Source organism: Takifugu rubripes, chromosome 18, assembly GCF_901000725.2.
Source record: "Takifugu rubripes chromosome 18, fTakRub1.2, whole genome shotgun sequence".
Taxonomy (NCBI): domain Eukaryota; kingdom Metazoa; phylum Chordata; class Actinopteri; order Tetraodontiformes; family Tetraodontidae; genus Takifugu; species Takifugu rubripes.
Genome location: NC_042302.1, coordinates 361,091 through 429,542, shown reverse-complemented (window position 1 = coordinate 429,542; position 68,452 = coordinate 361,091). Strand labels below are relative to the sequence as shown.

General features: G+C 47.9%; 5 protein-coding genes and 1 long non-coding RNA gene across 10 annotated transcripts; 3 read left to right on the top strand and 3 right to left on the bottom strand.

The window, feature by feature from the left end:
* Positions 1-2,037: 2,037 nt before the first annotated feature.
* LOC115246673 (uncharacterized) lies at positions 2,038-2,615 on the bottom strand. Of its 2 annotated transcripts, none has more exons than XR_003885762.1 (3): positions 2,497-2,615; positions 2,235-2,359; positions 2,038-2,158 (listed from the first exon to the last, which is right to left on the bottom strand). It is a non-coding gene; the product is annotated as an uncharacterized lncRNA (long non-coding RNA). The 2 variants fall into 2 exon arrangements; XR_003885763.1 differs by having other exon boundaries at positions 2,444-2,557.
* Positions 2,616-18,243: 15,628 nt separating this feature from the next.
* On the bottom strand, positions 18,244-27,294 carry sult4a1 (sulfotransferase family 4A, member 1). 2 transcript variants are annotated; one of them, XM_029825418.1, is made up of 8 exons: positions 26,816-27,294; positions 24,891-25,021; positions 24,664-24,744; positions 24,411-24,537; positions 24,238-24,332; positions 19,994-20,132; positions 19,683-19,732; positions 18,244-19,026 (listed from the first exon to the last, which is right to left on the bottom strand). In XM_029825418.1, exons 1-7 carry the CDS (start codon positions 26,982-26,984, stop codon positions 19,704-19,706), a joined length of 771 nt encoding a protein of 256 aa, XP_029681278.1. In that variant the 5' UTR covers positions 26,985-27,294; the 3' UTR covers positions 18,244-19,026; positions 19,683-19,703. The 2 variants fall into 2 exon arrangements, with proteins under 2 accessions (XP_029681278.1, XP_003972665.1); XM_003972616.3 differs by lacking the exon at positions 19,683-19,732 and having other exon boundaries at positions 26,816-27,287.
* Positions 27,295-28,089: 795 nt separating this feature from the next.
* pnpla3 (patatin-like phospholipase domain containing 3) lies at positions 28,090-35,577 on the top strand. Its single transcript, XM_003972633.3, has 9 exons — positions 28,090-28,377; positions 29,241-29,473; positions 29,541-29,606; positions 31,676-31,885; positions 33,024-33,084; positions 33,159-33,335; positions 34,135-34,267; positions 34,376-34,483; positions 34,557-35,577. The coding sequence occupies exons 1-9, from the start codon at positions 28,191-28,193 to the stop codon at positions 34,795-34,797; spliced, it is 1,416 nt and encodes a 471-aa protein (XP_003972682.1). The 5' UTR covers positions 28,090-28,190; the 3' UTR covers positions 34,798-35,577.
* A 2,849-nt stretch (positions 35,578-38,426) lies between these two features.
* On the top strand, positions 38,427-42,325 carry LOC101063817 (sorting nexin-4-like). 3 transcript variants are annotated; one of them, XM_011613125.2, is made up of 14 exons: positions 38,427-38,855; positions 39,271-39,395; positions 39,463-39,601; positions 39,729-39,878; positions 39,967-40,014; positions 40,097-40,152; positions 40,450-40,522; positions 40,616-40,677; positions 40,812-40,877; positions 41,003-41,092; positions 41,194-41,293; positions 41,529-41,674; positions 41,785-41,899; positions 41,970-42,325. In XM_011613125.2, exons 1-14 carry the CDS (start codon positions 38,766-38,768, stop codon positions 42,006-42,008), a joined length of 1,299 nt encoding a protein of 432 aa, XP_011611427.1. In that variant the 5' UTR covers positions 38,427-38,765; the 3' UTR covers positions 42,009-42,325. The 3 variants fall into 3 exon arrangements, with proteins under 3 accessions (XP_011611427.1, XP_029681265.1, XP_003972683.1); XM_029825405.1 differs by having other exon boundaries at positions 38,428-38,852; positions 41,961-42,325; XM_003972634.3 differs by having other exon boundaries at positions 38,430-38,855; positions 41,961-42,325.
* A 664-nt stretch (positions 42,326-42,989) lies between these two features.
* Positions 42,990-61,705, top strand: cog5 (component of oligomeric golgi complex 5). The gene is made up of 22 exons (XM_011613127.2): positions 42,990-43,287; positions 43,595-43,734; positions 43,988-44,045; positions 44,611-44,665; positions 44,937-45,006; positions 45,521-45,641; positions 53,585-53,715; positions 56,673-56,832; positions 56,985-57,097; positions 57,165-57,242; positions 57,828-57,909; positions 58,023-58,224; positions 58,444-58,605; positions 58,835-58,934; positions 59,011-59,121; positions 59,186-59,248; positions 59,372-59,475; positions 59,729-59,966; positions 60,040-60,116; positions 60,202-60,328; positions 60,700-60,779; positions 60,912-61,705. Exons 1-22 carry the CDS (start codon positions 43,242-43,244, stop codon positions 61,036-61,038), a joined length of 2,445 nt encoding a protein of 814 aa, XP_011611429.2. The 5' UTR covers positions 42,990-43,241; the 3' UTR covers positions 61,039-61,705.
* On the bottom strand, positions 46,732-49,007 carry LOC115246559 (G-protein coupled receptor 22-like). The gene is made up of 4 exons (XM_029825406.1): positions 48,901-49,007; positions 48,471-48,597; positions 47,897-48,043; positions 46,732-47,807 (listed from the first exon to the last, which is right to left on the bottom strand). Exons 2-4 carry the CDS (start codon positions 48,555-48,557, stop codon positions 46,761-46,763), a joined length of 1,281 nt encoding a protein of 426 aa, XP_029681266.1. The 5' UTR covers positions 48,558-48,597; positions 48,901-49,007; the 3' UTR covers positions 46,732-46,760.
* Positions 61,706-68,452: the final 6,747 nt, after the last annotated feature.

Below are 68,452 nucleotides of genomic sequence, written 5' to 3'. Positions count from 1 at the left end.
ATTATTTCACTTTGTGTGCTTGGTTCCTGGTGTTTGCCCGTCACCATCTGGCCCTCTCGTTAGCATTAGCCTCTTTGAAGACGGAGGCTAAATTGGCACTAATGGCATGTCAAGATGCAAACAGCAGAGGGAACATTTTTAATTAAAATGTTTGCCCAGAAAAATCAGCTTCTGCGTTAGTGAGTTAATCATGGCTAATTTGAAGCAACGGCAGCAGGTGAAAGCAGACTGGGATGTTCCCATGGCAGTAAGATCTAGAGATGTTTCTCCTGCTCTTCCCTGATGACAGGAAGGCATTAAAATACCTCACGTGTGTTTCTCCTGATTAGGTGTGTGATCTCAGCCTGCGTATAACAACGCTCCGGCTGCAACAGGAAGTTCTCGGGGCTGATTTCAGTTTCTGGGAGCCTTCAAAACCAGACCAGTTGCTAAAACAAACTTCCTGATTCATCAACACCCTACTTTGAAGTTCAAAAGCAACAGTCCTCTATTGTCTTTACTTCGCTGACATGTTGTTCTGCCTTTTGGGCTCCTTATGTCCCATTGCTCCCTGAACTTTAACTTCTGGGGCTCTCCCACGTCTGACAGTCATCTTGATGTATCCTTTACTGGGAGTCCACTGCGGACCGGTCTGACCTGTATGTTTTATGAGAGGAAACCCAGACAGCCTCAGAGAGCAGGCTGACACACCACAGCTACGTGGAACCCAACATCTACAACACCAACCACGATGGCACCATGTCAGCATACTAAAGGCATACTAACGACAACACATGTCCTACAGAAGGTGAGGATGGTCATTCATGCTTCAGCGGACTGTGGTTCTCTATGAGTTCACACCCAAACTAGCAAGAGGGGCGACATTTACAGCTGGTCACATGTCAGAGAACAACACGCCACTGGTACAAAGAGTCAGACAACAAGACAAACACGATATTGTAGTTATGGTGTAGCTCAGATGGTCTAGAGGTGTCTTTGTTTAGGCAGGGAAGATGTGGCTCCCAGACGGTTCTTTCTTTCTACTCGTCTCGTCTCCTTGACCACTTTATTCCTCTTGGGGTCACGGGAAAGGGTCACAACAGGTGACACAACTGGTCCCTCCCGGATGAATCCCCAGTATGAGCATTTGTGGGTTCGGTACTTTACTCAAGGCTACCTCAGCAGTGCTCTGAAGGTGCTATGGCACCTCGCCCTTCTACCAGAACACCTTCCAGAATTTATCTGCTGTGGGGCTGGAACAAAGAACCATCTGCTTCTCAGCCCAGTTTTCCTTCCTTCCTTCCTTCCTTCCTTCCTTCCTTCCTTCCTTCCTTCCTTCCTTCCTTGTGTGTTATGGCCAATAGACAGCCTGGATCCAGCCAGCAGTTACACTCCAGTAGGGTGCTGAGTGGGAGCTAGGAGTTATGAGAGCTACCTAAGGAAGGGGATGATGAAACTTTCCTGTCGCCCACTCAAACACTCAGGTGTGTGATCAGAAGTGCTGCTGAAACCCTCCGTAGGCAGTCTAGTGTAGTAGGAACAAGACAGACGTGATTTGGGTGCTAGACACATGGGACTAATCTTAGCAGGCTGTGGAGAGACAAAGGCACATGCTCAGGTGGGTTTTTAATAGAAATCCAGGCAACATCATAGGGGAGCCAATCATAATTGGGATCTTTTGATGGCCACGAACATGATTAGATGATTGCATATGGCCACTGGATCGCCACTCAGTCAACAGCCATATGTTCAGCTGACAGCCCTTCCCTTGAACACGACTCCACATTCAGTTCTGCCTCTTTAATTTCAAATCAGTGGACTTCAGCTGCAACTTTAAACTTAACAGTTTGACTAAACTTTGAGAGGAGGAGGACGAGGACAAGGAGGGGGGAGGATGAGGAGGATGAGGAGGGCCGAGGTTCCCTTAATTTACTGTTGTTTGATGTTGACGAGGCTGCTCACTAGACAACAATCAACTCCAACTTTGGGAAACTGCGTGCGTGCGTGCGTGCGTGTGTGTGCACTCTCTTTCTGCCAGGATCACATTTTAATGGAATGAAAAGTTAAACTCCAAAGCTTTTAATAATCTATTGAATGGTTGTGATCAGACCAGAGTCTCCTCACACCAGCAGCCAGTAATGAGCTCTTCACTCAGCCAGCGATGGTTTCGACACCTTCCCTGGGGAGCATACTCAGGACTTTCAGTCATTCCCAGTGTGTCTAACTTAAACATCAGTCATTGTGTAATTGTGTACCACCACAGCAGAGCAGACGCTCCCCATACATTCCTGTTCAACTCAGGGCAACAGGAGGGCATCAGGAATCCTGCCGAGGAAGTTGCTTGATCACATTCCTTAATGATTCATTTAGTCTAAGAAACCTGCACATTCGTTAAGAAAGGAAATGACCCAGAATGGGCAAAACACACTGGTGATGCTGGGAAACTACTAGAAACTGGTCATACCTACAACCAGAGCACAGGGAAAGGTCCTCAGTGCTCCTGGAGGGTCCACTTACCATGTCAGCCAAGCCCCGCTGATGGTCACACAGTTTTCCACCTGTGTCGTTTATCCTTACAGGTATTAATTACAGTAAATAGATGAGGAAATTGAGTTAAAGCATTAACATCATATTTACAACATGCTTCTGACTGTAACACCATCATAAGCAAGCATCAAACATTTTGTGAGCTTATTAACAAGGTGCCACAAAAGCTTTGATCCTTTTATCACACCTTTGAATCCATCAGCCAGCGATCGAAGCAGCTGTTGTCAATGTATGTCACCGTTCTCCTACCTTGCCACCTTATTTCTATTTCTTCATGCCTAATCTCTCTTCTACCTTGGAGGGTCCTCCTCTATGAGCCGGGTCCTACTCAGGGTTGCTTCCTGGTAAAGAAGAGTGCTTGTTGAGGGGTCAGGCCTACTAGGGACTACTGTAAAGACTAATAACTTGATATTGATATAAATATCAACATCAGTCCTCAACAGCAACATTGTAGACATTTGCGAGGACATTCCTGATAGTGGAGGACAGCCGGCTCATGTTGAATCATCACGGCTCTGACGGGTCCCCTGACCTACCGGACGGATCAATTGCTCGCTGCTGTCAGGGCTCGGCCGGCAGCCCAAAGCATCAGTTCTGCGTGCAGGATTTCCAATGCTTCAATAGAGGTTTTAGAAATCCCTTCCTTCTCCCTACCAGGCTCCCAACCCCCCTCCAATCCATCATCTTTGCCTCCAAATTCCTACCCCACCCCCTGTGATCAAACATAAGCCCCCTGCTTTCTGTAAAATAATGTCTTTCTTAGCACATGAGCCGTTGCAGAACTCATCTTGGATTATAAATAGAGAAAGAGTGAGCCGCCCCGTCTTTCATGAGGGGCTGAGCAGAGACATACATTTAGAATCACATTCCTCTCTGCCTGTTTGGGCTAATTATGTGCTCTGGAAGCAGAACACAGAGCAGCAGGGTATCAGGCTAATTTGTTTTTATGTGAGAAAAAAACTGATTGGATATTCTCAGTACAAAAAACATTAAATGATGACATAATATCGAATTGAGCATATTTTAATCCAAACCACGTAGTTTGGATTAAATGTTGGTCAGGTTGGGAATTTTGGACTGACATACAGGCGTTGTGGAACAAATGTTACTAAAAAGTCTTGGAGTAAAAAATCCACTGTGCAAACAGTCAGGACGCCTTGATCTGTAGAGGCCAAAGCTGAGAGGTAGAGTCAGAATAGTGGGTCAGAACAGTCAGGACAGGGTCAGAACAGAGAGGACAGGGTCAGATAAGTCAGAACGGGGTCAGAAGGGTCAGAACAATCAGGACAGGGTAAGATGGGTCAGAACAGGGTCAGAAGGGTGTCTCCATCTTTCCCTCACTTGTGATCATGTAATTGTAATTGTTTATTATCAGGGAGTCGAAACACCTCTTTAAGAAGCCTCCAGGTGATCCAGGTGAGCCCAATAGACCACTCCGCTCTCAGAATGCTGGTCTACTTCTGGTCGCCAGAGTTTCTAGGGGTAGGATGGGGGCCAAGCATTTAGCTACCAGGCCCCCCTGCTTTGGAACCAGCTCCCTGTCCAGGTACTTGAGGCTGACTCCATCACTACTTTTAAGATTAGGCTTAAAACCTACCTCTTTGAAAAAGCTTATTGTTACTAATTCTGTAGTACCAGTCATTATCATATACAGACAAATTATCATACTAAGGGGGTAGTCTAATCATTAGGTTAACATCTTAGCTATGCTGTTATAGGCCAAGGCTGCCGGGGTCCAGAAACATGATCACCTAACAGGCCTCTGTCACCCCACTGGGTCATGGTTTCCTCTCCTCTCCTCTCCTCTCCTCTCCTCTCCTCTCCTCTCCTCTCCTACCTATTCTCTCCTCTACCTGTCCTCCCCCTTCTCCTCTCTCTCTACCCAGCCAGCCATCAGCAGGAGGGTCCCCCTACATGAGCCGGGTCCTGCTCAAGGTTTCTTCCTGTTAAAGGGGAGTTTTTCCTTGCCACTGATGCTTGTTCGGGGTCAGGCCCTGGGATTCTGAAAAGCACTTAGAAACAATTTTGATTGTAACAGATGCTATATAAATAAAGATTGATTGATTGATTGATTGATTGATTGATTGATTGATTGATTGATAGTAGTATTAGTAGTAGTATTGTTGTTGTTAGTATTAGCATTATTCATGTTATTATGAGTGTTATTATTGTAATAACTCTCATAATAACAATAGGAATACGTTTGCTGTGTATAGAGAGGGGTTTCGTCTGACTAATGCAACCTTTTTTTAATTACTTGGTTTCAGGACTGTATATTTTCCTGAATCTCTCAGAGGTGTAAATTTTTGCAGTGTTGCTTCTGTGAGACACCTCTGTCTCTGTCGGACTGATAGCCCAGTTTTTTGTCTGTGTCTCTGGGGGACCAGATGAGGGAGGAGCAGGTATCAGTGGCCCCACACGGCAGCACAGCAGCCTGCTGACCAGGCGGAGCTGAGCAGCGGAGCTGAGCAGCAGCAAGCTCCTCCCATCAAGGTGGTTCTCCTCGGAGGAACTGTGACTAAAGCAGCAGGAGCAGCCCAAACCAGTGGCCTGACTGGGATTCAGGTGGACGAATGGAACCTCCACTTCTCTGTCCACTCATGTGCAGGAAGCAGAATGCTTAGACCTACCTGCTGCTTTCTCCTCCGGCCAAAACACATCCCCAAACAGCCACCGCTGCCCTCAGGGAAGGGTCCTATCAAGCTTAGGGGGCAACTGAGAACATTGGGCCCGATTCACCAATATGTTCTTACGAATCTTCTTAGATTCTTTCTTAAGTTGTCCTTAAGAAGTTTTTTAAGAAAACCCTACGTCGGATTCATCAACGCGTTCGTAAGCCCCAGAATTGTTCGCAGCTGTGTTCTTAGATTGATGAATGCCATCTGTTCGTAAGTTGAAAGCACGTGCCAGGTGAGTCTAATTAACATACGATTATCATAAGTCACCGCCCACTAATGCCATAAAAGGAACTGCAGCAGGACCCTGTAGACAGAGCAAAAAGCAGCCAAATGCCCAAAGCGAAATGCCCAAAGCTTGCCTCTCCACGCCTGATTACTGACGCCGTGTTGAACAATCAAGAAAGGATGGCTAACACGCTTGATAAAATTGCCTCAACCCTGATGACTATAGCCAACACGCTTAAAGAAATCAACGAGAATGTAAAAAAAATAAACGTGTAAAAGCTGTGCTCGGATTGTGACAATAATGCATTTTATTCACAAACGGGCAATTAATCGCGCTCGAACGTGAACCGCGTGCCTGCAGTCTGGCCCCATCATTGCGTCAGGACGCACATTCTCACGGGGTCGTGGCTCTGTGTCCAAACACATCCAGCGCCCCTTTAACATGCCGATGGTGCGTTCAATGGTGGAGCGACTGCGCGCATGCATCTGATTGAATAAAACTCCTGTGGAGTCTGAGGGTTGGTCAGTGGTGTCAACAACCAGAGCATATCCTCGATCCCCTAATAAAATAAATCAAGATAAAATCAAATAAAAAGACAGTTTTGGCATGGTTTCCAATTTGGTTGATTAATGTTAAGTCATTGGCACATTTACGTAATTTTAAAATTCTCCGTAAATCACCAAAAATAGGAAATAAACAAATAAATAAATAAATATGACAGAATTATCATTGTAATATTGAATTTTATTGAACTGCACAAGAGAAGAAAACCCAACCATGCCAACATGTCGGCACTGAAATGTGCGCAAGAGTACTCCTGAGTGTTCGTAGGATTTGTTCTCACCTACGCATAAATCCAGGATAAGAAGAAATTGGTGAATGCCACAATCTTCGTCAACTGTTCGTAAGTGGGACTTAAGAACAAATTTGTTCGTAAGAACGCTTCGTGAATCTGGCCCATTGGGCCTCATTCACCAATATGTTCTAAAGAATCTTCTTAAGATTCTTTTTTAAGTTGTTCTTAAGAAGTTCCTGAAGAAAACCCTACGTCAGATTCATCAACGCGTTCTAAGCCTCAGAATTGTTCGCAGCTGTGTTCTTAGATTGATGAATGCCATCTGCTCGTAAGTTGAGAGCGCGTGCCAGGTGAGTCTAATTAACATATGATTAGCATAAGTCACCGCCCACTAATGCCCATAAAAGGAACTGCAGCAGGGCCCTGTAGACAGAGCAGAAAGCAGCAAAATGCCAAAAGCTTTCCTCTCCACGCCTGACGTGTTGAACAATCAAGAAAGGATGGCTAACACGCTTGATAAAATTGCCTCAACCCTGATGACTATAGCCAACACACTTAAAGAAATCAACGAGAATGTAAAAAAAAACAAGAATGTAAAAAAAAAATAAACGTGTAAAAGCTGTGCTCTAAAACCGGTCTCTCTTATTTTTTCTTTTTGAAGTGAATCAAGACTGTTAGACTGAAATTGTGACAATAATGCATTTTATTCACAAACGGGCAATTAATCGCGCTCGAACGTGAACCGCGTGCCTGCAGTCTGGCCCCGTCATTGCGTCAGGACGCACATCCTCACGGGGTTGTGGCTCTGGGTTGGTCAGTGGTGTCAACAACCAGGGAGCCAGGGCATATCCTCGATCCCCTAATAAAATAAAACAAGATAAAATCAAATAAAAAGACAGTTTTGGCATGGTTTCCAATTTGGTTGATTAATGTTAAGTCATTGGCACATTTACGTAATTTTATAATTCTCTGTAAATCACCAAAAATAGGAAATAAATAAATAAATATGACAGAATTATCATTGTAATATTATATTTTATTGAACTGCACAAGAGAAGAAAACACAACCATGCCAACATGTCGGCACTGAAATGTGCGCAAGAGTACTCCTGAGTGTTCGTAGGATTTGTTCTTACCTACGCATAAATCCAGGATAAGAAGAAATTGGTGAATGCCACAATCTTCGTAAAATGTTCGTAAATGGGACTTAAGAACAAATTTGTTCGTAAGAACGGTTCGTGAATGAGGCCCATTGATTCTTTACTAAAATATATGTCCCAAACTAGTTCTTTCAAGTAAAGGATCTATTTTTTGTTATTTATAAGATAAACTATAATTTAATTTGCACTTTTAAGAGGAGGACATGTGTGTTTGTGTTTTGCAGGTAGACCCTGACCTCAGAACCCCCTGAGAAATAATTAAAGGAATTTTTTTCACTCAGAGTTCATCAAAAGCTAAAAAGGGTGAGCACATCTTAGCGTTAACCCAATATCACAACTGGCTTTGAAACCTTTGATTTCCCTGTGTTGCTCTTAAACTGAGCAACTTTTAACAAATGAAAAGTTCAGTTAACCCCAGACAAGCAACAGTGGCAAGGAAAAGCTCCCCTTTAACAGGAAGAAACCTTGATCAGGACCAGGCTCATGTAGGGGGACCCTCCTGCTGATGGCCGGCTGGGTAGAGAGAGAGGAGATGGGGGAGGACAGGTAGAGGATAGAATGGAGAGGAGAGGAGAGGAGAGGAGAGGAGAGGAGAGGAGAGGAGAGGAGAGGAGAGGAGAGGAGAGGAGAGGAAATACACTATTTATGCAAGCCGCCGGCCAAGTGGGTCAGCGGGGCCGGAGGTCATCATGCAGCTCCGAAGGGAGCGATACCTGTAGATCAGGGGTGGGGAACCCCCGGCCTCCGGGCCGTATACGGCCCGCGAGACCATTTCTACCGGCCCTCAACGCAATAAGATTGTTATATTTTATGTGTGCACTTATACAGTGGGACCGTTCGCTAAACTCTGCGAGCTGCGAGTAGCAGCGGTAGCGTATTTTTGCCTTTCATATCCTGAAATTTCTTTCGTAACAAGAGGAAATATTTTCCCGTTTTCTGAGATAAAACAGACGGTTATGCTATGTCCGAGTCAAGGTCAGGGTCAGTGAACACAGCATGTGATGTACGTAGGGGGCTGGACTGATTGACACGGAAGAAAAATTGATGCATCATGGCGACTGTTAAGAAAAGGAAGGTGGATGCAGAATGCCGTGTATTCCAGGAGAAATGGACAAATGATTTTTTTCTTTGTTGAAGTAAAAGACAAGCCAGTGTGCCTAGTTTGTGGCGAGGCGCTGACAGTGATGAAAAAGGCAAATCTCGAGCGCCATTACAGCTCGAAACACGCTAAACTCGACGAGTTGAAAGGACAGATGCGTTTGGATAAAATTAACGCTCTTCGTTGGAGTTTGGAGGCTCAACAAGCAGCTTTCACACGACCATGTACCGACAGAGAGAATATTATGCGTGCAAGTTTTGTGGTGAGTGAATTAATAGCCACGAAACTGAAACCTCACGCCGAAGGAGAGTTCCTGAAGGAGTGCCTCGCGCCGGACAAAGTAAAATTGTTTCAAAGCGTGATTTTTTTTTCGTGAATAACTATTGAACTAAGACATACTGTATATTGTTATGATTCCAGTGGCTAACGGTATGTTTTTATGGTCAAGGAATCTAAATATGTAGTCAAAGTATATGTGGGACTAATATTTATGGTGGAAATCACAAGATGCCAGGAATTGTTGCGCTTGGCGGAGGTCTGCGCTCTCCGAGTGCTTTCTAGTTGTTATTATTATTGTCTTTATCTTTCTTTCTTTTCATTTATTTTCTTATTATTAATATCTTGTTGTATTGTATTGTTGTATTGCAGTTTTTGTATTGCAGAGTAGAGGCCTCGAACAGGCCCTTACGGGTCTCTTGCCTCAACTCTGCACCTTTTTTATTATTGTTTTGTAAGATCATGTAAACATATTTTACTTGTTTGTCATTTTATTCTATTTTTTTGGTGATTTTATATGCATGTGTGCTAAATAAATAATTCAAATTCAAATGCAGCAATCATGAGACTTAGTAACACAGTGGTTCTAGACTTTTTTTTCGTCTTTTTTTTTGCATCCCTAGGTATGTGTTCATAATAGTATGGCCCTCGGAGGACCTCGATATGAAAAAGGTTCCCCCCCCCTTCTGTATTCATCTACAGCAGGGGGGGGGGGCAGAAAAACTACACAAGAATCTATTTACGTTTTACCAAATTTACGTTTGCTTCTCGCCAGCAGCTTTAGATTGGCTTTTATGTCGCCTGCTCTGGCCCCCAGAATGCACTTAACTATGGTCGCTGGAGTCGGCTTCACGTAGCGCAAAACAGAGTCGCCAATTACCAGGGTTGGTTTCTCAGCGGGTGTGTCGCCGAGTGGGGAAAAACGATTAGCCACGGGGAGCGGGTGGTGGTGCACCGTGGGCCTTTGGTTTAGGCTACGCTTCCTGCGAACCCTCATCCAGCCGCCCTGGTTAGCCGGCTGCTCGGCTGCTGCCAGGGGACCGCTAGTTGTTGCTAGTTGCTACGCTAGGCGGCTCCACAGCAGCTAGCTTCTCCTGGTTACCTGACGCAACTCCAGCTAACTCCAAGCTGCGGAACCGCGTCTCAAGCTCACTAAGTCTCGCCTCCATAGCCGTAAATAAACGACACTTTCTGCACCTATTCCCTTCACTAAGGGAGGCAGAGGAGTAACTAAACATTTCACACGCTGAACAGACAAAGACACCGGGTGAAACAGATGGTGAGGCCATGCTAATGCTAATAGTCGGCGGAGCCCTGTATTTGTTTAATATGGGTTATTTCTCACTGTTATGAGGTGACTCGAATGTCCCAAGTGTTCAATTTTAAGTAAAGTGAATACAACACCCCGTGCACAGTGCAACCAACGAACGATTGAGAAGACAGGAAGTGACGCAATACGTTACCGGACCACCAAGAGACCACCAAGAGAAACAGCTGCCATCTGCAGACCATCTGCACAAGCTAACAGGAGCTGGCTTGAAGCTGCCAACCAAAACCGGGACAGACTGGGAGCAAGCAGACTGGACTAGGACCCTGAATGTGTAGATTAGGCTAAAACATACTGGGTTAAAGTTGGAACCAGATCTGAGAATGGGGCCCAGTTTAGATATATCAAAGCGGACAGTGAGACATGGTGGACTTAATGGTGTTACTTTCTACTGAATGCGCGCGTCTCCCAGCAACACAATCTGGCAGCAGTCTGGCGGGAAGGGGGGGGGGGGGGGTATTTATTCAGTCAAAGTGCAGTTTAGGGAGGTGATGCTGTACTGGTTACCAGTTAAATCAGATGCTTGTGTGTTAAAGAGACGCTCCATTGTCTCAAAGCTGAAACTGCCTCTTTCTAACACAGCACTGAAGAAGCAGAGGACACACGCACGCACGCACACACACACACACACACACACACTCACACACACACACACGTCCACTGGCCAGGCTGTGGAAACTGGGAATTTTTCCAGTTTGTATTAGGAGAGAATGACTCTCTGAGCAACCTGCAGAACTCAACAAGTGTATGTAACATCAGACAACAGGAGCTGTGAGTCCATCAGAGCCGTCTGGGCTCCTCCGTGGTTCTGGGGCCTCCTCTGTTGTGGGAGACATCTCACACTGGTCATTTAACATTCTCACATTAAATCATGTGAAAGTAGCACAATAAAGGTCCAGTAGGGGTTCTTCTGCTCCACATGCACCAGTCTGGTGGCTGCTATTCATCTTTACTTCCATTGCAACAATCCCAATTGTCTCTAGGAGCTCCACAGAATCCCAGGGCCTGACCCCCAACCAGCAAGAGTGGCAGGAAAAACTCCCGTTTAACAGGAAGAAACCTGGAGCAGGACCAGGCTCATGTAGGAAGGGGGGCCCTCCTGCTGATAGAGGAGAGGAGAGGAGAGGAGAGGAGAGGAGAGGAGAGGAGAGGAGAGGAGAGGAGAGGAGAGGAGAGGAGAGGAGAGGAGTTGCGGCGCGGCCCTGGTCCAGAACAGAGCAGGGCTGCTGGGTCCACCTACTGTGAGACCAGAGGCTGCCTGGTAATCAAGTAAATAGGGAAATAAAAAGGAGTGGGGAAGGTTTTTGTTCTTATTACAATCATAGACTATAACTACAACGATTATTCAAATAACAGTCAAATAGCTGTAAATCCTGTTAGCAGCATTTCCATCACTGGTCCAATTGATTCAGAAGGCGATTCACGCTGATACAGTCAGAGATGCAGAAATGTCCATCAAGGCCGTCCTTCAACAATTATTGGACCAGGTTTGGAATCGTGTGAAGGTTGAGGTGACATGAAAGCCTGCACAGGGTCCAGATCACTGGGAGCTTCAGGAGCTTCCTATCGCTCCTGCAGAATCCAGCAGCTGATGGAGCTCTACAGAGATCCACCTGTTTGTGGACCAATAGGTAGCTTGGTGCTGCTGACTGTGGTTGATGGTTTGGATCCCTCAGGCTAAACTAGTGCTCAAGAGCCACTCCGTTGGGCTGGATCCAGCTGCCATAATGGCTCCAGGCTACAGATGTAACCACAGGGGAAGGAGAAGATGGTGCTCTATATACTCCAGTGACTCCTGGGTAATCAGAGCCTCCTCTGGACCAGTGAGGTCTCAGGCTAATCAGCTAAAGCTTGATTAGATGAGTTACAACAGAGTAAGCAGGGTGGATGGACAGACGAACGGAGAGGCAGGCAGGCAGGCAGGCAGGCAGGCAGACAGACAGACAGACAGACAGACAGACAGACAGACAGACAGACAGACAGACAGACACAGCGGCAGCGGAGCGGCACAAATCCAGGCGGTGCAGCTCAGCAGTGCACAGATTTTATAAAAAGATTTTTAAAAAATGAATAGATTAAATCCGTAAAAATACCACCCCCACCCCCCCATCCCCCGCAACTTAGAGGATTGTGTGCTAATTAGAAATGAGTAAAATTCAGGGAGGATAGAACAAAGGAGATCATACGGTATTAATGAACAGAGATGGAGGGATATCACCCAATCTCCATCCCACCCCTCCCTCTTCACTCCCCCTCCTTTCATGTGCCTGTTTCTTTTTCTTCTCCACTTCCTTTCAAACTTTGTTTCCTTTTCTTTATTTCCCTTTGGTGCACTCCTTTATTTCCTGTAACAAATTCCTTGATTGTTTGGTTGATGCCCCTCAGCACCGCCAGCACTCCACCAGGCAGCTGTGTTCCAGTTGGCGTGCTTGGCTTTCTGGACCTGCGCCGCCCTGCTCCATGTGGATCCTCTTGCCTGCCTCCCTCCTCAGTCCTTAATTAAGGAAAGCTCTGCTGTTTGGTTTCCGCGGTTGTGCTCTAGTAATGAAGTGGGACCCTGCACCATCTCAGCTGACTAGAACTGTCTCACGTTCTGGTTTGTTGGCTGCTTCATCACCCACCTCCTCTCATGGATCTGATCAACTCCTCCACATAGAAGCTTAACTGTGCCCTCAAATGATATCAAACATCAACAAAGACACAGTCAGGGTGGACAGAGCCTCTAGCAAGACCCAAAGGCAGCAGGTCCATGCAGGATGTTGCTTGCTTCATACGTAGATCACATTTAATGGATTTGTCCCATTTAGCAACATAACCACGTCCTGATGACTGGCAGAAACAGACGCCCCCCTCTGCACAACAAGGTGGAATAATAACAATTACCAGTAGAGCCATTTTAACCCTAAACCACACCGGAGCAGCAGCCAAGGGAGACAGATCAACCAGATCCCTACTGAGCTTTCTTCAACCTTCGCTGTCACTATGAATTATGTGAAGGAGATTAGCAGAGGGACAGAACAGCTCTCCAAAAAGGAGGAGTGGCAACAGGGGAAGGACGAGTGAGCTGAGCAGAGAAAGAAGGATTGATCAGGAGGCGGCACAACATCAACATTCTCTTGTCTGTCACCTACAGGACCCAGTTATAAAGGCACCGCAGACAAGTGGATTTAATGTGGACCTCAGAGACAAAATGAGGCTTTGGGACCATGCTGTCAGTCCAGGTCCAAACACCTTCAGAAGGCTTCCAGCAAACACTGGGCCTGGACTATCCTGCTCCTGGGAAACCCCCTGTTGGATGGGTTCCTGCTCATACAGGAGCTCTCTACCGACTCAATGGGATCATTTAAAATCAGAACTGTTCTGATGAGTTCCAGTGTATCTGTCAATCGTTGTGGGGGTGGAAAGTTAAAAAAAAGCCTCAACTAGCGCATATTCAGGTGCAATCACACATCACATGAGTTTCCCCCATCCTGACCAAGGACGACAGAGGTCCTATCATCTGTCCCATTAGATCGCTCGTCATCCGTGGGGTGTTTGGAGTCATTTTCTCCTGATATTTGGCTCCAAAGGTGGCCGGGGCCAAAAGTCTTTGTGTGTAGGAAACATTGAGGACTCCAGAGTCAGGACTAGGTGGATTGTGAGGCTAAGGAATGTAGCCCATCAGAAGAAAAGACTGGGGATGATATCCTGGAGGCAGTGCCAACACACTGGTTTTTATTTCCTCCAGCTTCCTTGTTACTGTCTTTCTAACAACCGTTCTCAGACCACCCTCTTCTTCTATGTCCTCGTCCATGTTCTCTGGTGTGGTTGCAGGTGGTTGCTGGTGTCTTCTTCATTTGTGTTTGGTGTCTTCTTCATTTGTGTTGGATCAGATATGATCAGATGACCAGATTCTAGATGGGTCGTGGACAAAATCTTCACCTGTGGTGTGTTGAGACTATGGGAGCAGTACACAGAGCATCAGAAGTGTCCAGTGCTTGTCTTCATGTGTCTGGCTCTGAATCTCCAAATAGTTTTATATGTTCAGCTCATTTCTGACGTCATCAACAAAAAGACCTTTGAAAGAAGGTAATCAATGCAGACATGTTTTATACCCTTTCCTTTTATTATGTGGTTGTTCCAGCCTAATGATGTAAAACCTCCAATGTTCTTCATCAGTACTGCAGAATCTTCCAGTGAAGAAGTAAACCCTCGCTTTGACTCCAGGATTCAGACGATTGCTGAGACCATGACTGGGGTCATCACCATCAATGGGACCATCACTGGGACCACCAATGGGGTCATCACTGGGACCATGACTGGGGTCATCAATGGGACCATCACTGGATCCATCACTGGAGTCATCAATGGGCTCCATATGGCCTGAGCCTGGGTTTGGTCCACAGCCAAGAGAAGTCCCCCAGAATCAGCCTGTACTGGTGTGCATGTGTGTACGTGCGCATGTTTGTGTGTAAGTATGAATGTGCATGCGCATGTTTGTGTGTGTGTGTGTGTAAGGGGGGGGGGGGGGACTGCGTGCATGTGCGTGCGTGTGTCAGTTCCTGCGCATTTTTGTGTGTGTGTAAGTGTGAATGTGCATGTGTGTGCTTGCGTGTGTCTGTGCGTGCGCATGTGTTTGTGTGTATAAGTGTGAATGTGTGTGTGTGTGTTCTCTTAATTGAATATTGATAGTGAGGCGAGCACAAAGGGTGAACAGCTGTGTCTGGTACTTCATCATATGCGTGTGTGTATCACTCATTATCAGGCCCAGCTGGTCCTTCAAGACGAGTTATCAGACAGTGACCACACACACACATACACACACACACACACACACACACACACACACACACACTTACATACTGTTTTAAAGTTTTTACACTAATTGACGAACAACTTTGACAGAGATCAAAGTCAACCACACTGAGCAGAAGAGGAATTCCCTGGTGATGCTGATGTTTGTAAAGTTACAAGAAACCAGAATATCAGATTTATTCATGACTGTCTCTGAAACACAACCCATTAGTCCCACAGAGGAGTGTTCTCTGAAGGGTATTGGCCTTAAGAACACGGAAGTTGTTCTACTGACAGGGTCTCCTCAGACCACGTCAGAGGTGGTCCCACAGTTCAGAGCAGGTCTGGATGAAATATCACAGTGATGAATGATCAAGTCTAGAATTACTAGTAAAGGTGGGTGGCTAGGCTGGTACCTGGTAGACACATCCATCCTCTTAGAACTTCTGGCAAATCCAGCAGACAGCATTTCTGGACGGGGACACACCTGGGAGACAATCATGTGTGTTTGCTTTGACCTTGCAGGAAGTTTTGCACACACCTCGGGGAACAAGAACATACACCTATTTGGGTGGCTAATAATTAAAGACCAGTCCCTGGGGAGCTGCCCTACATCGGTGCGGTGGCCCCCTGTGGGGCTCCTCACACTGGGTCTTATTACAGATACCACACATTCCAATTATCACCACCATCAGCCATGACACACAGCCCCCAGCTGTGGGGTTGGGGGAGTTCTAGATGCACTACACACCTGTGACAGCTCACTTACACCTGCACTTCTACCCAGCCGGCCATCTGCAGGAGGGTCCCCCTGTATGAGCCGGGTCCTGCTCAAGGTTTCTTCCTGTTAAAAGGGAGTTTTTCCTTGCCACTGTTGCTTGTTAGGGGTCAGGCCCTGGCATTCTGTAAAGCGCCTAGAGACAATTTTGATTGTAACAGACGCTATATAAATAAAGATTGATTGATTGATTGATTGATTGATTGATTGATTGATTGATTGATTGATTGATTGATTGATTGATTGATTGACTTCACTCTGAGGCTGAAGGTCACATGGAGGTCAGAGACTGAGCACATGACTCAGGAGATAGGAACAGATGGTCCGCAAATACCAAAAATTCTGCTTTTTGAAAATGTTTTAGTTAACAGTTTTTCAACCAACAGTGATCCAGGTGATGCTTATCTGGCTCCTGGGTCCTGCACAAGGTTTCCTCCTGTTCAAAGAATATTTACAGTAATAAGGTTTGTGGGTTGTGGGAGCTCAGTCTATAGGGGAATGGGCTCAGAAGTGGAGGGTTGCTGATTCAAGCTCCGGCCGAAAACGAGAGCAAAACACAGGTCATGAAAATAAATGCTCTCCATGATTGTTGTTATTTTATTTTCTGCTTAACTGAAGAGAAACCTGCAGCGATTGTCATATTTCTGGTGCTGATGCCTGCCTGCCCGCCTGCCCGCCTGCCCGCCTGCCTGCCCGCCTGCCTGCCCGCCTGCCTGCCCGCCTGCCTGCCGGCCTGCCTGCCTGCCTGCAAAAATCAGATCCCCCCTTCAAATGTGGTTGAGTCCTGATCCGGTTCAAATTGGGGGGAAAGAAAAAGGGGTTGATCTACTCAGGCACCAAAGCAGCTTCCATATCAGGATGTCACCAAAACAACAGCTGCTACTGCAGTTCTCTAAAGGAAAACTTCCACAACACCCCTCCCCCCACCCCCCAGCCACACACACACACACACACACAAACACACATACACACTCCGGTTCCCAGCCTTTAATGAATGAGTGAGGGAGTGGGAGAAGGTGGGCAGGTGGGAATACTGGAGGATGGAGGCTGGAAGAAACAAAGTGCTGATATTTATGGGAAATCTGTGGAGCAATGACAGACAGGCATACGGAGACGCAGACAGGCAGGCAGGCAGGCAGGCAGGCAGGCAGGCAGGCAGGCAGTCAGTCAGTCAGTCAGTCAGACAGACAGACAGACAGACAGACAGACAGACGTGAGCACTGAGACGGAACAAACAGGAAGACTGGAAATCATTACACAGAGTAACAGAGGAAGACAGAGATGAAGGTGGAGGGGGAGCTATGCTGCTAAACATCCCCCCCACACACACACGCGCACACAAACACACACGCACACACACACACACACACACAATCCTCCCTTATCCCCATCAGCCAAAATTCTTTTCTTGCTATTTGTTGCGTCGACTGTGTGGATCTTTGTGTGGCCCTGGAGCCGGTGCTGCTGTAGCCGGTGCTGCTGCTGCTGCTGATGCTTATGCTGGTCTGTCTGTGGCTGATGTTCCCTCTCTATCGGCCCTTCTCCCACTTTCAGCTTGTCCTCATCTGCCACTCCGCTGATCTGTTCAGGAGAGAGGGACGGTGGCCCGCAGTAGTGAAGGTGTGAGACTGATTTGTGGACTGGTGGCTGCTGGGACTGCTGGATGGAGGAGAGGACTGGATGTCCTGTTGTTGTACCCCCAGGAGGGTGGTTTCTTGTTTTTTCTCCAGGACATAATTTATTTTGTTTTCCTCCCTTCATCCCCCCAACTGTAACCTGTAGCCACCCTCCCGGTCAACCCTTCCGGTCCACCCTCCCAGTCTCTCCTATCCAGTCTCTCGATCAGCTGCCTGGAAGATGTTGTTGTTCTGAACCCGGTCTCAGCCTGCCCTCTATTGGATGATCTACCCCAGTACAACCATAACGGGAGGTACGGCAGCAGCAGGCTGAATCCTTGGTCCGTTTTCCGTGACTAAAGATTTGCATTTGTTCATTCTTTCATTTGAAGAAAGTGAAGCAAAGATGTTTTAACTTCTGGTGGAAAGTACAGATGTCCAATAACCCATATAGTTGTTCTTGATGGGCTTCCTAATTCTGGATTTTGGTTGTTCCTCGTTCAAACAACCTACCTGAATGAATGAACACAGGTGTATGACTGTGGCAGGCGCAGATGTGGCTGGAGTCAAGCTGTGGCTGCTGGTGCAGGTGACCTGCAAAACGATTGTAACTGTAGAAGGAGAACCCCAGGAGACCTGATCTCTTAGCATTGAAAGAGCTATCACTGCTTCATTAGCCTGTTAGTATCATGGCCCCTTTCAGTCATTGTTAAGGTTAGGATTGCACTAACCCCATGGTCCCTCCCCTGCTCTCCTCTCATCTCCCCTCCCCTCCCAATCTTCTCCTCCCCTCTCCTCTCCTCCTCCCCTGCCCTCATCTCCCCCTCCTCTCCTTTCCCGCTCTCCTCTCCTCCTCTACCCTCCTCTCCTCTCCTCCCCTTCCCTTCCCTCCCCCCACTCCCCTCCCCTCTCCTCTCCTCTCCTCTTCCTTTAAAGCAGAGGTAGTAGAGCTTTGCTCATGGAGGAACCAGAAGAAAGTCCATGTGTGTTTTTCATGACTATTTATTAGAAACACATGGTTTAGTGCAGCTCTGTTCCATCAAGAATAATGTTGTTGATGTTCCTCTGAATTCTGAATCAATTTTCAGCATTTGATGATCAGACATTCGAGGGCCATTTCCCACAGCTTCCAGTTGAAAACCTCTTTAGCACAAACTAGAGTGAGTGTGATTGAACTCTCCCATCATGATACTGGTGTCTCACAGTTCCACAGGTGCTGCGTCCAGCATCCCCTCCACTGGTTTTAGCTGGAATACACAAACCAAAGAGCCACAACAAACAAAGCTGGTTGTCTCTGCTGTGGGACTTTTACATCGATCATTTTTACATCAATTCACACCTAAAGTGGCTTCAAGTACTCATAGTTTTGAAGTACCGGCCCTAAAAGGCTTTATTGATCAAAAACCTGGTGAATATTCGGCGGACACACATTCACGTGGCAGACTTTGAATTGATTGAGACATTTCAGGAAGTGCTAATAAATCTGAGCTCCTGTTGATCAGGCCGGCCTCTGACAGGTGGTTGATCTGTTGTGACCTTTGTCATGTGCAGTAGAGACAAGATCAGCCTGAACCCTCAGAGGCTGGAGAAGAGGAAGAAGAGGAGCGGCGACCCTTCAGGAGTCCGTCAGGTGATAGAGGAGGTGCTAGAGACGCTGCTCACAGGCCAAAGTCAAAGGTCAGGTCAGACTTGCCCATCTTCTGTCTGTAGATGCTGTCAAACTTGTCATTCATAGAGACTGTGAAAATATCCTTCCAGAGTCCGACGCGACCTGCAGGTGAAGAGCTGCAATGAGTTACTCTGTCCTCATCCTGATTACTCAGAGAAGCTCTTAAAGGGCTCAGAGGACCCTGGAACCTTTTTGGCCTTCTAGCTCATCCTAGCAGGGGGCACCCTATGAGAGACGCTTCCAACAAACATCTTTCCTGTTGTGCTTTGACTCTAAAATTAGGTTATTTTACAAAACATGGAAACTTTTAAAACTCCCATTAAATCCACAAAGAAAACACATTTAATGAGAGGACCTGTAAACAGCAGTTCTGCCATTAAAGAGGTGACCTGTGTAGTGCCCCCTGTACTGACCTCTGCTGTGCCCCCTGTAGTGCCCTCTGTAGTTATGTCTGTAGTGCCCTCTGTAGGAACATCTGTAGTGCCCCTGTAGTGACCTCTGTATTGAACTCTGTACTAACATCAGCTGCTCTCCTTTAGAACAGCAACAGGCTTCCCCCAAAAAGGAGGTGATGCATGAAAACCAACCACAATTGAATTTATTGTCAGTGTGCGCTGCTTCTAATAAACAAAACTGACCCAAGTGAGTTTCACGTTTTCGTCTTCTGCGTGTGCTGTCTTCATAGAAATGCTACTGAACAACACTGGAGGTGACACACCTGTGCTGCTGGGACAGCATAGCATGACCTCAAAACTCACCTGAGGTGTGTAAAACATAGCTCAGCTACACTTCAGCAGACTTCCATGCACTAAAACAAAAGAATAATGATTGGGTAACAGAAAAAACTGATGCCACAAACCATAATGGAAAAATGGTCAAATAAAACTGAATCATCAGGTCAAAAATGAAGCAACACTGTAATAAACTGGTAATATGCAGAGTGGCTGTAGTTATCATGCAGCTGTATAGATGTGCTGTGTTTTTGTCTCTGTCCTCTCCTGAGAACTCCAGTCTCTCCAGAGACCAAGCTCTGGTGCTTGTATCTTGCGCCGTGTCCTCTTGTACTCACCCCTACAGACAGACAGAGCCTCTGAGTTGGAGCACTGCTCGATAAGCTGGTTGCAGCTCTCCACCAAAGCCTCCAGCTGAGCCTTGTCACAGGAAGCCTCCAAGAACCGAGCCAAGTGTTCCACAAATGACCCCAGATCCTGGACACCAGAGGGAGCAAATACAAAAGCTCTCCATCACAGTCAGAAGAGATGCAGCAAATGTTCCTGAATAGTTACATAATCCTGAAGTCTCTGCTTCCTAAAACAGAATCCACCTCCACTGGTGTCCCGAGTGCTTACACAACCGCTGCATAAGCATTGAACTAACACTGAATAATATTTGCAACAGGCTGTTACATAAAAGCAGTCAAATATTTATAGGTCTAATAAGCACTGCACTAACCAGTTCAGTGAACAGCTTAAACCTGCAAGAAACCAATCAGAGTCAACAGTAGAGCTAGAACTGTTGATTCGATCATCCCCAAGGTCCTCCAGGCTGTGTTGTTTGGTGTTACTGAGCGGTAACGTATTGTGTCACTTCCTGTTTCCTCTGTAGAGGTCATTGGTGCACGGTGTGTGTTGGGTTTACTTTCAATTTACACGAATACGTGACTCACATTTTTCAGAAGGATATTTTGATCTGCCAATTCTATCGAGCATTAGCATTAGCATGGCCTTACCATCTGTCTCACCCTGTGTCTGTTCAGTGTGTGAAATGTTCTCCTCCTCTGTCTCCTTTAGTGAACGTAACAGATAAACCCCATAAAGCCCCACAGGGGCTATATATTTTCAAGCTCTCTCCCAAGCGATTTCAGAACTGAAGAAGCCTTCTGGATAGAAGGCGAAACGTCTTCAAGAGAAGAAACCCAGTCCAGTTGACAGAGAAAACTACCTTGGGTAACAGATAAAGAAAGTGTAGCTTATTTATGGATCTGGAGGCGAGATTTAGCGAGCTTGAGACACGGTTCCGCAGCTTGGAGTTGTCTGGAATTGTGTCAGGTAGCCAGAAGCAGGTAGCTGCTGTGGAGCTGCCTAGCGTAGCTAAAGCTAGCTGTCCCCCTGCAGCAACCAAGCAGCTGGCTAGCAGGGCAGCTGGGTGAGGGTCCGCAGGAAGCGTAGCCCAAAACAACGCCCCACGGTGCACCACCTACTACTTCCAGTGGCTAACCATTTTACCCCATTGGGCGACACACCCACTGATAATGGTAATTGGTGACTCTGCTTTGTGCTAGAGAGAGGGGGTGGTGCTTCTTGCCAAAATAACCTGACAAACCAGGGTCCAGACCAGGATGCAGAGTTGTAGTCTTACACACCTTTCTGCTGTTTCCGTAGAACCCTCATCCACCAACAATAACACATTTAACACTATAGAGGTAGTCTATGTTCCACAATTAAATCCCTGTTAGTGCACAACCTGATAGATGATCATCACATTGATTTATGTGACAGCAATCTATCACTTCAAATTATTATAAATATGGCTCCTTCCGATTTACCCATGAGCAGGTACTAAACCCACAAATGCTCATATAGGACTGCCATGAACTGGGGACTCATCCAGGGGTGGACCCATTGTGTCCCCTCCCCATGACCTTAGAAGGGACGAAGCGGTTAAGAAGAGGAGACGAGCCTAGAGACAATTTTGTTTGTAACAGACGCTGATAAATAAAGGTGATTTGAACAAATCAGAACACATTATTGAACTCTATAACCTCTTAACTGGTTTATCAGACCATAATGCGATTCCCTTTTCCAGGAAACACACCAAATCAAACCTGTCATAGGACAGGAACTTAAATAACCTAAATTAGAGAAACATGATGTAATCTGTCTCCTAGATGGTGAGCAGGAAGAACAGAAAGGTATCTCTACCTTGATTAACCTTTGACCTGATAAAGGTGCTCATCTCCATCTTACCAACTATTTAAAGTCCATTTTTTCTACAGAGCAGTTAGAATTTGCTTGAAGCTGTTCCAAATGGCGAGCTGCCGGTATTCAATATCAAGCAGATGACAGAGGCTGAGGTTGCTAATGTTATTGGCTTGTTGAATAACTCCAAGTCCAAGGATATCATGGTCTTTGCACCATGATTGTAAATTAATCTCCTGCTGGTCTGATTGTACATTTCATGAATGTTTCTATACAACACTCAATCGTTCCTTCTAGTCTTGGAAGGTGGCCAAAGTTAATCCCACCTCCGTGTCTGGAAGCAGGACATACAGGAACAGCTGTAGACCAATTATCATCCTCCCAGTCACTTCCAAAATAAATGACAAATGGGAACTGATGCCACCTATGGAGTAGTTGAACCTTGACCTTACTTCATCACACCCTGAAAATTTTGGCTTCCAAGGTTAGGCTTAGGGGTTAGGGTTACGGTTAGGATTAGGGTTTAGGGTTTAGGGTTTGGGTAAGGGTAAGGGTTAGGGTTAGGGTTAGGGTTAGGGTTAGGGTTAGGGTTAGGGTTAAGGTTAAGGTTAAGGTTAAGGTTACGGTTACGGTTTGGGTTAGGCTTAGGTTGAGGCTTAGGTTTAGGTTTAGGGGTTAGGGGTTAGGGTTAGAGTTTAGGGTTAGGGTTAGTTCAGCTTGTTTGGATTATGTTTGTTGTATTTCTGGAGCTGAAAAGCCAATTTGTTACGATTAAATCATATCTCATTGAGAGGAAACGGTGAGTTTTGGTCTAGAGGGTTAAATCCTCTTATTCCACGTGTTTAGTGGGGGTTCGGCAAGGTTCCATTTTTGTGCCATTTCACTATTCACTCCACATGAATGATATGCCACCTGCATGCAAATATACCCATATATAAATGTATGCAGACGACACACTTAAAGTAGCATCAGCATTAGACAAGTCTGTTAGTGAAGTCTGTTACAACAGACTTCACTCACATTCACAACTGGCTCAAAATTCCATGTTAGTAATACAAAATAGTGTCTTCCTGGGAGGAGAAGAGCTGGTGAATGAGGGCAATATCTGGTGGTCATCCTAGATTCAACCCTCACCTTCAAGAGCCATAAAAGAAGAACAAAACACTTGAATTCTCTGGTTTCAGGTTCTGTCCACCTGTAACAACAGCAGAAACCTTTATATTTCTGAATATAAAGGTTTTAATCAATGGTTGTTCTCTACTATACATTGCATATGCATTGCTACATCCTCAAGAAACATACCGTAAAACCCGCACTAAAGAGCACACCTGGCTGTGAGCCACAGGTGGCCACTTTGAACCATGAGCTCTTGATGGTCCACAGAAAGCTGAATTGAAATGTTTAATTCATAAACAAGGCAGTAACACAGCTGGAATACAGCATTAAAATCAGATAACCAGAGCGGCTTTTTCCCTAACAGGCGTAACACAGTAGTAAAATGGCATTACAGTAACATGCCGGTTAAAAAAGTGAGGAGGCAACCAGCTGTTGATAGTTAGCCTTTAGCCAAAAAGCTGCTTCGTCAGCATCTCTTCCTGTGTTATTCATAACGAGGGTGTGGACATAAAGCCCAAAAAGACTTCAACACAAACTAGCATCTCCTCAGCACCTCACCAGAGCTCTTCAACCTGTCTGTCTTGCGCTTGTGTTGCTAGAGCGCCATCTGGTGGCCGTGAATATCCATTCAGATTCAGAAAACTATTCATCCCGATAGGGCGATTCAGGAAGTCATACAATTCCATAGATTAGCCTCATCGCTCTATAAGCTGCAGGGGTCAAAGGACGGGAAAAATGTAGTGGGTTATACTGTGGAATTTCTGGTAGTTTTGACAACTTTTCAAAGAAGAACTCACATGGGATTAGCATCACACCCAAGGTCTGCTGATGTTACTCACAAATCAAGCATCAGCCCCAGGAGCACAACTGGCTAATCCAGTAGTTCCAGGTGCAGGTAGTCACCTGTGGAACAGCAGCACCGTGCATAATATAAAACTACAAGTCTGACGAGGTGGCTAAAAATCAGCCATTTTGTAACTATATAATTATGATATCACACACGTCACAATATAAGTGGCTCCTATCGTCCATTTATCCATTAATCACAACTATAAACACCCCCCAGCCACTTATTACTATTGGTCTATTATTCTATATATTTCATGCTGTAATTGCAGATATTATTGCTACTATTGATTTGTATTATTTTTTAGGATCTGTGTTCACAGGACATCTCCCTAAATCTAAGCTATGGCCTGAAATAATGGAGCTCTATCTGAGAGGACTGGCTCATTATCTCTGGCCAGTCTCAGAGGTCAGAGCAGTGATGGCTTCTTACCTTGTACATGTCTTCGTATTTCAAGAAGAGGACATTGGAGTCTATACGGTGCTCCCAAAATTCCTGAACATGTTCGAACCAGGAACCATAACCCACTATGAAAGAGGGGGGAAAGAGAGCGGATCGGTAATCAGTATTGTTTCTGAGGTAGGGCCACACGAAAGAAGACTCACGCTTGTCGTTCATGAAGCGTCTGCAGAACTCCTGGAATGTTCCTCGGTAGCTCATGGTCCTGAGAGAACGGTGGAACTGATAATAGGATACTACCAGGTCCTTGGGGTTACGTGCCATGTAGATGACCTAGAATGTTAAGGCGAAACCTGCGTTCAGTAGTTCTCAAGATGTTTATGTTGAAACTCTGGGATTGTAGGGGTGTGTTTTGCTGCATGACCCACTTTCTGCTGACCTCTGTCCAACAACACTGACCTTAGCCTCTCCGTTGTGCAAGGCTGAGGGGAGGAATCGATGAGGAAGATGGCTTTTGATTAGACGAGGTGATGTCAGCTCCTGTGGGCACACCAAGATAAGTCTGGTAACTGATTGGTGGTGGCTGTTCGCTCTACAGCAGCAACATGCCCCATAGCTTTTTGTGTCCTCCATCAGAAGCTGAAGGTAACAGAGGAATTGGAGGACCTTGAAGCCAGCTGCCTTACCTGTATAATTTCCAGGCCTGGTTGGGGGTACTCCAACACAGGCAGCTGCTCATCGATGTTCATGAGGCCGATCTCATCTGGGTCGGCGCCCTGACTCACCAGATAGACAATCTCCTGAAGTAAACTGGTGCCTATAAGGGGACAGAGGCATTCATGGGGGATTACATAGCAAACCTGCTATATGACAGTCAAAGGAAGGAAACAAGAAGAACTGACCCCATAAGGAAGTAAAAATACAGTCAGTCCTTTCATCAGGGCTGTTCAGACTGCTGGCCTCAGGCCGGCCACATGCTAGTTATGAAATCCATTATGTAACTGCATTTGGTCTTTCTGACTTTACCAAATCTTGTAATAAATGTGACACTCTAAAAGAAGTCATTGTTCCACTCGGATTATAAATGCTAATAAAATGAGAAAATATAGGCACCGCTGATTGGACGCCATTTCTAAAGAACATTTGGACAGTTATTCTTGGTTTTCCACTCACACGCTGCCTTGCTGAGGACACGGGTGGATTTGAGGACATCAGTCTGAGCTCAGCGACAATCTTCAGCTGTCAGAGGAAACAGGCTGTAAATGATGTTGACCACCAGGACCACCAGTCTAGAGGATGCTGCTGTGTCAGAAGGTGTGTGACTCTCATCTCTCCCTCAGCCTGGCACTGGTGAGCTGATGACATCACTTCATGTGCTGGCTTTGGGTTCTGAATGAATTGATTTCACGTGTTGTCTGCTGGTTTTTGGATTTGGTCTTTAGCACTTGACCCTGAAAAATGCTCATGTCACGAATCTAAACAAACAAGGAGAGCATTCAGCGTCCAGCTGAGACACATTGGGAAGGAATATTGAAGAAATTCCAGGACAACACTGCTGCTCTCGGGGTTGTTCAAATTATGCAGACAACAGCAGGGGACAACTTTTGGAGTTCCACCAACAGCAGAACTGTCCCTTCACGTGGAACAGTGAAGACAATGTCCAAATAAAAGAGAGATGATGTAAAGAAAAAGTGAACTTCTTGTTCTCCACCCCCTTCCACTCTGTCATTTCTTATTACTTTGAGGCCTGAGGCTCCATTCAAGGAGACTGGGACTGGGACTGGGAATGACAAAGAGATTAAATGAAATCCTGATCCAGAGGGCTTAAGACCTCAGACTGGGCAGAAGGTTCTCCCTCCAACAAGACCAGCACCATGAGCACACAGCTCAGTCAACACAGGACTGACAACTGTGTCAATGTCCTGGAGTGAACCAGAGTCCCGAACAGCTGAGGAGGCACGTGGTGGTCTAATTGTCCACAGCCATGCCTCATCCAGCCCAATGGAACTGGGGAGGATATGCTGAGAGGAACCACAGAACCTGCCCAGCTCCAGCTATGACGAGTTGCTGGGCTCAAAGCCATGAAGACAGAAGACAAAAGACAGGAGGCTGGGACAGATGTCCCTGCTCACGCACCACACCAAAGCCAAAGACGGGATCACAGAACCGTCCTACTGGTCCGGATGGTGCTCGGGTGATGACGTGCGCGGACCCACCCTGCGCACCACGTCGCTGCGCAGCCAGCCCGTGTGCATGTAAACACCAACTCGAGCGTGAATCTCTATGTTTAGTTGGGACGCGGAGTAGAAGCCAATCACATGTTTTCACTGACGTCCGTCACGGAGGCTTTATTGGTCTTTTTGAAGTTCTTATTTCTGCTGATGCAGAGCGACGACGCGCCTCTGGTGCGCACACGCATATGTCGTGTAAAGCACCCGAGAGGCCTTGCAGAAATCCATCTGATGGCCTTTATGACACAACGCTTCTAATTGTGTAGCTTCTGCTGTGCAACAGTTAAGGTTATTTACGTGTCTTAGTCTGGAGGAGAGCTTTCATCTGCACCCGCCCAGCGCGCTGCCCCCACATGCACGGTGACGCGCAGGCTGTTTACCTGACTTGGGGTAGGTGACAATCCAAATGTCGCTGCTTCTCAAGGAGAAATTGGCGATTTCCTCCATCTTCCCTCTGCAGAAGGGCGGCAGGCGCACTCCGTCAAACTCGAAGTATTTGCTCTCAAACTCAATCGGTGTGCTCGGCGTGTCTGCCTCGCTTTCCGCCATCGTCCAGCTGAGCCGCCAATGCCGGAAGAGCAGATGTGCACGCCGACGAGGACGCCTGTTATCTAGTTCGAAATTAAAGCTGCTGTTAATGAGTGCTGAAAGGGTCTTTTTGAGCCGCGTTGCTCCGAGATGCTGAAGCTCGCAGAGACGGGCCGCAGCCAATAAGCGTGGATACAAGTGACGTAATGCCCCCGCATCAGGACCAGGCTATGCGCGTTCCCGCTAGGAAGGACGTTATCAACACAGCCAATGTGCAGAGAGACCAAGACAGGGACGGAGAGAGAGGGACAGAGAGAAAAACAGAGAGACGGTCAGGGACAGAGAGAGACAGGGAGAGGGAGAAACACGTACACACACACACACACACACACACACACACACACACACACACACACACACACACACACACACACTACTGGGCTACTGGGCTCATGTAAAACCTTCTGGGTTTGTTCTGATACTAAATGAGCTCAGAAGTGGAGACCTAAACTGATCCTTAGTCACGTCAAAGTTTCGATGTCGTCTCCAAATTCTTTCATCTTGTCTCTCAAATTCATAGATCGAGATTTTAACCTTTTACCGTGAACGTTGAGTTTTAGTGCAACAAATAAAGACAACTTATAGATTGCAAAATAAGCAAAAAATTTGTCAGAATTGATTGTTGTCAGATTTTCAAATTATTCCAGCAGAAATCTTGTGCGGATACACGAAAGAGGTCAAATTCAAGTTTTAGTAAAGCAAAAACCTCGGGCGGCCGTGATGTCAACGGGATATCCCGCCCACTATGCGGGGTAGTGGGAAAGCAGCGCTGACAGACAGGCTCTCCTCCAATCACTGTTGTCAGTTAGACGTTGCCTATAAATCCGTCGTACACTATCAGCCATTAAATTGTTGTCAATAACAGCGCCACGAAAGAGCAGAAAACCAGATATTTGTCAGAAATATTCAGAAAAAAACAACAGTTGCCTTAGCTTATGAGTTACAAGCGGTGTGTATAAAAAAAATTGAACGGACCGCCTCCGTCTCTTTTCTTCCTAACAGTCTCTGAACTCGTCAACACTATTGGCTCCTCCCACCAGTTCCTCCTTAAATACAGTTGTTGACTTCCTAGTCTGGTCTGGTTCTGCTTACCCAGCAGCAGGAGCTCATCAGCGGCGCATCGGAGACGTGTCGGCGGCCAGGGCTGCAGCCGGGGCATGCCCTGCAATGTTCGACCTAAAAGGAGGCTGGAACCTGTCATTCGCTGGATGTGGTTTTCTGGGGATTTATCACATCGGAGTCGCCAGTTGCCTGCTGGAGAAAGCGCCATACTTAGTGAAAGGGGCCACCCGGCTGTACGGGGCCTCGGCCGGCGCTCTGACCGCCTCGGTGCTCGCCAGCCAGGCGGCCTTAAGTAAGACTCGCCGCTTGTTGTGAGTGCGACGCTTCTCTGAAGGTTCTGTCGTTTGCTGTCGGATATGACAGGACAATAACACAGGAGTTCTGTTATTACAATATACTTACAAATAGAGCTTTCTCGACATGTTTGAGCCAATGTGCAACAGGACATTGTGTCCTCTTCAACAAAATGGACCCAAAAGAGTCAAACTGCCAGATAGAGGTTATTTTAGTAAACGCGGTAAGATGTTTGAAACACACTTTTATTTCAGTGTAATTAATTAGTAATTACTGCCGGTGTAAGTGTAACAGGCCCAGATGATTCCTGGTGACACTGTGAATTTTAAGAAAGTAGAAGACCGTAAGAGCAGTAAAGGTCTTCCCAGAGTCACTTTGACCAGGGCGAACCTGAGCGAACATTCTTCAGAACTTCTAAACCCTCAGCGAAATCAAAAATGCTGCTTGAAGTGTATTTCCACATGTTGGTGTCAGTCTATCAGTAAACAAGCTGTGAGTCAGGTTAGCTGGTGGAGCTCTGAGGTTAGATCTACTGTCACGGCAGCTGCTCCCTATCAGGCTGAAGGTATGGATCTGCCAGAGACATCCGGCTGATAGAAGCTCTGCACTCATTCATGTCCAGCACGTGATTAGATGTATGTGGAACTGATATGGGCCAACGTGTGGGACTGACTCATATCAGACGGTGACTTCGGCATAAATGCACAGGTAACTACTGGCCGTTGGCTCCTGATGCCTGGGGTCAGTGTAGCTCCAGTTAGCTTAGGTGGTTTATCCTTCACCCAACCAGTGCTGCTGTAGATCACAATATTAAAAAGGCACAGTCCTTCACCAAAGCTGCTCCCTCTTCTCTGTCTACAGCCAAATGCTGTGAAGATGTGATTGAAGTGGCCAAGGAGGCCAGAAAGAGGAACCTGGGCCCTCTCCATCCGTCCTTCAACCTGGTCAAAGTGTTAAAAACGGGCCTGAATCGTGATCTGCCCAGTGATGCACACATCCTGGCCTCAGGGAGGCTTTGTGTGTCCCTTACCAGAGTCTCTGATGGCGAGAATGTGCTGGTGTCGGACTTCAGCTCCAAGGAGGAACTCATCCAGGTGTGAGGAGCCATTTTTGACATTTCAGTGGTCACTGTGAAGTTATAGCTCAGCCCTGTTTCCACAGGCTTTGGTGTGCAGCTGTTTCATTCCCATCTACTGTGGCCTGATCCCTCCAGCCTTCAGAGGAGTGGTAGGTACTTCAGTCATACTCTCACATTCTTACCAAAGCCCCCAAAAGAACCCTGGCCAGGATGTGTGGCCCCCACCCTAGTTAACATCTGCTGAGAGGAACCGTGCTGAGCTTCTCCGCTGCCAGTCCTCCTATCTGAAGGGAATCTGCTTTCACTTTGTGCTGCTGACACTTTATCAGTCCCAGCTGGACTTTGTCAGCCATGGAACGGCAGAATCAGACGACACCATTCTGTTTGTCCTCACCACAGCAAAAACCATTGAGACATGTCGAATTTTCCGTGTTGTGGTTGTGAGGTGTCCGAGACACCGGATCTTTGGTTACGTCATGCTACAAAGGTCCGGACACTTGTTCTGCTATCCAGCTTCTCAGGATGGCGTCCACAACGTGTCTGTCGGGTGCAAATCGGGTTGAAATTGAGATAAACAAGTGGAGTCTGATGCAGGCATACCTCAGACTGAAGCTGATGGGGTTCCTGTGTGCCGCCTAGCTGAGGAACCTCAGCAGGCACCCAGAGATCAAGTTGATTCATGAGTGACTGGCTGGCTGTAATTAATAATTAACGTGCCACGTATACACCTTTTTTATATGTGCTTGGTTGTCGTGAGGAACTGAAAGCAGCGATAGATGCCACCAGTGGAGATAATGGCGGACGCAAAGGTCTGCGGTGTCCCTAGCAGAGATAAAGCTAATCTACAAACACACCAGGATCATACGTCCCCGCTGCATCAGCAGTTTCACAACATGTGTGAGTGTGCGTGCTTGTTCCTGCCAAACGCCGGATTCAGGCTTGGGAATCACTTAATAACAGTGTAATAACAGTCATTTGCCACATTTTCATCATCAAGCAGTTGGCCTAGTCTTGTCCTAGGAATTCTTAACGTCGTTGTTATTGTGAAGAACCTGTAATACAGGGAGGGCTGAGTCCAGTTTTACTGGTGGGCACCAGTGAGGCTGCTGGGCACGCCTGGGCCGCGGCCCCCATCTGGCCTAGATTCAGACCAGCGCTGAAACACGGAAGCCGTGACATGTCTGCCAAGCTGTTGGCTTTTGCAGCTGCTAGAATGAGGTCAATTCCCTCCGAATGACAGTTTAATCTCTTTAAACCAGAAAGTCATCCCTTCGTTTCAGACTAAGCTTAATCCTTCCATCAGATCTCACATCTACGGAGATGACCTTTGACCTTTGCACTAATAGACAGCACATCTGTGAAGCGCGCATTATCTTTAGTGACCGTTAGCGGTGCAGTTATGTGATAAGGCCAGGGGCCACCTACAGAAAGGAGGTAACTGGTGTGGTCACTGGATCCACGCCCCCTTCTCCCAGCACCTCATCTCAACCACAATGGCCTGTCAGTCATTCCCCGTTGTCATGCTAGGCTTCTAATACGTGTGATCTCATGAGTGAATGTCGGTCAGATCCTCCCCTCAGTTCCAGTCAGAGCCTGTCTCTCATCTGTGGCCCTCCTTATCTCAGCAATTATCTGCTCCTCTCTCATAACTGCAACTGTCCTTCCTTCAATACCTATTGTACATATTCCTGATGAGGATCAGATTTGAACTACCCATAAACTCCTCTACAGCACACAAACTGCACTGATGAAGACCTCCCAGTGAAGGGACACCAGCAGAAGGTCTGTGCTGAGCCACAACCCACCATCCACTCATCTATTTATCTACTGGCATTCTTAAAGAGAGTTCATTGGATTCTGGTTGGACGTGGTTGAATCGTATCAGACCTGGTATGTTTGCAGGTCTGCTGAGGGCTGAGGGTGGTGTGAAGATAGTTTAGTGTCCAGAGGTTAAAGATCAGAAGTCAAAGATCACCTGAGGGGTGAGCAGGTTCAGCCCAGAGATACAGTAAGGGCAGTGATCAGACCTGCTTGGTGGTGCTGAGCCAGGGTATCTTCAGGCATCTCATGAGACTAGCCTTCGAGACCTTTTTTCTGGATTTAGAGTCTTCATTCATTGGGTTTAGATCCTCAGCAGGGATGCTAGTTGTCAAGACTGGCTGTGTAGGGTTAATTTCAGTGTTTAAAAAGCTGCTGTCTGCCTGGTTTCTGTGCTCAGCGCTACGTTGATGGTGGGATCAGCGACAACCTGCCCCAGTCGGAGCTGAAGAACACCATCACCATCTCTCCCTTCTCTGGTGAGAGTGACATCTGTCCCCGTGACAGCTCCACCAGCTTCCACGAGCTCCGATTCACCAACACCAGCATCCAGATCAACCTGGGCAACATGTACCGTCTCAGCCAAGCCCTCTTCCCCCCAGAACCCAAGGTAGGTGGTCTGGTGTCCGTCTGACACCACACTTGGACCTGATGTGGGCGGAGGCAGCCGGGAGGTAGAGATGTCTGAATATTCCGGGAGGTGTACAGTACCTGTGGGTAGGATCATCCAGCTACCCTGTGAACCCCCCCTCCCGGTCTCAGCTGCATCCACCCACTCTGCTGCTGTAGTTATTAGAAGTGTGATCTGGATGTTTTCCTCGTCTTGCTTTTCTCTCTGTGAGGTGCTGGTTAGGTAACCTCTCAGATAGCTGCCCTTTGAACTGAATAGTGAGCGGCTCTGTTCCGTGTTGTTGTTCCTCATCGCTTCCTTCACGGGCTCTTGATCTCATCATTATGCAACCGGGGGCACAAGTGTATATGGTGAGATCACGTGTGTGGCCACAGTACCGCCTTCTGTAGACCACCTGACCCGACAGGCCTGGATCAGCTACTCCTGTGAACTGAGCACTGCTCACAAACACGAGCATAACAACATTCTGTTTGAAGTCAAACAAGCAGAACTATGTGTCCTCTGGTCCGCTGCACCATCTCATCAATAGGTTCATGTGCAGTGTTCCAGAATGATCACGTGGATCTCAGTGATCCAGTGGGAAAGAGTGTTGCTGACACAGTAGCAGGGGGAGAACCAGGCCCACATGATCAAGAGCCATAAATCACAGCTAGATCACATGACCATGGTCCCGTTTTCAACTATTTTACACATTATTCACAGTAATCACAGTAGTTACATCAACGACAGTAGTTACATTAATCACAGTAGTTACATTAATTACAGTAGTTACATTAATCAGAGTATTTACATCAATCAACAGTGGTTACATCAGCTACAGCACTGTGAGAGGACTCTTTTCCCAGGCGTCCGTCTCATAACCACCTTGGTGTTTCTAGTTCTATTACACTTCTATTACTTATCTATACACATGTGCATAAGAATACACATCTTTAAAGCTTATTCTCTAGTTTTTTGGTTGTTAGTTTAGCATTTCTGAAGGTTAAAAGTTGAGATGTAAAGCAAACGTGAGGACAAGGGTCTCTTTAGACAGGATGGTCTTTAATAATGGTGTAACAAGAGCAGTAGTCATCAACAGTGAAAGACATCGTGTGTTTGGCTGTGGTCATCTCCACAGGTGCTGGCTGAGATGTGTCAGAGTGGCTATAAGGACGCTCTTCGCTTCCTCCAGGAGAATAGTGAGTAAGCGCCAGCACAGCTTTGTGCTTTTAGCTCTGGACAACCTCACCCATGACACATATGCTGTGGGCAGACCTGCTGATGCTGGAACGTCCCACCTCGGGCCCCCCTCCCCTGCAGGAGAACCTGCACACCTGCTGCAAATACACCGAAACCACCAGGGAGTGGCTGTTGCGGAGGCTCCGCCTCCTGGGCAAGCAGCACTGGTGGATGGATGAGCAGATCATTCTGCCGACACCTATCAAGAAAGGTGAGAATTCATAACACCCAGTAACCCAGTAACACAGCCAGTCACACGACCAGTCACATAGCCAGTAATATAACCAGTAACACAGCCAGTAACCTACCCAGTAATATAACCAATAACATACCCAGTGACACAACCAGTAATATAACCAGTAACCTACCCAGTAGCCCAACCAGTAACCTACTCAGTAACCCAATCAGTAATATAACCAGTAACCCAACCAGTAATATAATCAGTAACCTCCCCGCTAATATAGCCAGTAACGTACCCAGTAACTCACCCAACCAGTAATATAACCAATAATCTACCCAGTAATATAACTGGTAACCTACCCAGTAACTCACCCAGTTACCCAACCAGTAATATAACCAGTAACCTACCCAGTAACCCAACCAGTAATATAACCAGTAACCTACCCAGTAGCCCAACCAGTAATATAACCAGTAAGCTACAGAGTAACCTGCCCAGCAATATAAACATTAACCTACCCACCAACCCAACCAGTAACTGACCCAGTACCCTACCCAGTAACTGACCCAGTAACATACCCATTAACCCAAACAGTAATATAGCCAGTAACCCACCCAGTAACTCACCCAATAACCCAACCAGTAATATAACCAATAAGCTACACAATAACCTACCCAGTAATATAACCGGTAACCTACCCAGTAACCCAGCTACTAATATAACCATTAAACTACCCAGTAACGAGTAACCCAACCTGTAATATAAGCAGTAACCTACACAGTAACCTACCCAGTAATATAACCAGTAAGAGCTGTTCTCTGCCCTGCATCAGTCTTCTGTGAGGCCTGCCAGGACAACTCCGGCCTTTATGACAAGGTGTCCCAGATGCTGCCGGTGAGGGTGGCCTCCTACATGCTCCTGCCCTACACGCTCCCAGTGCAGTCAGCCTACTCTGTGGCCCAGAGGTGAGTGCACGTGACCCTTGAGTGAGCGCTCCAAGACTGGGACGGATCAGCTGGAGCGCTTCAATTCCACTGACAGAAGCAGGTGAGTGATAAGGTGTTTTGCACCAGGTTTTTGGAGTGGATCCCCGAAGTGCCCGATGACGTGAGCTGGCTGTTCGGGGTGGCGGGTGATGTGTACCGACAAGCGTGGAGAGGATCCGCCGCCGGGTCTCTCAGGTGACTCTTGGTGTTCGTGTGCAGTCATGAAGCGCTGAGGCAGATGAACTGAGCGCAGCTGTTGACTCCACAGTGAGCCGTGTCTGAGGAAGTGTCTGAGTGCACCGCCGCTGCCCCTGGAAGGTGACGGCCCCCTGCAGAGTGACCACCTACCTGCCCTGTCCAGCCTGGATCTCCACAGCAGCTACTGGCAGATCCCCAAGTCGACCTCCCCTGCCTCCCAGCACCATCCTCTGCGTGTCTCCTCTCCTCCACAGCAGGTCTGCTTCTTTGTTGGCCTGCAGGATGAAACTGACAGACCAGAAGGGCAGTGACCGGGACCCTGACCTCAGCTCTGTTTCCACGGAGACGGAACAGGGCCTCTCTAATGTATATTTGTTAAAGAACATTCTGGACAACCCACAGCTGTTTGGCTTCTAACACGTCAAACACGGATGTTTTAAGTTCCCAGTTCATCTTGATTTGGCTTTGATTTAATCTCTTTCATGTTTTGTTTGATTTTCTTCTCTAGAAGGTTGTTCAGCATTTTCCTGTCACTCACGACACCTAACAGAAGCAGAAGTGCAGTTGGAGCTGGAACATGTCTCCCTGGACGATGATGTCCTCTGCGTGTACATATTAATTTATTCAGTCATGTTTCTTCCGTGACTTCGGTCCTATTGATCAGTTCTTACCCGTGATTGTTGGATTCTGGAGCGGTGTCGTTCTTCTTGAGCTCAGTTTGATCATGTGATCTCATGTGGAGCCGCTCCATGATCTTCTCGTCGGCCCGCCACAACCAAGGGTGTTCACCGTGGTGTCCTCCCTCACTGACGTCCCAGCAGCATGGCACCCTTGATTCCCTTATAGTCTATACATGTGGAACTATTAACTGCCTAAAGTGACCTTGGGTGACCTTTGTTGACCTGCAGAGGTTATGACGTAGGACCCAGACCCAGGAGATGATCTGCTGTCTTCACCACAGCCATGAAGATGTCCTTCATGGTGGAACCTGCTGGGTCAACTGTGTCCAGTCTGATTTCTGGACCAGACGTGTCTGAGTGTCCACTTAATGTCCAGCTGTGATGTGATCAATTAAACAGTTGAAGAGATGATCAGCGTGTTGCTCTGTGTCAGCTGGAGCGTTGAGTTCTCTGATTTCCTATCTGACTTGGTCCTTAGAACAGACAAAGTGATTATCATTGGAGACATTAATATCCATGTAGACGTTGTAAATGACAGCTTTAGAAATGGCTTCATTTTATTGCTTGAGTCAGTTGGTTTCCTCCAGCAGATAAATCAACCAACTCATAACTTCATCCACACCCTAGATCTAGTTCTGACTTATGGTGTTGAGGTAGAACATGTGTCAGTGTTCCCTCAGAACCCACTCCTGTCAGATCATTCTTTGATCACTTTTACATTTATGATTAAGGATTCTTCTATGCTCAGAACAAAGTCTTACTATAGCAGATGTCTTTCAGATAATGCTGTAGCGAAGTTTAAGGAAGCAATCCCTGTGCTGATCCCAGGACCACCGTGTGTTTCCCCAGGGATCAGTCATTATAATCTTAGCCCTGCTGAGGCTGACTCTGTTGCTGAAGGTGCAGCAGCCTCACTGAGAATCACGCTTGATTCTGTTGCCCTCCTGAAAAAGAAAATAGTAAATCCCCCTGGTATAGTTCACACATTAGGACCCTCAAGCAGAAAGTGCGAAGACTAGAAAGGAAGTGGTATTCTTGTAAAATAGATAGCTGTCATGTAGCCTGGAAAGACTGTCTATTAGTTTACAAAAAGGCCCTCCGCAAGGCTAGAACACCTTATTTTTCATCTTTAATTGAAGAAAACAAGAACAACCCCAGATTTCTTTTCAGCACTGTGGCCAAATTAACCAAGAATCACAGTGTTTTAGATCCACGTATCCCTTCTTCCCTTAGAGGTGAACACTTCATGAGCTTCTTCACTGATAAAGTTCTAGCCATCAGAGAGAAAGCTAACCAGGCCATCCCTACAACTGGACCATCACCGGATGTGCTGACCGTGGGAACATACAGGTTCTCCAACGAGCCCTTAAACTCCTTCAGCCCTATATATTTTTCTGAGACATCTTCGCTAATTCAGAATTTCAAGTGCACCATGTGTCTTTTCGATCTCATCCCAACACACCTGTTGAAGGATATTTTACCAATGTTGGATCGCAATACCTCACGTGTGTCACTGCCGATCCGCGTGTTCTCTGAATGAAGACTTCAAGAAGAAAAATGCCAATTTCAAAATGTATGTCACCAGTGATAGGCAGTTCTATCCTGGACCAGATCAATGGTTCTTTAGTGACAGGTTATGTACCCCGGTCCTATAAAGTGGCAGTGATTAAGCCGTTGCTTAAAAAACCATCACTGGATCCTGATGTGTTAGCAAATTATAGGCCGATATGCAATCTTATTTTTATCTCTAAAATTCTTGAGAAGGTGGTGGTGACAGTTACTGCAGTTACTGGAGCACCTGCAGAGGAACAGCCTTTTTGAGATGTTTCAGTTAAGCTTTAGAGCTCATCACAGCACAGAAAAAGCACTTATTAAAGTTACTAATGATCTTATAGCGTCAGATCATGGAATGGTCTCTATGCTGGTTCTGCTGGACCTCAGTGCTGCTTTTGATACAGTTGATCACAGCATCCTGTTACAGAGACTGGAACATGTGATTGGGATTAAAGGGACAGCACTGGACTGGTTTAGATCATATTTATCAGATAGATACCAGTTTGCTCATGTCCATGGCGTTCCCTCTTCATACCGTAGGGTTAGCCATGGAGTTACACAAGGTTCTGTACTTGGACCAATCCTTTTACCCTGTACATGCTTCCCTTAGGAAACATTACTTGGCAGCATGGAATAAATTTTCATTGTTATGCTGATGACACTCAGCTTTATTTATCCATGAAACCAGAAGAGACAGAGAAGATAGTGAAGCTTCAGACCTGTCTTAAAGACATAAAGTCTTGGATGTCTTCAAATTTCCTCCTCCTTAACTCAGGAAAAACTGAGGTCATGGTGTTTGGTCCTGAATCTCTCAGGGATAGATTAGATCACATGATCACTCCAGATGGTATCTCATTAACATCTAGTCTCTCTGTGAGGAATCTTGGAGTAACTTTTGACCAAAATCTGTCCTTCAACTTACACATTAAAACAGTCTCTAGAAGTGCCTTTTTTCACCTGAGGTACATCACAAAGATCAGAAAGCTACTGGCGCGGCATGATGCTGAAAAGTTAGTCCATGCATTTGTTACTTCCAGGCTGGACTATTGTAATTCTTTATTATCAGGGTGTCGAAACACCTCTTTAAAAGCCTCCAGGTGATCCAGGTGAGCCCAATAGACCACTCCGCTCTCAGAATGCTGGTCTACTTGTGGTCCCCAGAGTCTCTAGGGGTAGAATGGGGGGCCGAGCATTTAGCTACCATGCCCCCCTTCTGTGGAACCAGCTCCCTGTCCAGGTACGGGAGGCTGACTCCATCTCTACTTTTAAGATTAGGCTTAAAACCTACCTCTTTGAAAAAGCTTATTGTCACTAATTCTGTAGTCCCAGTTATTATCATAGACAGACAAGTTATCATCCTTAGGGGATCGTCTAATCATTAGGTTACCATCTTAGTTATGCTGCTATAGGCCAAGGCTGCCGGCGTCCAGAAACATGATCACCTAACAGGCCTCTGTCACCCCACTGGGTCATGGTTTCCTCTCCTCTCCTCTCCTCTCCTCTCCTCTCCTCTCCTCTCCTCTCCTCTCCTCTCCTCTCCTCTCCTCTCCTCTCCTCTCCTCTCCTCTCCTCTCCTCGCCTCTCCTTTCTCTCTACCCAGCCGGCCATCAGCAGGTGGGTCCCCCTACATGAGCCTGGTCCTGTTCAAGGTTTCTTCCTGTTAAAGGGGAGTTTTTCTTTGCCACTGGTGCTTGTTGGGTTCAGGCCCTGGGATTCTGTAAAGCGCCTAGAAACAATTTTGATTGTAACAGACGCTATATAAATAAAGATTGATTGATTCTCATTCTTCTATTTTTATAATAAACATTCAGTTTAGTTGGTTTAGTCCGAGGATGTTAATCATCATTGCGGTCATAAAACCCAAGTTTTATCGACGTATAAAGAGCAAATAAACATCCTTTAGTTCTTAAATTGATGCTTAATTTTCGGTGAGCACATGACGTTCACGTAAGTGTCCAGTAGGGGGCAGACAGGAACAGGGCCCCACGTGATCCGGCGGCTGCACTGCGCATGCGCGCTGGTTCATCACACTCATCAGCTGGAGGATGGCGGAGGATGCGCGCGAGGAGCGTGTGGCCGCTGATGGCCATCCAGGCTGCGAGGCACAAGATGGCTCCCAGCTGTCAAACAAGGCGGTAAAACTCATTGAGACCATCTGCTGAGGAAGCTTTTAAAGGTCGTCTTTACGCCGCTCCGCCAGAGAATGGTGGAGAGGCTGGAGACAACTAGCTTACACGACTTTTTCACACAAGCTAGCTGGGGAGAATTTGCTCATGAAAACGCTTTAAAATTAGTTTAATGTTTATGCAGTTCTAGTAAAGGTTGCTTCAATTACTGTTTGGGTAGAAAGTTGCACCTTTGATGCTCAGCAAGAAGAAGGTTAAAACCAGGCAGAATGATGTGATTTAATGTGGAAAATGATAATAAATGAATTTCCATGACGTTGTCCATGAAAAGATGAGGTTTGACCTGTCTGTAGTAACCACACGGTAATAAAGGTGGGGACGCATGAAGGGCAGTGTGTTCTGATTGTGTCATTGGATGGTGCAGATGTTGGACGAGGGCTCCGGGCTCCTTGGCAGGATGGAGATCTGCATTGCTGAGGCAGAGAAAAGGAGTGGTAAAAATGCCATGAGCATGCAGGAGACGTTCACCGTCTACCTCATCGAAACGCGGTAGGTCTGTACCTACAGCCTGGGCTGAGAGCTTTGGCCCAGCTCTAATTTACTGTCCTGTTTCCAGGCTGACAGATGCGGCTGCCGATGGCCGTAGTCCGGCCCCCAACTTCCTGTGGAGGAGATACAGTGAGTTTGAACTTCTGCGGAGCTACCTGACGGTGACCTACCCCTACATTGTTGTTCCTCCGCTGCCTGAGAAGCGGGTGAGTTCAGAGCGGAACCCGGTTCAGCCTTCTGCTCTGCGGGGCAGATACAGGCTGTGGAGGCGCTGCGCTTTAGCAGAGATCCCTGGAGTGAGTATAACAGGACGTCTGATGTGTTTGAGTGCAGGCTGAGTTTGTGTGGCACAAGCTCTCTGCTGACAACATGGACCCAGACTTTGTGGAGCGCCGCAGGGTTGGCCTGGAGAACTTCCTGCTCCGTGTGGCGTTGCACCCGGTCCTCTCCGACGACAGGATCCTCCACCGCTTCCTAACTGAGGTACACTGGTGCTAGGAAGCTTCCCAGTAGGTCACATCATCTTCACAGGTCAGTTTCTGATGGATTCCTTTGCTCCTGTCTGTCCCAGGAACATGGCTGGAAGGAAGTAGTGTGCGATACCGGGTTTCAGGCCAAGGTAATGTCAGGTGGAGCCTGTGAGTCCTGGTAATTTAAAGCATGGTACTGTTGAAAAACGGCCTATTTTTACCGCTGTTCAGGCTGACTCCAGGCTGAGAGCTCTCAACGCCAGCTTCAGGGTGAGAAACCCAGAGAAGTAAGTGGGTATTTCTGTCACAGCATCTCTCTTCTGTATTGACTACCTGCTGCCATCTAGTGGTCATTCTTACCACTCAGGTTGCCATGTTGTCAGCCTGAATTGGACAATGTCCACAGTGAGCTTCTGTGTTGACTCAGTGTTAAACAAAAGAATCAAACACCTGCATTTTCCCCTATAAGTGCTAAAATGGAAATGAAACCCAACCTTGTCAGCCCAGTAAGGTGTTTTGCTTCATCTACACTGAAGGTGTTAAGGTCACCGCAACCTGACAGATGTGAACTTTGTCTCGCTCAGATGTTTCCTGGAAATGAAACACTACAGCGATCAGCTACAGTCCAACACGGCGCAGCTGCTCCGCGCACGAGCGGTAATGTTTAGGGGCTGAGATCGCCTATCAGGAGATACCTACCACCCTTCTGAGGGAACAAGCGGACATTTGTTGTCTCTCTTTCTTTTCTAGAGGGTTGCAGATCGACTCTACGGCGTTTACAAGGTCCACGGGAACTACGGACGAGTCTTTAGGTTTGAGTCCAAGAGCACTGTACCAGTAAAACCAGTAAAGTAAACCCTTGTCCCACTTCGTGGGGATTTGAGAGGTTTACAGACAACTTGAGTGTGAAGGTCACGAGTCCACCGTTGATTATTGTCACCTGCAGCGAGTGGAGTGCCATCGAGAAAGAGATGGGGGACGGCCTACAGAGCGCAGGTCACCATATGGATGCGTGAGTAGATGACTGAGCCTTTGTGAATGATTGAGATGTTTAGGTGACACCAAGCAGCTGCCTGAGGTTCACAGCCTGGACACTGCTGAGCTCCGTCCCTCATAATTGTGGAGGCTCTCTTGCAGGTACGCTGCCTCCATAGACGACATCTTGGAAGAAGAGGAGCATTATGCAGACCAGATCAAGGAGTACCTTTTCTACTCTGAGGCTCTGAGGTAGCTGCAGCTTCTTACGCCGCAGGCCTTCACCCTGTACCACGATAACGCAGGACTCCTCTGGTGTCTGAAGCTGACCACTGTTGTTGACGTGTCCTTAGAGCAGTGTGCAGGAAGCATGAGCTGACTCAGTTTGAGCTGGAGATGTCCTCCCAGGACCTCGTCTGCAAGAAGCAGCAGCGTGAGGAGCTGGCTACAGGGGTAAAGCTCCCACGCTTCTCTCTGTCCATGTAGGCTCTCCGTCATCTTTAAAGCTCTAGCCAAGAGTCCTCTCTGGACATCCGCTCAGCTGCTTCCAAAAGTCCAGTTGACTCTTCGCTGCAGTTTTGTGGACTTATTTTAGTTCCTGGCTGAGCTGTTTACAGAACCCTGTAGAAACTCTGTAGAAACCCTGTAGGAACTCGAAAGGATCACTGTGCTCTCCTGTGCTGTGCAGATTGTGCGGACGTTCTCCTTGAAAGGAATGACACACAAGCTTTTTGGCCACGAGGCTCCTGAGCAGAAGGAGGCTCGACTCAGGCTGTTGGAGGAGATGATAGAAGAAGGAGAAGAGACGGTCAGGGTGAAAACCGCTGAGTGGAGGTGAGACGCACCAAGATGGGTGATGATGGAGGGATGGGTGATGAGCCTTTTAAGCTTTTATTGTGAAAGCCCGAGAGACTTCCTGTCTGAGCCTGACCTGTGTGCTGTAGGGAACATGTTGATAAAGCCTGTGAAGAGATGCGGCGCTTCAAAGAGCAGACGGACCGGGACCTGCGAGAAGCTCTGGTCAACTACGCCGTCATGCAGATCAGCATGTGCAAGAAGGTAGAGCGCCACACCACATTTCCACATCCACAACACCGCTGAAAGCTCCTCCCCCTTGCAGGGAATCCAGGTGTGGAGCAATACCAAAGAGTGCTTCCTGAAGATGTGACAGGCAGCCGTGACCCTGGAGGGGACCACAAGTGACCTCCTGGTTGAGTTGGGGTGCGGTTGGAACTGGAGCGAGCAGTCAGTGCTGCAGGTCCTGCTGTCCGTCTTTGTCTGTCTGTCCGTCTGTCCACTGCAGCTGGCAGCTCCGTTGCTCTAATGCAGCGCTCCTTGGACAGATTCTCTCTCTTTTATCTTTCAAACTGCATTTTAAGAACATCCTTCCTGGTTCTGGTCCAAGGCTTCAGGAGTTTCTCTAAGTGAACTGGAGAACCTTGACATATGCTTTGGACCTGTGTGTGAGTGTGTTTTAACACTTGAACACCACGCCCTCATTTAATCTGATTACTAATAAATCCTACATATTTAATCCATATTTGTTACCACTGGTGTCACTTGTGTGAAGACAGATATGAATGAATGTTCAGACCAGGTGACCAGGCAACAAACCGTCCCCAGTGGAACCTGTATCGAGACGCTGTGGGCATCACGAAGCCGGACTGGAGTTGCCCCGCCCATCAGCCAATCAGAAAATAGCATACTGCTGCCCACGGGGAAATCGGGAAAAGTTTTCAAAATTCGGAGCAACACTAAAGTTGCCATGAAACAAAAAATCGGACAACACGCCAGTGTAAAATATGAGAGGTAGCATCACGTTCTATTTGAGTCCATTTAGGATAATTTGGGAAAGTAAACAGTTTTGACTAAATGGAATATGTTACAATAGCAGCGGCGTCCAAGGATAACTGCATAAAGCCGTTTGATGATTTATTCAAAATTGGCTTATAACCATTTATAACCTATCGTTGCCAGAGGCCTGCGCCTCATCTTCACTCCTCAGCAGACTTCAAGAAAAGCCTGAAATCTGGACAAATACCAATTCTAAACTATGACGCTGGCAAGGAAACGCGTGAAAATTAGCTTCGTATTTAGCGAGATATTTGTGATTGACGGCGCTGACACTGCCCGACGGATCAGACTGACGGGAGCGGGTGTCCGGACCAAGATGGCGGCCTCGCGTCTCTACAGCGGTCGTGAGCAGCGGCGGCTGCTGTCACTCATGTGGCGACTACGGTCTGCAGGGGTGCTCCAGGGAGTAAGCCTCCAGACCTGGGAGTTAGATTCACCTCGGGAGGGAGTTTCACCCTGGAGCCTCAGGCTCACCGCCTGTCTCACGGAAATAACGTAACGCCTTTTCCCGTCGCCCATTTTTGACGTCATACGCGGAAGTGTAAACATGGAGGACGCGACAGAATCTTCCACGAATTCACTTTTGAAAGACGGTAATATTAGAATGGTTGTACATTTCTAGTCATTTTATCAAACAGCCCAAGTTAGTGAGCCAATATCTGCTGTTAATGTGACGGTTTTAGTATCCGCATTGTGTCTCAAAAGATTCGAAAAGCAAACCATTATTTTATTCCCTGAGGTTTTCCATCGGTTCTCCCACTAACTGCTGCAATATTTAGGCGTCACAGCACCCATCTATGTAGTCGAATGGTGATCACGTTGGTTTCGTTATTTCTGAGCAGTCCTGCCCTCTGAAGAAGCTCACAAGTCCTGTAAGATCTCTGGCTTTTGCTTTCTCAGACTGCTACAGGGATTTTGTCCCGGACAACTTTGACGTGAAGACATACACGGCCCAGGCCATCCACCATGCTGTCATTGCTGAGCAGCTGGCCAAGCTGGCTCAGGGCATCAGCCAGCTGGACAAGGAGTTGCACAGCCAGGTAGGATCCTCAGCTCCATGCAGACGCACACGGAACCCTCCTGGCACGGCCTCATGATGAGGAGGATGAGGATGGGCTACACCAGGCTACAGTACAACATAAACACATTTCCATTCATGGTGTCTTTACAATTCAAGGAAACAATGTAAATCATGAACGGGGTTTGTGGCAGCTGTGTAAATGTGCCAAAGATTTAATGAATTATTCGTATAAAACATTGTTAAACTTTATTTGATGTGAATGATTATTCCAGGTTGTGGCCAGGCACGATGATCTGCTCTCTCAGGCCACTGGGATAGAGTCTCTGGAAGGTAACGGAGACCTTTTTGTTCACGCTGACACCTAAACGGACTCTGAGAGGGATTAGTAGCCTTCTTCATGACTGCTGGCAATATTTTCCACACATGAAGCTCACATGATAGAATTGAAGCTCAAAGAGAGAGGACAGATGAGCTAAGGTGTTTTCTGTTTCCGAACATCCCGTTATTTTATGGAATAGACACTAGATTTTTTTATGATCTGCCCATGTTGACATTAACCTCTACTGGTCAAGTTCTTCTTTTGCTCACTGTCCCTCTTTTTTCTTAAATCTTGTTTAATTTTCAATACTTTTTGCTAAAGTGAGCTTTTATGTGCTTGCAATCTTTAAAAAAAGAGATATTTTTGGTGTAAAACTAAAAGATGTAAAAGATTGCAACAATTTGAGCAGAATGCTGGATTTCTGTCCGTTTAAATGATTGAATGACAGAGAGGGAGTTTTGAAATATTAAAATCTTAGATGAATTATCAGAATAGTAAGTGGAACAGTCATTGCTGCAGGGGCTGCATCTCAACACAAGAGGGCGCCAGATCGGGCCTAATTTCTGTTGTTTTCAGGGGTGCTTCAGATGATGCAGACCCGGATCAGCGCTCTGCAGGCAGCAGTGGACAGGTAACACCACCACTTCATGCTTGGTTACCCTCCATACTCACTCAGTCCCTCACCCTTCTTCTGGGCCACAAATGGCAGCGTTGAAATAGAAGCAGTGAAAATAGCTGAGCTCAGCAACTAACAGAGTAACTATTACTCCCCACTGTAGCGTGACAGCAGATATACAGTGATCTTTAGTTTGCCTCCACATGAAGGGTGATGACTGTTCGTCCACTGACTGTGATTTAGGGTGATGACTGTTCGTCCACTGACTGTGATTTCTGTCTTTCAGGATAAGGAGTAAGATTGTTGAGCCATATAACAAGATAGTAGCCAGGATTACCCAGCTGGACAGACTGCAGGTAACTTTGACTGCTTCCTAACGTCCATGAAAATATCCATGAAATGCGTATCTGTCTGGACAGGAGCTGGGAAAAGCTCTGCATGCCTCCAAGGTGTGTGTGTGTGTGTGTGTGTGAGATAGAGATTAAAAGTCAGTCATTGCCCTCAAACGTAAAGAATCCAGACTTTAATCACCCCTCAGCCACCACACACACTCGTCGAGGATCAGGCACATTGACTGTTAGCCTAACAGATATGGAGTTGTCGGCGCTGCTTGCGTCACCATGGCGCGTCGGCCCAGTGCCAGTTTAAAGCTGGTCAGCTGTGCTGGGTCTGGCCTGTGCTCCCTCTTCTGCAGGTGTATCCGTGGCAGCGAAGCTCGCTCATCCTTCCTCGTTTTCCTCCAGCTTTGGCCTGAATATTAAGCAGTCCAGCTAGCTCCATGGTTACCATATGTGTTGGCATAGCAGCAGTCAAGCAACTTTTTCCGATGCTCGGTGGTCACCTGACCGTCGCTGTTTGTGTGTTGCGTAGGTGGCCTGTGACCTGCTGCGCCGGATCATTCGGATCTTGTACCTGAGCAAGAGGCTGCAGGGGCAGCTGCAAGGGGGCAGCAGGGAAATCACCAAGGCTGCCCAGAGCCTCAACGAGCTCGGTAAGAACACCTTCACCTTCATGGGTCCTCAGTTCCCAAAGGCTGCTGTGTTGTCCCCCGGTCATGGGCTGTGATCTCCTTTACCTTGGATTACAAGGGATCATTTCAAGAATTGAAAACCAATAACAGAACAGAAATCAAGCCACAAACACAAAGGGTGGACATGCAGCTGTCACTGAATTTTCACTGAAACAGCACGGTCGCACCGATGTGGGACAAATGGACTTCTGTCCACTACGGATGACATCACTGGTTGGTTCTCTTAATTACAAGAAGAATGGAATCTTGGTAGCATGGGAAATAATTTAACTGTCATGACCAGGATGCAGTTATAGCCTCACTGTGATGGTTGTCATGGTGATGGTGCCAGTGAACCCAGACTTCCACTGAGCGGAGAGAGGGAATGAGTGAGAGGAGAGAGGAAAAGAGTGCTGGAAAAGAGGGGGGTGTGATGATCCCATCCCTGAGGAACTGGACCTTCATCCCAGCTGACCTCTCCTCTGTACTGAAGGACCTGGTGGTGTCACCACTCTGACGTGTCACTGCTACTGCTGCTACAACTGCTGCTGCTACGCTGCTACTGCTGCTGCTCCAGCACTCCTCTCGAGTGTCAGCAGAACCCACCAGCACTCCAGGAGATGTCTAGACACTCTTGCTGGCTCTTTATTCCCAATGGTGTCAGCACAACATTTGTCACATGTTAGCAGTGAGCACCACAGGTGGACCCTTGGTTACAGCGAGACTCCACAACGACCCACAAGCGGAAGCACATGTTTACACCTGCTTTCTGCAGCGGAGGAACCTCCAGGTGAGCCTGAGCTCGCACCCTCCTTCCCTCATCACTGCTCACCCCCAGGCAGCAGGTGGTGTCTCAGCTCCCTGATAAACTCCACAGATCCTCAGCCAGCCCCACAAAATGGCCTCCTCTCTCATTAGCTCACTGGACAAGAAAGAGGAAGTGATTTCAGATGCAGCCTTGTATCCTTTCCTTGGCTGTTTCTTTCCTCTGCTGCCTGCATTTGTCCCTTATGTTTTTGTCTGCTGATGAAAAATCTGGCTGGTCTTCACCAGGAACATAGCAACAGTTACCAAGTGTACAATATTTGAGACGTTTCCCGGTCACTCTGCATCCTGCAGGCATTTCTTCCGAGCTTCTGTGTCCTCAAAGGTGACCTTCTTTGTCCTCCTGGGGTCGATCCAGGAGTTATGAATCACCACGTTGTTGGGCTTGGCCTCTGCTTCTAGCCCTGACACCACCCTCTTCTTCATTTTGCTTTTCAACACTCTCTGAAACTTCTGCCTGGTGAAAGCGTAGAGAAGGGGGTGGAAGATGGTGGTGCCGTAGGCCATCATCAGGAAGCCCAAGCGAAGGCGAAGGGTGAAGTCACTGGTCCCGGTGCTGAGGATAACGCTGTTGAGCACTGTGATTGGAGTCCAGCACAGCAGAAAGGTGGAAATGATGAGCAGAGACATCCTGAAGACTCGTTTCTGCCTCTCTCGCTTCTCTCGGTGGCGTCTCACGGCCCTCCTCAGGGCGATGATGACAGACACCGATGCTCTCATACCCAGGGGTGCGCTCGCGCCTGGCCTGGCCCCTGTGCTGCTCTGGGAGACGTCCATGGACTCTGCTGGTGCTGCGGCGCTCAAAGAGATGGCACTTTTACTCTTTGGCCTCTTTTTGGGCAGGTTGTGCTGAAAGTGGCTCCCGATGCGTATGTTGAGAGCCTGGAGGATCTTGTAGTAGGTAATCAGCATGACCACGGCCGTGAAGAAGAATATAGGAATCTGTGCCAGAAGGTGGTAGTACAGACCTAGCTCTGCGTAGTACTGGTTTCTGTCAATCACTGTCAGGACTGCAGTCTGGTTCCCAGCGTCTGAACCCCACCTGATGAAGAAACCCACCTCCAGGAAGGGAAGGAGGAAACTGAAAAAGGACAGAGCCCAAATGGATCCCAGAATCCCCACGGCTCGGCCCATTGTCAGGACACGGTTGGCCGGACGGACAGAGATGTCGTAGCGGTCCAGGGTAATGGCCAGCACGTTGGCGGCGGTGGCTACGCTGGCAAAGGAGACACAAGCCTCATGGAAGCAGCAGAGCTGAGCCTTCTCCACCTCCAGAGGCAGTAAGAGCACCACGGCCGTGAGTGGAATGCAGCAAACACACACCTGCAAACAGGACAGCAGAATTGGCACAAACCCGAGTTAACCCACTTCTAAATACTATCTCCAGCTGCCACTGTGTTGGTAGGACTCACCAACACATCCACGACATGCAGGTTCATGGTGATGATGTTGGAGACGGAGCTGATGAGGTTCTGTTTGATGCAGTAGAGGATGAGAACGGTCAGGTTTGAGCCCAGTCCCAGGACCATCTCTAAAACCAGGAAGCATATCAGAGAGACCTGCAGCAGGAGAAAGACGTGCAGCTGTAAATCCCACCCTGTTACCAAACTGGGACACTCTTCATGTATATTTTACATACGCGCACCAATCTGAGCACCTCTGAAAACAGACATGTTCACCCCTGACCCCTGAACCCTGACCCCAGCAGAACTGGACCAGTGAAGGCCGTGTGGGACAAACCAGTGCCATCTGTGGAGACACCGCCCCAACACACAGGAGCTGGCCCAGCTGACCCAGCATCCTGGTGTAGATGGGGTCCGGTGGAGTTTCTGCCTGAACAGGTCAGGGCTGGTGGGCAGGTGGTCATAATGCTCTCCCTGTTGGCTGTTTATTACATCTTTAGAGGCCAGACAGCTACGCAGGATGATCTGTAGCAGTCGTAGCATTAAGATTGAAGCTGATGAAGGTTGACCCATGAAAACACACCTGGAAGCTGAGCGGGTAGATGTCTTCAGAGGAGCTCCTCTCATGGGTGTAGGGTTCGGTCGTGTCGAGGACTGTCCTGTTGCTCATGGTACCTGTAGGGACCAGCGCTCTGGCTAGCAGTGCTATCCTGACCAGCACAGCAGTTGGTGTCACACAGTAGCAAAAGACAAGTCCTGCTAAATGACACTAAATGTCCTCAGTTATTATGACAGTCAATGGTTGGGTCTTTAATTAAAGGCCGGCGCATTCAAATCTTCGAAGTGATACGACACTTTTACAGCTAATGAAAGCTGCTCCATTTCGGATGGTTTGTGAGGACATGCTAATACACCCTTGGTGCTTTTGTCTTATCAAATTGTAATTGTATCATTTGGGATGAAAATTCTTTATCTGCGCTGATGTATGGAGCAGCAAATGCAATTATCTTTACCTGTAAATGAAGCAGCTACTATTGATAATGTTGGTAGGAGCGACAAGACTGTCGGTTCTGTTGTCGCCAGCAGGGGTGGCTGTTCCAGAGCTTAATCAAATAGCCAGGAGTCCAACTTTCTGCCTCAGCTTTTCTGGCCCACTCAAATGTGACATAAAGTCAGAGGAAGTGAATATTTAGAAGGAGATCTTGTGTGGGGGAGGCCTGCACTCACCAGCACGGTCCTACAGACAGCTGCAGTCTCAGGGGCCTCAGGAACCAGAGCCTCCGTCAGAGCTGGAGCTGACCACAGAAGCTAATCCAGTGGATAATTCCGAACATATCCAGGCTCTCGGAACATCAGCCTTGGGTGCGCACCAGTAATCTCTTTGTCTAAGAGGGAGCAGCAGATCCCCGCCCCTCTTTAGGGGACATGTGGTCAGAAGCATCGGTGCAGTGAGTGCAGATCAATGCTTTCTTTCATGAAGAGCTCTGATTCCTCTTTGTTGTGTCTGAAGCGCTGCCTCCAGCCTCGTGCCCTCTGAACACCCTCCCCATTACACGACTGCTCTCTCCACTCCGCCCCACTCTGCAGGTTAACATCCACGTCGCATCCCAGCACGGTCCCACCCCAGAGGTGAAGACGCAGAGCTGAACGGATGTTGGGGAAGCTGTTCTGCCCACACTTCTTCACCACCTTCTTCTGCTCTGGGTCCACTCTACAGAAAGAACAGGGGGTTTGGTTGCGACTGAGAACTTGGGGTGTGAGTGACGGTGTGCTCCTGGTTTGGACTGCTGGTTGTGGATGTGCTGTGTGTGGTCGTTGCTGCCTCAGCGTTTGCCTTTGATGGTTCTCATTATGATCATGTGCTGATCTGAAACCTCAGTTATGCTTCTTTGGACACTGTCTCGCTGTCTCTCCCTGGTCACATTTGTTTGAGCTGGATGTCTCATAGCACCAGAACCTGTGCGAACCTTTGAGCTTCTCGATTGGCTCTTTTGTTTGGATTTAACAAGTTTAGGCTGAAGCCTGTAAAGCTGAATGGCGAGGGAGGAGCGCGGCTACAGATATCAGTCCGCTGTGTGTAGCGTTGTGAGCGTAGAGCTCCTCTACCGCCTTCATCGGAGCTCCTGAACGCACATCTCGTCACACGTCTCCTCGTTCTTCACTAAAAGGAGCGCTGCTGGAGGCTCGCAGTTCAGCTCCATGTCACCTAGAGTAGAGCCTAATAAAGCCCTCTGTCAAGCCCCCGCACGCGCTGTCAGAAAACAAGGACACACTTACCTCGGTGGCGGCTGTCTCTGTCCCCGGGTGCAGTTGCAGTAGGTCCACAGGTGATCCCTGTTCACATCTCCATCAGTGGCAGCCTCCCCTCTCCATACTGTCGCTCTATCGCTCTGTCTTCCTCCAGCAGCCCTTCCTACTCATCATCGCCCCCTCCCCCCTCTTTCTTCCCTCATCTTCCCTTCTCCTCTCTCCTGCTTTGCACCTCCGGTTTCTTCACGACACAAACTAGTCTGAGCTCTTTGTTCCTGTGGACATGGACGAGCTCCAAGACAAATGTGTGTGTGGTTGGTTGGTTGGTTGGTTGGTTGGTTGGTTGTCCCTGGCTTTTGAAACATGCATTATTTTAACTCGACAATGTCTTTCAGTGTCTTTTATAGTTTGGTGTCCACATTTTTAATGGTTTTATGTTGGTATGTGAGTGGACCAGGTGCTGCTGGTCACACTAATACAGCTATTCTATTCAAATCGACTTGACTCTGCTCTGCTCTGCTCTGCTCTGCTCTGCTCTGCTCTGCTCTGCTCTGCTCTACTCTACTCATTTCCCTTCATATATGCAGCCAGAGGAAGCTCCGTCTTCCTGTCACTGCTTTGGGGGCTGCATTTGGCTCAGCAGAACACACTGTGGAATGTTTTTGTTCATCAGCGTTGGACTGTCAGCAGACCTGTACTTATTGGCATGGCAACAGCAGCCTTACTGGCCAGAGTAAATGTCAACTGGTGGATCAAAATGAACAGACCTGTTGGTTTGCTGTGTGTCTGCTGACAGAGCAGCGGGACATGCTGTCCCCAAGACAGACCAGACAATGAGACCCCCGTCCCAGGGTGGAGGCAGGCAGGCAGGAACGCTGCCTTCACACCTGGAATTCCTTAAAGAACGGCAGCAGAAAACAGTCATTAATGTTTGATGATGCTAAAGATTTCAGCCTGGCTGTCTGCTGCCAAGTATAAATGCTTCTGGCTGTTTTCGCTTCGCCAGCGTTGCTATTTCAGGGGTTGAGTGAGTGAGTGAGGGAGTGAGTGAGGGAGGGAGCGAGCTCAGTATTGTGACTGAGCCACTGGGAACACAGCAACACGCTGACTGGGGCTGTTGTTTCTTCTATAAGAAAACAGGCAACTGGAGGCGCAAACTCCAAACCTGGTCCACCTTCTCAGACAGAGGAGAACGTTAAAATGCCCGGTGGAAAACAGGCAGCCCATGTTTAGGCTGTGTGTCTGAGCCTAAATGCTGCGTTGGACTGAACCTGCCAATGAAACGCTGGTCTGGGCCACACAGGTGGAACACACACGGGCTCTGCTTCTCTACACATGTATCTTCACGTCACTGGTTGCCATTTGGCCAGGATACTTACTGACTTCGGTCCAGGGTTCCAGTCTTCCACACACCCGTCAGGCTGTATTGTGGATAAATGTGGGCTCTTGGATCCTGTCTAAACGTTGCTGTTGAGAGTGTTTACTTTTGTTCCTCAGGGCTCCTGAAGGAACGGTGAGGAGAGTCAGGAATGTAGAGTGGCAGGTGGGAGCTTTAGTTTGCTGGATTCAGACAGCCCTGCGCTGCATCAGCTTTAACATCAGTTGAAGGAATGAGCGATATGTGGAGACGTGGATGCTACAGTAATCAGCTAAACTATGAACAATAGCCACTAATAATCTTGCGTGATCAGATTACCTCCAGAAGAGAGCGGTGAGTGTCCAGTGTCACACCAGGACATATGCTGCTCTCCTCCTGCACCATGGGTTGTCCCGTTTGTGACACTGAGAAGCACATTCACTATAAAGATGAAGACGTCCTCGTCATGGCTTCTCATTCGGGACTCTTCACCATCCAGGCTGCCCTGGGAGCCCTACATAAGATGCAGGGCCTGTGTAGTTGCTGGCATATCTGAGCCCCCCTGAGGGTCTCTGTGGGAGCCCCATGACCCTCAGACAAAGGCTGAGCAGCTCAACTTGCTGCCCTGTCATTCATTCCAGCTGTGGATGAAGGAGTGCTGCTGTTCCCTTCATATTGGAGCAGAGGGGAATAATCCAAGACCTTTGGATTTTCTGCCACAGCCACCCAGAAACCCTGCCACCTTTTATAAATAGCAGCCATGTGAGAATGAGCCGCAGGCTTCGTTTACGCCCCCAACAAGTGACTTGTGTTCACACAGTTACCTATTGTGATCCTTCCTGTGTCAATGAATCCTTCATAGTTCACCTTCTGTGCTGTTCATTCCTGTAGCTTAACCACCCTACAGGATTGTAATTACCTGTTGTAGCTCACAGAGTTCCACACGCTCAACAGGAATAGCCAGACCAAGCGTATTCACAGATACTGTCTGAACTCCCCTGGCCTGCAGGGGGAACTACAGGAGGGTTGAGCCTGAACCCCTCTCTCAAGTGAAATGTTTACCCTGAAAGTTTGGACCTTCTGATGGACTTCTGAAGGATGGGTGCTGGGGCCACTGCTCTTTGCCATGTGCAAGACCTCGCTGGGCCCATCCACCAGCTCAGACGGCTCGTCATACGGCTGCTATGCAGATGACACCCTGCTGTACCCGTCCTTTCCCCTGGGTCAACCCTCAAGCTCATACAAGATCTCAAACTGTCTCTCAGCTATACCTGCATGGATGCAGGACCACCACTTCCACCTTAACCTTTGTAAACCTGAGCTCCTGGTTCTCCCAGCTAGAAAATCCATTCATCACACCATCACGTCAGCACTGGCACCTCGTCTCTTGCTCCTACCAAGGCTGGTGAAATCTTGGAGTCACGATTGATGAGAATCTTGACTTTTTCCTGATCATGTAGCCTCGGTCTCCTGGTCGTGCTGCTTTGTCATATTCAATAGCATAATAATCAGGCTGTTCCTAACCTAACATGGCCCCCCTAGCTGCTGGACCAGGTATTTATGATCTATCAGGGGCAGAGATGCCTGGTGAGGCTGCTCCAGATGGTCCAGAATGTGGTGGTGCATCTGCTCCTCAACCAACCTAAGCAGGCCCACATCACCCCACAGCTGATGGAGCTCCAGTAGCTATCTGGAGCTGCCCACATTAGGTTCACGTGAAGGATTCTAGAAATCAAGCAGCACGTTTGAAAACACAATCATGAGATGGATCTTTTCTCACCCGGTAACATGTAGATCATCTTCTGTCTTCTGTGTTTTCACAGGAAAATAGAACGTTTGTGCCACCTTTAAACAACCCTGAAAAACAGCATTTAAGAAGGTGCATTTTATGGCAAAAGGTGGCTTTCAAGTTGTAGACAGTATTTGTCCCGTGAGGTGGCTGAACTGATGCACTCGCATAGAATAAAGTATATTCGTCTTGGTCATACTTGTCCAAAAGTTTCTAGGTCCAAAAAGGAAACATTTACATCTTTGGGAAGCCAAATATGACTCTAATGCACTTCCTGCTCTGTGTATTTGGACCCTTCCAGACTATCTGTCCCAAGGTGTGGATCTGAGCGGCATCCAGGTGATTGAAAATGATTTGCTGCTGATCAGCAGAGCCAGACTGGAGGTGGAGAACCAAGCCAAGAGGCTCCTGGAGCAGGGCATGGAGATCCAGGTACATCCTGACAGCCCTGAAGTTGCGTCTGCCTTATATAGTAACACAACCATGCTCCAAAACATAACATAACACTCACATTAAATAAACACTTCTATTAGTTCATGTTTACACTGTTTTAGAAGAGTTTTAATGCATTTGGAAATCTTTAAGGGCCCAGCATTGAATACCCATGACCTTTGATTCCCATAGCATTTAAAACATCAGTCTGTGTCAGATTTAGTATAACCACTGTTCGGACTCAACATGTCGGGTCAGTTGTGAGCGAACATCACAAATCAAATCAAATCAATCTTTATTTATATAGCGACTTATACAATCAAAATTGTTTCAAGGCGCTTTCCAGAATCCCAGGGCCTGACCCCAGACAAGCAACAGTGGCAAGGAAAAACTCCCCTTTAACAGGGAGAAACCTTGAGCAGGACCAGGCTCATGTAGGGGGACCCTCCTGCTGATGGCCGGCTGGGTAAAGAGAGAGGAGAAGGGGGAGGACAGGTAGAAGATAGGATAGGTAGGAGAGGAGAGGAGAGGAGAGGAGAGGAGAGGAGAGGAGAGGAGAGGAGAGGGGTAGAAGTAGAGTGAAGGGGAGGTAGAGGAGAGGAGGAGGAGGGGAAAGAGGAGAGGAAAAGGAGAAGGAGGGGGAGAGGAGAGGAGAGGAGAGGAGAGGAGAGGAGAGGAGAGGAGAGGAGAGGAGAGGAGAGGAGAGGAGAGGAGAGGAGAGGAGAGGAGAGGAGAGGAGAGGAGAGGAGAGGAGAGGGAGAGGAGAGGGAGAGGCAGAGGCACAGAGCACAGAAACACACACAAAAAATATGATATACAATCACTTCAGCGGGGCCGGAGGTCATTATGCAGCTCCGAGGGCGGCGATACCAGTAAATACATAGATGGGGGGGGGGGTGGAAACTACACAAGAACTAGTCTGCTTGATGAGGAGAGGAGAGGAAACCATGACCCAGTGGAGTGACAGAGGCCTGTCAGGTGATCATGTTTCCGGACCCCGGCAGCCTTGGCCTATAACAGCATAACTAAGATGTGACCTAACGATTAGACAACCCCCTAAGTATGATAATTTGTCTGTCTATGATAGTAACTGGAACTACTGAATTAGTAATAATAAGCTCACAGACCATGAGGGATAGACTGTCAAGTCTGTTATCAGCACCAGGCTTCAAGAGCAGCATTCATGTGTTCATGATACCATCGAGAGTGAAAGGTACAAGTGCTAAGGGCTTAGGGTTTGGAGCTGCAGACTGCATGGTGTCTCTAGGGTTAGGGTGAGGAAGGGCCTCACCACGTGTGTGAGTGTGTGTGTGTCAGGTATGCAATCCACTTCTGCTAATCTATCAATGCTTTAGATAAATCAAAGGTCACATTTGATTAGAAATTTCAAGGGTGTTGCTTGTGTGTGTTGAGGTTGGGGAAGGGGGGTGTCTCTGATGTCATTCATGGTCAGAGGCCAAGGTGTGAGACGTTTAAGGTGTGAGATTTTCCAGGTGTGTGGTATTTAAGGTGTGAAGTGTTTCAGTTGTGGGACATTTAAGGTGTGAGGTGTTTATGGTGTGGGACATTAAAGGTGTGAGGTGTTTATGGTGTGGTACATTAAAGGTGTAAGACATTTAGGGTGTAAGACATTTAAGGTGTGAGGTGTTTATGGTGTGGGACATTAAAGGTGTAAGACATTTAAGGTGTGAGGTGTTTCAGGTGAGAGACGTTTAAGATGTGGGACATCAAAGGTGTGAGACGTTTAAGGTGTGAGGTGTTTATGGTGTGGGACGTTTAAGGTGTGAGGTGTTTAGGGTGTGGATTGTTTAAGGTGTGAGGTGTTTATGGTGTGAGCCATTTCAGGCGTGAAATGTTGAAGGTGTGAGTGGTTTAAGGTGTGAGGCTTTTAAGGTGTGGAGTGTTTAAGGTGTTAGACATTACAAGTGTGAGACGTTTAAGATGTGAGGTGTTTATGGTGTGGGAAATTTTAGGTGTGAGACATTTCAGGTTTGAGTTGTTTAAGGTGTGAGACATTTCAGGTGTGAGGCATTTAAGGTGTGGAGTGTTTGAGGTGTGCAATATTTAAGGTGTGAGGTGTTCATGGTGTGTAACATTTAAGGTGTGAGATATTTAAGATGTGAGACCTTTAAAGTGTGAAACATCTAAAGTGAGAGGTGTTTCAGGTGTGAGACATTTATGGCGTGGGACATTTAAGGCGTGAGACTTTTAAGGTGTGAAACATCTAAAGTGAGAGGCGTTTATGGTGTGAGACTTTTAAGGTGTGAAACATCTAAAGTGAGAGGCGTTTATGGTGTGAGGCGTTTATGGTGTGAGACATTTCAGGTGAGAGACTTTTAAGATGTGAGACCTTTATGGTGTGGGACGTTTAGGTGTGAGGTGTTTATGGTGTGGGGCATTTAAGGTGTTTCGGAGAGATGGACTGTTCACATGTGATCCTGAGTAATGCTTCACATCCTCTGTCTGTGCTGGTGTCTCTGAGAACATGGAGTCTCTGAAGACGGAGACAGCAGAACCAAAAAATGTAAATCATCATTTTCTGTCTTCATATTCAAATGAGCCTGACTGATTAGAAGAGTGACATTTAAAAGTGACACTTTCAATCCCTAAAGCACTCTTTTGATGTCAGCCTCCTGCGACAGTCCCTTGCTGCAGCCTGATCCTGGACACCAGGAAGCCTTGTCCTGTTGTCTCCCCCAGCATGTGTAGTGGCCTGGCGTCTCCCATGACGTCCAGAAGACTTGATGACACTGGAGGGCAGCGTTATCAAGGACCTCTGGTTGTCCTCTCCAGCCTGACTGAACCAGCTTCAATAAACACACACACACCAGCTTTCATAGGGTTTTCACATGACTGTAATTTTAGCTCTTGCCTTTAATCCCTTTCTTGCTTTGATCCTGCAGGTTTCCCACTTGCTGCATCTGTTGATGGTGTTCCTGCTTGTCTCCCTGTCACAGAATCCCAACCAGGTGGGCACAGCCCTGCAGGTCTTCTACAACCTGGGTATCCTGAGAGAAACCATCAACGGTGTGGTGGGGGGTTACAGGAGCACCATCCAGGACAGCATCAGCAAAGCTCTGGACATCAAAGGACTGACACAACCGGCCAACCCCAAAGGTAGCAGGCTAACGGCCCCCATGGTCCGGAGATGATGAAGAGGGAGGGGGTCTCAGTGGTGCTGTTAGAGCTCACACAGCTGTTCCTGGTGCTGCTCTAAAACACACACGTCCATGAGGTCTGCTGTGCTTTGATGATGCTCTTTTATTCAGGAGCTCCAGGCAGAGCAATGCTGCCCACGCCAGGCAACACGGCAGCCTTCCGAGCTGCCCTCTGGACCAACCTGGAGAAACTGATGGACCAGATCTGTGCTGCCTGTCGACAGGTCAGACGTTTGAGCCGCAGGTGGAAGCCAGATGTTGCCAGAAAGACTCATTGGTGTGTGTTTTCAGGTGCAACATCTGCAGAAGATCCTGATGAAGAAGAGAGATCCTGTCACTCACGTCTGCTTCATTGACGACATCTTCAAGGTAGGCAGACAGTGCTGCTCTGCTGAAGGGGACATAGCTCAGCAGGCCAGGCTAGTTCACTGTCGGAGACTTTGGAGGTGAGCAAAAACCCACCTGAGCCTGGAGGAGGAGGATCCTGATCTGATGCCTGGAGATCAGAGCTCGGTAGATGTGATCAGAACCCCACACTCAGCTTGTGAGGACTTGGAGCTCCAGCAAACAGGAGCACCAGCAGCTGAGTCCATCTCTGGGCTTCTGCTTCAGTCCATATCTGCTCAGTTAGGATCCCCCACACTTGCAGTCGTTGGGGGCTTTGATCCGTCCTGCTGTAGTAACCGTATGCATGTTTCTGAAGGTGGAGCTAATGTGAGCACACCTGTCCAGACTGTTGTCAGCCTCTGCCTACCTCCACACCAGCTGGAGCAGGAGCTTGTTACTATGGAAACCATCCCTTTGGTTTGTGCAGAGCTGCTGGTGTGAGGCCTCCTCAGTGTCACGGCTCACTCCAGCGTGGCAACATTTGCATGTCTAATTTAGTGGGTCTCCAATCCAACTTGAATCGTGGCTTAATTAATGAGGAGAGGGGATGTTTCTCTCCTGCTGCAGGATGGGCAGGCTGACATCCTCTACACCTTCTGGAACGATGTGACCAGGACTCTGGGTGAGGAGTTCCACACAGCCACCGAAGGTGCGTGGGGGCCTTGTGCGTGCTCTAGTGCAAACACATGCTCACTACAACACAAGGTGCGCTGGGCTTTGTGCTCAAGGCTCCTCTAACTCCGGCCTCTTGTCTCCATGTAGCTTCGTCCTTTCTCAAACAGGCTTTTGAAGGAGAGTATCCCAAATTGTTACGCCTGTACAATGAGCTGTGGCGCCGCCTGCAGCAGTACAGCACCAGCCTACAGGGGGCGCTGCCGGCCACCGCGATCGACTCAGCGATCGACATCAGCGGCGCCGAACTGGACAGTCAGGACCTGTTCACACACGGCAAACAGGACTACAAGTGAGCCAGCAGCCTGACCAAAGTTAGAATGAGCCCTCCTCCAGAATGTAGAGGGATGGACGGGGGAAGACATGAGGACAGAGACAAGGAGACAGATCTTGTTTGTGTTTGACTGTAGCTCTGGTAACGGACATAAACTTGGACGTGGTAGAGTTCTGCTGTCCTGGATGAGAGCTGGTGAAAGAGAACTTACCCGTGTGCGTGTGTGTGTGTGTGTAGTCCAGAGAAGAGCCTGAAGGACTCTCTGCTGCCCTACCAGGCTGCCTACCTGTCCAAGTCCCTGTCTCGATTGTTTGATCCCATCAACCTGGTGTTCCCTCTGGGGGGCCACAACCCCCCCTCTAGTGATGAGCTGGACGCTATCATCAAGACCATCAGCAGGTTAGTGGACTGGAGACACACACACACACAAAAACACACATAAAAACAGATACTCACACATGCACACACACACAAGAACACACTCACAAAAATACACACACAGTTACACAAAAAAAACAAGCAGAAACACACACACACTCTCTGGTACAGTCAGAAAATAAAAGCCAACATGAGTTGACTCCATGCATCAACTTTGTTTGTGTGTTGTTATTTGTTTATGTTGTTGCAGTGAGCTGAACGTTGCCTCAGTGGACCCTAACCTGACTCTGGCTGTGGCCAAGAACACGGCCAAGACCGTCCAGCTCTTCTGTGTCAAGTCTGAGCAGCTGGTTAGTGCCGGGCCACATGTTTGAATGGTGTCAGAGTGCATCGAGGTTCTGAAGGTTCTTTCTGCTCCGTCTGCAGCTGTGCACTCAGGGGGATGCCAGTCAAGTCATCGGGCCGCTGACCGAGGCTCAGAGGAGGAATGTGGCTGTGGTGAACTCCCTCTACCGGCTGCAGCAGGCCGTCACCAAGGTAAGGCTGCTGCTGCTCTATGAGCGCTTCTCAGAGGATTCTAACAGCTTGGTCTTCTCTGCAGATCATTTCAGGGTTGGGCACGTGTCCAGCAGCCACTGCAGATGTTCTCTCATCGTCTCTGGAGGTACCTCTGATGTTACATATTAACAAACATGAGTGTCGTGGAGGTTATTGGTGCGATGCTGCTTTAGGTCAGTCTCTGTGTGTCGGTCCTCGTGGCTGCTGATGCCTGTGTTGGCTGTTTCAGGCTCTTCAAGCTCTCATGGACTCCTCCGTCCACCCTCTCCTGCAGTCAGTGAGCGACTCCATCGAGGCCATCATCATCACGCTGCATCAAGAAGACTTTTCAGGGTGAGCGTTTCAGGGTGGGCTGTAGCCAGCCCAGCTGTTTTGCCTCCCAGACTGGTCGTCTATTGGTCAGTAAAGGTCACAGGGGGGCCGGTAAACAGGCTTCAGGGCTCATCTGAACCACCCGAAGGTCCGACCATGAGCAGCTTCCCTCACTGTAACCTGACGCTTCCTGTCCTGCCTGTCGTCGATCTTCATTAATGAAGCAACAGTGACGTGCTGGCTGGGTAGTTATGGAAACGCGTGTGTGTTGCAGGCCTGTTTGCAGCCCTGATAAACCAGATGTGCCGTGTTCCCTGTACATGAAGGAGCTGCAGGGCTTCATCTCCAGAGTGATGTCTGATTACTTCCGTCACTTCCAGTGCATGGACTTCATCTTTGACAGCACAGAAAGGATCGCGCAGAGGGCGGTGGAGCTGTTTGTGCGCCACAGCAGCATCCTGCGGCCACTGGGAGAGGGCGGCAAGATGAGGCTGGCCGCTGACTTTGCTCAGGTGTGTGCAGCTTCGCTCCACCTTCTGGCTCTGCTCCTTCAGGCGGGGGTGTTTATTTCTCTATGTGTGGCAGATGGAGCTGGCCGTGGCCCCCATGTGCAGGAGAGTGTCCGACCTGGGCAGACCGTACAGAATGCTGCGCTCCTTCAGGTACCGGGTGCAGGAAGCGGGCCATCCTCCCTCGACAGAGGGGGTTGCTGGGAGATGAGGTGATCATGTGTCCTTTGTGCTGCAGACCTCTCCTGTTCCAGACCAGTGAGCTGATTGTCAACAATGCAGCCGTTGGAGAAGTGATCCCCTACAGCACCTTACTGCACTTCCTGTTCACCAGGGCTCCGCCAGAGCTGCGCTCGCCCCACCAGGTATGCCCCTCCAGTGACAGTCAGCCAGACTAACAAAGGTCAGGTGCAAATGGTTCCACAGGTGGTCTGGGGGGGCTTATGGGGCTAAAGTAGTTGTATCTCCACAAGGGGCACTGTCACCCAGGTTAGGGAGGTGCTGCTGTGAGGGTTTTCACGTTTGGGGGTCAAAGACAGCAACGTCCTGCCTGTATAGTTCGAACTTGGACGGCCACCGCTGCTGTCGCCAGCCGAGGTGACGTGCACCTCCGGGCACCCTGGGTAGCTAGTGAGCTTTGAACTGGAACATTCTTGGGCGACCAGGGATGGCGAGAGGAGCAGGAGTACTGAGAAAGCATCTTGTGACCCCCCCCTGATGTGCTGTTGTCCCACAGAGAGCAGAGTGGTCCATCGCCCGCTACTCTCAGTGGCTGGACGACCATCCATCCGAGAGGGACAGACTCTCTCTGCTCAGGTAACCTCTTCTGGGCCACTTACAATGAGGACGTCGATGTTTTCTCTTTTTTCCTGTAGCCCGAGTTCTTGTGGTCCACATGTCTTTACCTGTGTCCATGTCCAGAGCTGAACGTTACGTTTGTCCTCCTAGGGGTGCTCTGGAGGCGTACGTGCAGTCTGTGAGAGCCCGCCAGGGAAAGGAATTTGCTCCCATCTATCCCATCATGCTGCAGCTCTTACAGCGGGCTAGCACCGGGACACAGGAAGTTCGATCCTGAAGACCAGCCTGGCGCAGAAAGCATATGAGAATTCTGGTGATGGGAGGGGGCTGGAGGGGGATTTTGGTGGCAGGGGTGGATGTTCCTAGATACGTCCATGTTGATGTGGGGAAACTCGGTAATCCTTCTGGTTGGTCTCTGCCAGCACGATACACGTCTGAGACAAGATCTTGTCACGTCTCTTCGGTCAGCATTAAAATAGATGTTTCCACATCAGAGCCAGCTCATGGAAGCCGAACCAGTCTTCTCCATCATGAAGATGGGAACATCTCTCAGGAGACATCAGACGTTTTCTCATAGTATTGAAACGTGCTTGAATATGAGTCACAGGAGTTGAGACTTTGGGAGCAGAGGAGCAATGAGATGCTAAGGAGGAAGGTGCCTTCGTTACATCCTGGACAAGAGGTCCTGGATGATCTCTGCGTCCTTCTCTATATTACAGGAACATACAGTTCAAAGCAAGACTAAAGATTTAGAACTGAGGTCTCTTGGAAATGAGCAGCTCTTCAGATCTTTGACCTCAGCCTCAGGGGTGATTGCCGGGGTCATCATGGCTGACAGTGGTAGAGCACACACATGTGTGTTCTTCAGGTTTTGGATGAGAAAACAGTCATGTGGCTCATTATTTCTACTGTACAAAGATCAATAAAAACAACATTACAGATGAGTGAAGCTGTTAATGACATCATCATGAAGCGCCGAGGAGGGGGGGACGGGAACAGGGAGGAGTGGGGAAAGGAGAGGAGGGGATGAGAAAAGGGAGGGAGTGGGGAGGAGGGGGAAGGAGAGACAGCCATGACCAGCAGCCTGGTGATCAGGTGATCATATTTCTGGACCCTGGCAGCCTCAGCCTCTAGCAGCATAACTAAGATATTAACCCAATACCGGTAATTAGACGACCCTCTAAATATGATAATTCTGTCTAGGATAATAACTGGAACTACAGGATTACTGAATTTCAACTTTTTCAAAGAGGTAGGTTTGAGGTCTAATTGTGTGGACAAATAAATAAAAGGAAATCGTTCATCTCAGTGGAGGAACTGGCTGCTGCAGAAACAGGGATGATGATTGCAGAGGAAGTCTCCGGTCTCAGGTAAGGAATGAATGTCAAGTGGAGTACTGACTAATCAACTAAAGCCCATCGAGAGGTGGAACACTCACTCACTTTCTACCGCTTCTTCCTCCACTGAGGGTCGCGGGGGGACTGGAGCCTATCCCAGCACAATGGGCGGAGGCAGGGTACACCCTGGACTGGACGCCAGTCAATCGCAGGGCTAACACGTATAGACACACAACCATTCTCTATCACACTCACAGGCAATTTAGAGTTTCCAATTAGCCTAATCCCCAATCATGCATGTCTTTGGACTGTGGGAGGAAGCAGGAGTACCCGGAGAGAACCCACGCAGGCACAGGGAGAACATGCAAACTCCACACAGAAAGTCCCCAGCCTCAGTCCCAACCGGGGATCGAACCCAGGGCCTTCTTGCTGTGAGGCCACAGTGCTAACCACCACACCACCGTGCGAGAGGTGGAACAGCCCGTCATAATTTCATATCTGCTACTGGTTCATTTTCCACATGTCTAAGTTGATCCTGCAGCTGTTCATGAAAAGCTGCCTCCAGAGAGTGAGGAGTGTGTCACCCTACAGACAGTATTACCTCAGAAGGAGACACCTATAGTCAAGAGTGGGTCAGCGTATAGACTACATAACCTGGGAGGGAAAAACCTGTACAGACTCAGGAGTGTATCATTGTAAAGACAGCACCAGCTGAATTCCCAAACCTAGCAGCTGAGCTGAGGAACTATAGACTACACCAGCCCTCCTCCGCTTCCCGGGGCAAAACGAGTTGTGGAAGCTCAGGCTCCTCTCAAGGTGCTGGGTTCCAGAATCCATGCAGTACTCAGAGGTGAGCCTGACTATCTCAAGCCGGTACCTCTCAACCTCCTGCATAACCTCAGGCTTCTGTGGCAGAGACCCGACCCCAAGCCTGACTCCAGAGTTGGGCCCTGGTACCACCAATCCCAGGTTGTTTCATTTGTCATCATTTGCCATAGTGGGTACATGCACCACACTTAGCTCGGCAGGATCTGCCATGAAAGATCCTAATGGGAGCACTCCCCCGGATAACTTGGCTCTCGGGATGATTTGGGCTCACAAACCCCTCCACCACAGACAGGTACTGGGTCAAGGAGGGGCATCACTATATTTCTGTAGTTTAATTGTTTGCTTGGGTGTAGTCGTGACCCCTAAATGAACAATTACTCCTCCAAGGATGTTCTGCCATACAGTATGTTAGGAGTCCTTCTCCCTGGGTGCGCGGACTTGTTCTCTTTGGGAACACTTAAAATTTGCTGTCTATCTATTTTTAATGGATAAATTCCTACTTTGTAACAATTAGAAATAAAACTTTGGAGAGAAAAAAAGCTTCTTTCCCAGCCAAAACGTTTCAGCAGAAAACAAAGAAATCTAGAAATCCTGCTCAGTCATCTCAATGGTGCTAATTATCTGCTGAAATACCAGTGGCAGCACATTTTCTGGCGCTTTGACTTGATTTTTTGGAAACTAATGTGGCCAGCAGCTGATCTATGACAGCCTGAGATGTTCCCCTCATCTGTGTGGGTGGATGTGCTCTAACTCTCTCTCGGATATGGGGAGACATTTTGAGTGACAAGAGACTCAAAAATGTTTCATGCCTCTTTGTTTGGCCACTCTGTAACAACATCAAAGACACTGAGGTTTGGCAACATAAAATAGATTCGAGTGGACATCAAAGACAAGTGCATATCAAAGCCACATCAATTAGTCTAATATGATACCGGCTGTGCTGCTCCCATATTTGGTTTAAAGTATCGCTGTTACGCAGCGTAACTGACTCAACCGGGTGGCCCAAAGACTCTCGGATACAGAAGAAAGACAATGCAAGGAGCCAGGCTAAGCATAAGACCTCTGAGCAGGAGAGGTCAACTAAAAGAGAAGGTATGATTGAAACTGACATAAGAACTGACATAAGATCAGATCTTTGTTGTGGGATTTAAAATCATATTAGGTTTACATATGAAACCCTCAGTTACTCAGCGTTACTGACTCAACCTGGTGGTCTAAAGACTCTCAAACACTGGACGCGAAACTGAAGCAAAACAAACAAGCAAAGGAGAAAAAGACACTGAAGAAAGACAATGCGAGAAGGCAAGCTAAGCAGACCCCTACCATGACCAGGAGAGGCCAACTAAAAGAGAAGGTACGATTGAAACTGACAAGATAGTTCTGGTTCTTCTTTAGAAGTTGACCATTTCTGTCCTTAACTCTCCTTTTCACCTTTCAATCACGTGTTGTGCCAGTTTTACCATGATGGGATTGTTTCTTTTAGGCTCTTGACACTGAGAAATTAGAAAGACTGGGGGATCCCCCAATGGATCAGTTTGATGCCTCTTCACGCAAATGGTTCCCTGATAAAAACAGAGACTGTTGCAGGATCGTTGCTGACAGGGATCCATCCACTGATAAAAGGCAACTTCTTTCATACAACAAGAAGAAGTTAGAAGAGAAAGTGTTGAAGGAGGCCAGATCAAAGAGTAAGACCTAGCATCAAAGAGATGGTAGTCAAGTTGGAGACTGTCACGATGACCTAAATATCAAACAAGTTTAACCTCTCTTCTTTCTGTCCTTCCTATACGGTCACAACTGTTGTAGGAAATCAGAAGTCTGCAGGAACAAAGATGCACATAAAGGACTCGATCAGGATCGCCATTACCATTTTACTATTAGCATGTTCTCTGTTTCTTCTCCCTCTATTCCCCTGGAGTGATGGCCAGACAAACCAGCGCCAACCGACAGGGATCTACCGCTGATGACAACGGGGTGCTAATGATACCTCCAATAAAATATGCAAACTATTTTGCTCTAATGCAATAGTATAAGTGATTCCAGGTCCAGAGTATTAAAGGTAACAATCCGTTTATGTCACATGGGTATTTCACTTGCATAGGTATGCTGACGTAAGCCTGAGTACAGGGAGGGACCCCAGCACCAGTGGCTGTCCTGAAACCTATGGCCTGCCAATGTAAACACGTGTAAATCCTCAGACTGCTCCTGCCTTTGAATCGAAATGATGAGCACTCTTTCATGGTTACTTTAAGTTTTCCCTCACCCAGGTTCCCGTAACATCAAGCTGGATGCATTGTCTCACCAGTTTTCTCCAGATTCCTCCAGCTAGGAGCCTCGTTCCATCCTGGCTCCTTCCTGCACTGTGGGAACTGCTTCCTGGCAGAAGGTCATGGAGGCTCAGCGAACTACTCCGGCTACTGGTGGCGGTCCTCTGTCCCCCAGGAGAACAATAGCGTCCCCAGTTGGGGCACAATCAAGTACTCCAGTTGGATCGATGGCAGAGGACAGTGTTGTAACGTGACGCTGAAGAGGCGTGTGTTGTACATCACCTCATACCATCACCTCAAAAGAAGCCACTGCAATCTTCAAGAATGTTTGCTACACACAGCTGGTCCACATGTAACATTCCTAACAGGTTGCATTTCTTGCACACGGTAGAGGACGAATGTGCTGATCAATGTAAGGGATCCTGTGGTAAATACATATGGCATGAAAATAGCAGATTTGACTTTTCTGAAACTGAATCATCAGTGACGTGATTCTACTGGCCAATCAGCATTATGAGATCAGCTAGTAACATAATGGTACCTAACTGCTTGGAACTCCAGCCGTGGGACTAAAGAAGTACCTACTCAACCCTGCTACCCCAGTGGGAAAGCTTCAAGTCAAGCTGCATTGAGTGGTCATTACCACGTGTCCGGGGTGCTGCCGATCAGAAAGCTGGGCGTGGCGGCTGCTGGAGTCCTGATAAGCTCAACAGATTTTTTTCAATTATTTCAGCAATATCACTCTGGAGGTTGTGCTGAATATCAAATGAAATCAATCTTTATTTATATAATCAGAATCAGAAGCAGATTTATTGCCATTGTTCATGTAATACACAGTATTACACAAACTAGGAATTTGTCATGGTGTGACGCTGCGACATTCAACATAAAGAAGACCACACTAGAATAAGATAAATAAAATAAAATAAGACATATATACAGTATATACATAAATAGTAAGTGGTAAGAGGTAAGTGGTAAGAAATAGTGCAGGTCAATGCAGGAGTAATGTATTGTTCATGGGTCCGACTGGCTGCTGTACGTGGTGCTTAAGTGATGAGTCACTTGGTGTTCAGCAGCCTGATGGCAGAGGGGAAGAAGCTGTTCGTGTAGCGGGAGGTTTTGGTCCGAATGGACCGTAGTCTCCTGCCTGAGGGGAGGGGGGGAAACAGTCCGTGACCAGGGTGGGAAGGGTCGGCCGTGATCCGACCTGCACCCCTCCGGGTCCTGGAGATATACAGGTCCTGGATGGATGGAAGCCTGCAGCCGATCACTTTCTCGGCAGCGCGCACGACGCGCTGCAGCCTCAGTCTGTCCCTGACAGTGGCGCCAGCATACCCCACGGTGATGGAGGAGGCGAGGACGGACTCGATGATGGCCGTATAAAACATCCAACATCCTGGGAGGCAGTTTGAGCTTCCTCAGCTTCCGTAAGAAGAACATCCTTTGCTGGGCCTTCTTGATGAGGGAGCTGATGGTTGGCTCCCACTTAATATAGCTTCTTTTACAATAAAAATTGTTTCAAGGCACTTTCCAGAATCCCAGGGCCTGACCCCAGACAAATCAAATCAAATCAATCTTTATTTATATAGCGTCTTATACAATCAAAATTGTTTCAAGGCGCTTTCCAGAATCCCAGGGCCTGACCCCAGACAAGCAACAGTGGCAAGGAAAAACTCCCCTTTAACAGGAAGAAACCTTGAGCAGGACCAGGCTCATGTAGGGGGACCCTCCTGCTGATGGCCGGCTGGGTAAAGAGAGAGGAGAGGAGGGAGGACAGGTAGAGGATAGGATAGGTAGGAGAGGAGAGGGGTAGAGGAGAGGAGAGGTAGAGTGAAGGGGAGGTAGAGGAGAGGAGAAGGAGGAGGAGGGGAAAGAGGAGAGGAAAGAAGAGGAGAGGAGAGGAGAGGAGAGGAGAGGAGAGGAGAGGAGAGGAGAGGAGAGGAGAGGCACAGAGCACAGAAACACACACAAAAAATATGCACAATCACTTCAACGGGGCCGGCGGTCATTATGCAGCTCCGATGGCAGTGATACCTGCAAATAGATAGAGGGGGGGGGGGAAGCAGAAAAACTACACAAGAATCAGCATAACTAGTCTGCTTGATGAGGAGAGGAAAGGAGAGGAAACCATGACCCAGTGGAGTGACAGAGGCCTGTCAGGTGATCATGTTTCCGGACCCCGGCAGCCTTGGCCTATAACAGCATAGCTAGAATGTGACCTAATGATTAGACGACCCCCTAAGTATGATAATTTGTCTGTCTATGATAGTAACTGGAACTACTGAATTAGTAACAGTAAGCTTTTTCAAAGAGGTAGGTTTTGAGTCTGATCTTAAAAGTAGCGATGGAGTCAGCCTCCCGTACCTGGACAGGGAGCTGGTTCCAAAGCAGGGGGGCCTGGTAGCTAAATGCTCGGCCCCCCATTCTACTCCTAGAAACTCTGGGAACCACAAGTAGACCAGCATTCTGAGAGCGGAGCGGTCTATTGGGCTGATAGGGTATCACTAGCTCCTCCAGGTAGGATGGAGCTAGGCCTCTGAGGACCTTGTAGGTCAGAAGAAGGGTTTTAAAAGTTATTCTAAATTTAACGGGCAGCCAATGAAGCGACGCCATTACAGGACTTATGTGATCTCTTTTGTCAATACCTGTCAGAACTCTGGCTGCAGCATTTTGGATCAACTGGAGGCTTCTTAAAGAGTTGTTTGGACACCCTGATAATAAGGAGTTACAGTAGTCCAGCCTGGAAGTAACAAATGCATGGACTAACTTTTCAGCATCAGGCTGCATCAGTAGCTTCCTGATCTTTGAGATGTTCCTCAAGTGAAAAAAGGCACTTCTAGAGACTAATTTAATGTGTGAGTTGAAGGAGAGATTTTGATCAAAAGTTACTCCTAGATTCCTCACAGAGAGACTAGATGTTAACGAGATACCATCTAGAGTGATCATGTGATCTAATCTATCCCTGAGAGGTTCAGGACCAAACACCATGACCTCAGTTTTTCCTGGGTTAAGGAGGAAGAAATTTGAAGACATCCAGGACTTTATGTCTTTAAGACAGGTCTGGAGCTTCACTAACTTCTCTGTCTCCTCGGGTTTCATGGATAAATAGAGCTGAGTGTCATCAGCATAACAATGAAAATTTATCCCATGCTGCCGAATAATGTTCCCTAAGGGAAGCATGTACAAGGTGAAGAGGATTGGTCCGAGTACGGAACCTTGAGGAACTCCATGGCTAACCCTACTGTATGAGGAGGGA

Bases quoted from the DNA above. Each gene is read 5' to 3' on its own strand.
- sult4a1 (XM_003972616.3), bottom strand. From the start codon at position 26,984: ATGGCGGAAAGCGAGGCAGACACGCCGAGCACACCGATTGAGTTTGAG. The intron at 24,538-24,663 runs GTCAGTGTTGTT...TTAACATTCTAG, and splicing joins TGCACAACGGAGAGGCTAAG to GTCATCTACATGGCACGTAA. The intron at 24,333-24,410 runs GTGAGTCTTCTT...CCTCTTTCATAG, and splicing joins ACGCTTCATGAACGACAAGC to TGGGTTATGGTTCCTGGTTC.
- pnpla3 (XM_003972633.3), top strand. From the start codon at position 28,191: ATGTTCGACCTAAAAGGAGGCTGGAACCTGTCATTCGCTGGATGTGGT. The intron at 29,474-29,540 runs GTGTGAGGAGCC...CTGTTTCCACAG, and splicing joins CCAAGGAGGAACTCATCCAG to GCTTTGGTGTGCAGCTGTTT. The intron at 31,886-33,023 runs GTAGGTGGTCTG...TCATCTCCACAG, and splicing joins TCTTCCCCCCAGAACCCAAG to GTGCTGGCTGAGATGTGTCA.
- LOC101063817 (XM_003972634.3), top strand. From the start codon at position 38,766: ATGGCGGAGGATGCGCGCGAGGAGCGTGTGGCCGCTGATGGCCATCCA. The intron at 40,678-40,811 runs GTTTGAGTCCAA...TGTCACCTGCAG, and splicing joins AACTACGGACGAGTCTTTAG to CGAGTGGAGTGCCATCGAGA. The intron at 41,093-41,193 runs GTAGCTGCAGCT...ACGTGTCCTTAG, and splicing joins TTCTACTCTGAGGCTCTGAG to AGCAGTGTGCAGGAAGCATG.
- cog5 (XM_011613127.2), top strand. From the start codon at position 43,242: ATGGAGGACGCGACAGAATCTTCCACGAATTCACTTTTGAAAGACG. The intron at 43,288-43,594 runs GTAATATTAGAA...TTGCTTTCTCAG, and splicing joins GAATTCACTTTTGAAAGACG to ACTGCTACAGGGATTTTGTC. The intron at 44,046-44,610 runs GTAACGGAGACC...TGTTGTTTTCAG, and splicing joins TGGGATAGAGTCTCTGGAAG to GGGTGCTTCAGATGATGCAG.
- LOC115246559 (XM_029825406.1), bottom strand. From the start codon at position 48,557: ATGAGCAACAGGACAGTCCTCGACACGACCGAACCCTACACCCATGAG. The intron at 48,044-48,470 runs GTGTGTTTTCAT...CTCCTGCTGCAG, and splicing joins TCTACCCGCTCAGCTTCCAG to GTCTCTCTGATATGCTTCCT. The intron at 47,808-47,896 runs GTGAGTCCTACC...TCCTGTTTGCAG, and splicing joins TGCATGTCGTGGATGTGTTG to GTGTGTGTTTGCTGCATTCC.